At 32.2% G+C, this 67,086-nt stretch overlaps 3 protein-coding genes and 3 non-coding genes across 7 annotated transcripts; 4 read left to right on the forward strand and 2 right to left on the reverse strand.

Moving 5' to 3' along the window:
* The first annotated feature begins 360 nt into the window (after positions 1–360).
* Positions 361–442, forward strand: TRNAS-UGA (transfer RNA serine (anticodon UGA)). Its single transcript has one exon. It is a non-coding gene; the product is annotated as a tRNA-Ser (tRNA).
* Positions 443–3,331: 2,889 nt separating this feature from the next.
* On the forward strand, positions 3,332–3,413 carry TRNAS-UGA (transfer RNA serine (anticodon UGA)). The gene has a single exon. It is a non-coding gene; the product is annotated as a tRNA-Ser (tRNA).
* Positions 3,414–6,309: 2,896 nt separating this feature from the next.
* TRNAS-UGA (transfer RNA serine (anticodon UGA)) lies at positions 6,310–6,391 on the forward strand. Its single transcript has one exon. It is a non-coding gene; the product is annotated as a tRNA-Ser (tRNA).
* An 11,586-nt stretch (positions 6,392–17,977) lies between these two features.
* Positions 17,978–46,468, forward strand: LOC143222597 (uncharacterized). Of its 2 annotated transcripts, XM_076449293.1 has the most exons (10): positions 18,007–18,374; positions 18,989–19,134; positions 25,169–25,226; positions 27,419–27,551; positions 33,789–33,851; positions 34,660–34,771; positions 36,438–36,566; positions 38,501–38,548; positions 41,856–42,145; positions 44,627–46,468. In XM_076449293.1, exons 3-10 carry the CDS (start codon positions 25,174–25,176, stop codon positions 44,996–44,998), a joined length of 1,200 nt encoding a protein of 399 aa, XP_076305408.1. In that variant the 5' UTR covers positions 18,007–18,374; positions 18,989–19,134; positions 25,169–25,173; the 3' UTR covers positions 44,999–46,468. The 2 variants fall into 2 exon arrangements, with proteins under 2 accessions (XP_076305407.1, XP_076305408.1); XM_076449292.1 differs by lacking the exon at positions 18,989–19,134 and having other exon boundaries at positions 17,978–18,374.
* Positions 46,469–52,793: 6,325 nt separating this feature from the next.
* Positions 52,794–54,077, reverse strand: LOC143222596 (ribosome quality control complex subunit NEMF-like). Its single transcript, XM_076449290.1, has one exon. The coding sequence runs from the start codon at positions 54,075–54,077 to the stop codon at positions 52,857–52,859; it is 1,221 nt and encodes a 406-aa protein (XP_076305405.1). The 3' UTR covers positions 52,794–52,856.
* Positions 53,391–55,946, reverse strand: LOC143222595 (ribosome quality control complex subunit NEMF-like). The gene has a single exon (XM_076449289.1). The coding sequence runs from the start codon at positions 55,944–55,946 to the stop codon at positions 54,096–54,098; it is 1,851 nt and encodes a 616-aa protein (XP_076305404.1). The 3' UTR covers positions 53,391–54,095.
* Between the last annotated feature and the right edge of the window lie 11,140 nt (positions 55,947–67,086).

Raw genomic sequence — 67,086 nt, forward strand, 5'->3', positions numbered from 1 at the left:
TTGCGCTTGTCACATCCATTTGTCATGCCATTGTTTACTGTTCGGTTGTCGCGTAGAAATATCTAGCCTGAAGTGTAACTTGCATCACGTTCGCTTTCGCACCAACAGAATAATTAGTGAAAAAAGATAATTTTGTACAATTATATTTTGTTGTTCAGGGCTCCAGGTTTTCTCATCTGTAAATGTTCTGTAGTTATAGGAGGCACCGAAAGCACATTTTCTTCTGCTAATCTTTAAAGGCACCTGGCTCATAATTGATGGGATTACAAACGTCTCCAAGTATTCTACCTCATGTTTTGCGCGAATAGAAAATGTCCATTAGATTGGTGATGAGAAATCGAAGTGCACATATACGCTACAGCAGTTGTGGCCGAGTGGTTAAGGCGATGGACTTGAAATCCATTGGGTTATTCCCGCGTAGGTTCGAATCCTACCAACTGCGAGTGATATCATTTTTAATACCAACGGAGAAATCGAATCGTTCGGACGAAAGGTAACTTTGGAAACATCCGACTACTTTTGGGAAGTGAAATCCTTTTCGACTTATTTCGATCAATACTTCTGAAGGCATCCCTAAAGCACTGAAATATATTACGAGAGAGTGTACTTGGGACGTGTTATGGATAACTAGAAATATAAAATTTATATTAAAACTTTTAATTGTTGTTTCTTACGAACTAACTTTTAGAGAAAGGATCTCTGAGCATTCTCGTAATATAAATAATCCTGCTCTTTACAAAATATTCGGTTCATACGTGGGAATTTTTATAAGGTGTTAGATTTACGTCACTACTTATGTCTTTTTTTAATTCATGAGCTGCTCTACTTATGTGTTCAAAAGTTTTCATTATTTCTATTGGAAAGAAAACATACTCATAGAATATTGGCGAAATTATTCACAAAGTGACCCTTCAAATAATGGCAAGAAAACACCGGAATCTGTAGAATTCAAACCTACGCGGGAAAACCCAATGGATTTCTAGTCCATCGCCTTAACCACTCGGCCACGACCGCTCGTGTTTTTTCTACTTTAATGATTGTTAGTTTTCAAAGGAAAAATAATCAAAAAATGTATGCTTCTTGAAGATCTATAGTGTTTCCTTACATATTAATAGTAACGTGATGTAATTTATCGTTTAGCTCAGAACTGTGTCAAAACAATTCACGTTTTTTGAACTTTTCTCTCATTTTCTTCAGGAGCTGTCACACCATTAAAGTATTACGCTTTCTCATCGGCCACTAAACTAAAACTACAGAGTATAGTGAACGTGCATAACGAATGAGTAGCGTGTATAATTGGTAAACCGTGGTGTCTGTCTTGGTGTTCGCCCACTTCATCGGGATTCGATCTATGTTTTGGATTAGTGACTGTCAGGTTCAGCATTCGCCTTTTCTTCCCTCTCAAGAATTGTTAGTTTGTTTCTCCTGTTAAAATCCTCGACAGTGAGCATTGTTGAGTTACCTTTCCTTTCGCTTTGTCCATTGTTCGCAGTTATAATTAACATTCCACTTTCGTGCCTCGTCCAAATGGTGGGGCAGTATTAACTCGTATATTTTCACGAACTTCCTTAGTGCTAGATCTCACTATTTGTCCATGTTCTTCATGCAGTTTTATTTTAAAGGGCGGAGAAAGAAAATAAATTCACGGCCCTCATCCTGAAGAGATCAAATTGATCCACATCTGTTCTGTGAACCTCGTCACAGTTTGCGGTCTCGAATATAGCTTCTAATAAAAGTTCCATTTCCGAAGGAAATCGCGTTTCCTCCGATAGAAATCTCAGCAGTCCTTATTACAGAATGTTCATCCGCGAATATGCTCTACTTTTTCGTCATTAGATCCCACGTTATCATTTTACAAACGGCGTGATTTGGTCGCAAATATTTCGAAATGCCGCACGTCACGACTGAACCACATGGACGAACACGCTCGTCCTTTCATCTATCCAGGCATTACAATGTCACTTTTCCATTAATGGAGCCCAAGAGATTGCGATAGTGACCACGCGTCTTCACTCGTGTCTGGTATTTCAAAATAAGGGACGGCAGACTAAGATAGCCCTAGACTAGAGTAACACAGGAAAAACATTTCACACTCACAATTTGTAACAAATTTACCGGCTAAAATGGCCTCTGAAACAAATCTCGTTTTTTCACTGTGGATCTTCGCTTCATATTTACGTTATCGTAACATTAAAATCATTTCTAAATTCAAACCTTAATTTCCATGTCTCGTGTATTAAATTCATAATGAGTTTCAATTAATAATAATGATCAGTTTTGTTTGGTTTTATCTTCACAATTTAATATGTTTTGAATAAGCTTTTAGCTCACTCACTGTTCGAAACTTACTTGACTCTCTAAGAATTAGTATGGTCAAAGAATGATTATCATCAAAGTTATTATACTTCTGTATAATTCGTTGTGCCTCCGTACTGTCGAAAGGAAACATGATGTGTTCGTATTTGTTAAGGCTGTTCATAAAGTGTATTTGCTACGGGTGTTTTAAATTTTGTTATCATATCCTAACACATAGCCTGAAGAAGAATAAAAAAAATTTTCCTTCAATTAAAACAACCTAAAACTAAAGATAATAACTACGTTTTTCTTACCTTCTCACCAGTATCGACCACATGCCTTTTATCAGCATGATGAGCGTGTATAAACGGAAGGAATGCTTCCCACGTACATCTGAAGCAAACGGAGAAGAACCAAAATCCGAAAACGAGAAGTATTGCAGAGAATATAAAGGAGTCGTTCAACACAGGTAACGTACAAATATTGGAGCGCAACAAATAAATAAATCTTTATTCCATACTTTATTTAAACTTATGAAATCTTGATTATTAAATATTAAAAGTGAAGACGACAATGCAAATGTTTTTATCATTTTAAAATCTCATTTGCTTTATTTTAATCTTTTTTCTAATAATATATACTTTAGCGATTTTCTCAGCGCAGTGTGTAATTACTGTTGCGCTTGTCACATCCATTTGTCATGCCATTGTTTACTGTTCGGTTGTCGCGTAGAAATATCTAGCCTGAAGTGTAACTTGCATCACGTTCGCTTTCGCACCAACAGAATAATTAGTGAAAAAAGATAATTTTGTACAATTATATTTTGTTGTTCAGGGCTCCAGGTTTTCTCATCTGTAAATGTTCTGTAGTTATAGGAGGCACCGAAAGCACATTTTCTTCTGCTAATCTTTAAAGGCACCTGGCTCATAATTGATGGGATTACAAACGTCTCCAAGTATTCTACCTCATGTTTTGCGCGAATAGAAAATGTCCATTAGATTGGTGATGAGAAATCGAAGTGCACATATACGCTACAGCAGTTGTGGCCGAGTGGTTAAGGCGATGGACTTGAAATCCATTGGGTTATTCCCGCGTAGGTTCGAATCCTACCAACTGCGAGTGATATCATTTTTAATACCAACGGAGAAATCGAATCGTTCGGACGAAAGGTAACTTTGGAAACATCCGACTACTTTTGGGAAGTGAAATCCTTTTCGACTTATTTCGATCAATACTTCTGAAGGCATCCCTAAAGCACTGAAATATATTACGAGAGAGTGTACTTGGGACGTGTTATGGATAACTAGAAATATAAAATTTATATTAAAACTTTTAATTGTTGTTTCTTACGAACTAACTTTTAGAGAAAGGATCTCTGAGCATTCTCGTAATATAAATAATCCTGCTCTTTACAAAATATTCGGTTCATACGTGGGAATTTTTATAAGGTGTTAGATTTACGTCACTACTTATGTCTTTTTTAATTCATGAGCTGCTCTACTTATGTGTTCAAAAGTTTTCATTATTTCTATTGGAAAGAAAACATACTCATAGAATATTGGCGAAATTATTCACAAAGTGACCCTTCCAAATAATGGCAAGAAAACACCGGAATCTGTAGAATTCAAACCTACGCGGGAAAAACCCAATGGATTTCTAGTCCATCGCCTTAACCACTCGGCCACGACCGCTCGTGTTTTTTTCTACTTTAATGATTGTTAGTTTTCAAAGGAAAAATAATCAAAAAATGTATGCTTCTTGAAGATCTATAGTGTTTCCTTACATATTAATAGTAACGTGATGTAATTTATCGTTTAGCTCAGAACTGTGTCAAAACAATTCACGTTTTTTGAACTTTTCTCTCATTTTCTTCAGGAGCTGTCACACCATTAAAGTATTACGCTTTCTCATCGGCCACTAAACTAAAACTACAGAGTATAGTGAACGTGCATAACGAATGAGTAGCGTGTATAATTGGTAAACCGTGGTGTCTGTCTTGGTGTTCGCCCACTTCATCGGGATTCGATCTATGTTTTGGATTAGTGACTGTCAGGTTCAGCATTCGCCTTTTCTTCCCTCTCAAGAATTGTTAGTTTGTTTCCCCTGTTAAAATCCTCGACAGTGAGCATTGTTGAGTTACCTTTCCTTTCGCTTTGTCCATTGTTCGCAGTTATAATTAACATTCCACTTTCGTGCCTCGTCCAAATGGTGGGGCAGTATTAACTCGTATATTTTCACGAACTTCCTTAGTGCTAGATCTCACTATTTGTCCATGTTCTTCATGCAGTTTTATTTTAAAGGGCGGAGAAAGAAAATAAATTCACGGCCCTCATCCTGAAGAGATCAAATTGATCCACATCTGTTCTGTGAACCTCGTCACAGTTTGCGGTCTCGAATATAGCTTCTAATAAAAGTTCCATTTCCGAAGGAAATCGCGTTTCCTCCGATAGAAATCTCAGCAGTCCTTATTACAGAATGTTCATCCGCGAATATGCTCTACTTTTTCGTCATTAGATCCCACGTTATCATTTTTACAAACGGCGTGATTTGGTCGCAAATATTTCGAAATGCCGCACGTCACGACTGAACCACATGGACGAACACGCTCGTCCTTTCATCTATCCAGGCATTACAATGTCACTTTTCCATTAATGGAGCCCAAGAGATTGCGATAGTGACCACGCGTCTTCACTCGTGTCTGGTATTTCAAAATAAGGGACGGCAGACTAAGATAGCCCTAGACTAGAGTAACACAGGAAAAACATTTCACACTCACAATTTGTAACAAATTTACCGGCTAAAAATGGCCTCTGAAACAAATCTCGTTTTTTCACTGTGGATCTTCGCTTCATATTTACGTTATCGTAACATTAAAATCATTTCTAAATTCAAACCTTAATTTCCATGTCTCGTGTATTAAATTCATAATGAGTTTCAATTAATAATAATGATCAGTTTTGTTTGGTTTTATCTTCACAATTTAATATGTTTTGAATAAGCTTTTAGCTCACTCACTGTTCGAAACTTACTTGACTCTCTAAGAATTAGTATGGTCAAAGAATGATTATCATCAAAGTTATTATACTTCTGTATAATTCGTTGTGCCTCCGTACTGTCGAAAGGAAACATGATGTGTTCGTATTTGTTAAGGCTGTTCATAAAGTGTATTTGCTACGGGTGTTTTTAAATTTTTGTTATCATATCCTAACACATAGCCTGAAGAAGAATAAAAAAAATTTTCCTTCAATTAAAACAACCTAAAACTAAAGATAATAACTACGTTTTTCTTACCTTCTCACCAGTATCGACCACATGCCTTTTATCAGCATGATGAGCGTGTATAAACGGAAGGAATGCTTCCCACGTACATCTGAAGCAAACGGAGAAGAACCAAAATCCGAAAACGAGAAGTATTGCAGAGAATATAAAGGAGTCGTTCAACACAGGTAACGTACAAATATTGGAGCGCAACAAATAAATAAATCTTTATTCCATACTTTATTTAAACTTATGAAATCTTGATTATTAAATATTAAAAGTGAAGACGACAATGCAAATGTTTTTTATCATTTTAAAATCTCATTTGCTTTATTTTAATCTTTTTTCTAATAATATATACTTTAGCGATTTTCTCAGCGCAGTGTGTAATTACTGTTGCGCTTGTCACATCCATTTGTCATGCCATTGTTTACTGTTCGGTTGTCGCGTAGAAATATCTAGCCTGAAGTGTAACTTGCATCACGTTCGCTTTCGCACCAACAGAATAATTAGTGAAAAAAGATAATTTTGTACAATTATATTTTGTTGTTCAGGGCTCCAGGTTTTCTCATCTGTAAATGTTCTGTAGTTATAGGAGGCACCGAAAGCACATTTTCTTCTGCTAATCTTTAAAGGCACCTGGCTCATAATTGATGGGATTACAAACGTCTCCAAGTATTCTACCTCATGTTTTGCGCGAATAGAAAATGTCCATTAGATTGGTGATGAGAAATCGAAGTGCACATATACGCTACAGCAGTTGTGGCCGAGTGGTTAAGGCGATGGACTTGAAATCCATTGGGTTATTCCCGCGTAGGTTCGAATCCTACCAACTGCGAGTGATATCATTTTTAATACCAACGGAGAAATCGAATCGTTCGGACGAAAGGTAACTTTGGAAACATCCGACTACTTTTGGGAAGTGAAATCCTTTTCGACTTATTTCGATCAATACTTCTGAAGGCATCCCTAAAGCACTGAAATATATTACGAGAGAGTGTACTTGGGACGTGTTATGGATAACTAGAAATATAAAATTTATATTAAAACTTTTAATTGTTGTTTCTTACGAACTAACTTTTAGAGAAAGGATCTCTGAGCATTCTCGTAATATAAATAATCCTGCTCTTTACAAAATATTCGGTTCATACGTGGGAATTTTTTAAGGTGTTAGATTTACGTCACTACTTATGTCTTTTTTAATTCATGAGCTGCTCTACTTATGTGTTCAAAAGTTTTCATTATTTCTATTGGAAAGAAAACATACTCATAGAATATTGGCGAAATTATTCACAAAGTGACCCTTCCAAATAATGGCAAGAAAACACCGGAATCTGTAGAATTCAAACCTACGCGGGAAAAACCCAATGGATTTCTAGTCCATCGCCTTAACCACTCGGCCACGACCGCTCGTGTTTTTTTCTACTTTAATGATTGTTAGTTTTCAAAGGAAAAATAATCAAAAATGTATGCTTCTTGAAGATCTATAGTGTTTCCTTACATATTAATAGTAACGTGATGTAATTTATCGTTTAGCTCAGAACTGTGTCAAAACAATTCACGTTTTTGAACTTTTCTCTCATTTTCTTCAGGAGCTGTCACACCATTAAAGTATTACGCTTTCTCATCGGCCACTAAACTAAAACTACAGAGTATAGTGAACGTGCATAACGAATGAGTAGCGTGTATAATTGGTAAACCGTGGTGTCTGTCTTGGTGTTCGCCCACTTCATCGGGATTCGATCTATGTTTTGGATTAGTGACTGTCAGGTTCAGCATTCGCCTTTTCTTCCCTCTCAAGAATTGTTAGTTTGTTTCCCCTGTTAAAATCCTCGACAGTGAGCATTGTTGAGTTACCTTTCCTTTCGCTTTGTCCATTGTTCGCAGTTATAATTAACATTCCACTTTCGTGCCTCGTCCAAATGGTGGGGCAGTATTAACTCGTATATTTTCACGAACTTCCTTAGTGCTAGATCTCACTATTTGTCCATGTTCTTCATGCAGTTTTATTTTAAAGGGCGGAGAAAGAAAATAAATTCACGGCCCTCATCCTGAAGAGATCAAATTGATCCACATCTGTTCTGTGAACCTCGTCACAGTTTGCGGTCTCGAATATAGCTTCTAATAAAAGTTCCATTTCCGAAGGAAATCGCGTTTCCTCCGATAGAAATCTCAGCAGTCCTTATTACAGAATGTTCATCCGCGAATATGCTCTACTTTTTCGTCATTAGATCCCACGTTATCATTTTTTTACAAACGGCGTGATTTGGTCGCAAATATTTCGAAATGCCGCACGTCACGACTGAACCACATGGACGAACACGCTCGTCCTTTCATCTATCCAGGCATTACAATGTCACTTTTCCATTAATGGAGCCCAAGAGATTGCGATAGTGACCACGCGTCTTCACTCGTGTCTGGTATTTCAAAATAAGGGACGGCAGACTAAGATAGCCCTAGACTAGAGTAACACAGGAAAAACATTTCACACTCACAATTTGTAACAAATTTACCGGCTAAAAATGGCCTCTGAAACAAATCTCGTTTTTTTCACTGTGGATCTTCGCTTCATATTTACGTTATCGTAACATTAAAATCATTTCTAAATTCAAACCTTAATTTCCATGTCTCGTGTATTAAATTCATAATGAGTTTCAATTAATAATAATGATCAGTTTTGTTTGGTTTTATCTTCACAATTTAATATGTTTTGAATAAGCTTTTAGCTCACTCACTGTTCGAAACTTACTTGACTCTCTAAGAATTAGTATGGTCAAAGAATGATTATCATCAAAGTTATTATACTTCTGTATAATTCGTTGTGCCTCCGTACTGTCGAAAGGAAACATGATGTGTTCGTATTTGTTAAGGCTGTTCATAAAGTGTATTTGCTACGGGTGTTTTTAAATTTTTGTTATCATATCCTAACACATAGCCTGAAGAAGAATAAAAAAAAAATTTCCTTCAATTAAAAACAACCTAAAACTAAAGATAATAACTACGTTTTTCTTACCTTCTCACCAGTATCGACCACATGCCTTTTATCAGCATGATGAGCGTGTATAAACGGAAGGAATGCTTCCCACGTACATCTGAAGCAAACGGAGAAGAACCAAAATCCGAAAACGAGAAGTATTGCAGAGAATATAAAGGAGTCGTTCAACACAGGTAACGTACAAATATTGGAGCGCAACAAATAAATAAATCTTTATTCCATACTTTATTTAAACTTATGAAATCTTGATTATTAAATATTAAAAGTGAAGACGATAATGCAAATGTTTTTATCATTTTAAAATCTCATTTGCTTTATTTTAATCTTTTTTCTAATAATATATACTTTAGCGATTTTCTCAGCGTAGTGTCTAATTACTGTTGCGCTTGTCACATCTATTTGTCATACCATTGATTACTGTTCGGTTGTCGCGTAGAAATATCTAGCCTCAGGTGTGACGTTTGCTTTCGCATCAACAGAAGAATTAGTGAAAAAAGAAATTATTTAAAAGGTTTTAATTTCAAATAATGAGAAGAAAACAGTGGAATCTGTAGAATTCAAACCTACGCTGGAGAAACCCAATGGATTTCTAGTCCATCGTTTTATCCACTCGGCCACAACCTTTCGTATTTTTTCTCTTCAATGAATGTTAGTTTTCTAGGGAAAAATGATCAAAAAACGTATGCTTGTTGATGATCTTTTGTGTTTCCTTACATTCTGATAGAATCGTGATGTAACTTATCGTTTAGCTCACAACTGTGTGAGAATGTTTTCGTTGTGGGGGAATGCTGAGGTAAACTCTTGAGGGGCTTCCCAAAATGCCATCAATATGAAGTATAGATCGTAATTTATAAAAATGTAAATACCAATTTATATTTCAGAAATATTTTTGTGCTATTTTGAACTGCATTTTCAATGCAGTTGTCATTGGAAACTCATACTCTGATTAATAATTTATTGTTACAAATTAGAAATAATCTGTTTATGAAAATATGCGTACACGTAAAATAGGAAGCTCACCTAAATTCCACCCAAGGTAACACATAATAATAAAGAAAATGAAGATTAGCTGAGATTGAACATTTGATATAGCATTAAGAGTAAAGCTACAAATCAAAAGAAATATAACATAAAGACATAGTTTACATAGCAGAAACGAATTATCTCATGTGAGTTAATACACTCTGAGGAAAAGTAGGACCATTATCATGCTAACTATCGTTCATCATGTTGTGTTTATAGTCAATATTACTTCAAAACAATGCGCTTGTTCTTGTGATTGGCAGCAAATTTTGGATGGCTGATACACAATGCAAAATGATCTCACAGAGGACACATCACCGGCTAAATGCTTCATAGTTTTGACCTGTACACAATACACTTATACATGCATGCTATGTTTTACTTTTCAATAAAAATAATAAAATTAACGGGTAAATACCTGTGAAACTTTTGGTTTTTTAAGTAAAATCCCTGATAATCTGTTGTAACTTGAAATCAACGTGGTTGTCTAATATTCGTCAAAGCTCACGATAGAATGGCATTACACAGGGAGCTGCAATACAGCGCATGAGTTTCAGTGCATTCAGTACGTTGCTATGGGACGCATGACACATACTTCCGTCCTAATGAAGACTTTGAGTTCTACAGATATATGTCTCTTTGATGTTAATTGTTAAGAAACAATGATGATTGTGTTTTCCATATTTTATGAATATATGTGGGTAACAATATTGGGGGGCTGAGGGGGTGCTTGTCTCATATTTGGGGGCTGATGCCATCCCAAGCCCCCCTTTGCGCCGCCACTGCGATCAAATAGTCAACAGTAAATTAAATCGTCATAATCATATCAGTTGGCTGCTAGATAGTTTATTATCATTACAATATATTAAGTTACCTAACATATCTAGTTATCCCTTGCCTCTAAAAATTGAGAACTTAAAACCTGTGAGTAGAGATCGTTAAAACAAAAAGTAAGAAAACAAGGCTGAATATACTGTAGACGTTATTTATTCAAACTTTGACACCACTGAATGTAATTTTAGATAACAACATGGATCCAAAATAAAGTTTATAGTTTGAATGAATAATGTTTTCGCTATCTCCAGCCTTGTTTCTTTATAATTTTTCAGATCCTTATTTACAGCTTTTCACATTCCCACTTTTTTATTTTTGTAATACCTAATAACACTAAAACATATTAATTTGTAACATACACATCAATTCCATTCAATTAAAAAAAGCTATAAAAACTGTATGTGAATAAACGAAATCTTATTAAATATGAATTTTGTTTAAAGGTGAATTTTACAGAAAAAGAAAACTTTGCAGTCAAAAGAACTACTCATACCGATTAATTTTGCAGGTTCAAATTTTGTATAAAAATATGTGCTAATAAATGAAACATAGAACTTGGTGCAGAAAGAGCCCTTTTCTAGCAACAATCCGAACGTTTTAGTTTTTACGTTTGCCGCTAGGAAAAGAACTGTGACGTAATAGTTGCCAAACATACCGTCAGCGCCAGTGAGTTGAATGTAAATAAACATGGCCAGTGCATGTGGAGAAACAGAGGCGGAGTTTGTTTTGACTTTGTGTTCTGAACAGTGTCGAGTAGCGCCATATCAATTCGAACCTACTCTGAACGAACCTAGAACAGAGTAGCGGAACTGTGAGTGATACTAATAGCGCCCAAACCGGTTGCGAGTTGGTCATACCTCCAAGATAAGAATGATAAGCCAAAGTCATGACAACAAATATGGTCTGTATTATTTCACGTGCAACTTTAAGCATCTCGAAACCTGTGTGGTGTTTATAAATTATTGGTATCACAGACTGGGTTTTATTTGTTTATACTTTGCCGACTATGGTAACTAATACTCGGCCCTTCCAAAATCATTGTACCGGATATTTATGAGTCCTAACAAAATGAATTTCAATTATACGTCATAATTCTGTCTAGAAAATCAAACTATATGTAGTAGACTGAATAGTTAATTTAATATTTACCATAAATGTATAATTTATATGACATATTCCGTATGTTTTTGCAAGGTGTAGGTGTGGTTTATGCGAACAGATGCCAACCAGGAGAGAGTGCGTTTGTTGTTGCTCATACGACAAGGTGTCAAACCGATTAAAAGTATGTAATCCGAAAAAAGCACCGATAGATTTACATAAAACACCAGCACTGAAAGGAACAAATTGGTCGGCACGCAACGAATCTTGTTTGGCAACTATTACGTCATAATTGTAAAACATCACGGAAACAGCCAAACGACCGAGAGGAACTTGAGTTCGAGGACCCGCATATTTTGTTTCTTTTTTACTCAAAAACTAAAGTGTTTAACAATATGGCAACTCTACAGGAATTATACCTAACCAAAGTACACTTTCTAAGGCAATTATTAAATTTGTTGAAAATTCACCTTTAAGATTTCAGGGAAAAGAAGGTCTCAAAACGCTTTTGTTTTGACTACATTTATTTCTTTATATTTAATTGATTAGGGTTTAGTTTAATCCACTGAAAGTCGATTTTTTTACGAGAAAAATAGTAATGATGAAATGACTTCTTCTTATATTGCTGTGAATAAATACTTTATATCTTAATTTGGTGTTGCAAAGTCCTACCCATGAAGAACAGTTTCACGTGTATTCTTTACATACATTAATTTTTCTTTAATTGAGAGTATTTATATAAATACCCTTTCAATGCCATCGAAACAGCTTAAATCTGATATAGGTTTGTTAGTCTAATGTTAGGTAGTGTTCTTAAATGGTGAGAGGTACTTAGGGCTTTCCCCAGTATATGTGCAGCAACGATCTAATTCACAGGTTATTTTATGTTAACCTTTAAGCGAATTATGGAGGAATCTATTGGAAACAGTTTGTATATTTGTATATGGATAAATTTTGATGAAGTATACCTGGCTGCTTTGTACGTGATAGTGAGTCATGAATTTTATACTGTTTATAGTTTAGTTATGTGTTTTGGTACTGTGTTTATCCATGCTGGGCATGCATATTCAGTTACTGAGCGTATGCATGTTTTATACATTTTAATTAAGTTGTCAGTTGAAGTTTCATTATTTTTGCTCATTAAACCCTTGGCATAATTTATACATTGTCTAACTTCGATTAAAATATTATTTAGGTGTTTAACTCATGTTAATATAGAAGCGTAGGTTAATCCTATGAATTTGTTTGATACTGTAACCTTGAGAAGTTTTCCATATATTAAAGCAACTATGTATATATAGTTGCTTTAATTACTTGTTTGACTTTTATTTCCGTTATGTTTTTGTCATGTGACATGTTAGATGATTTTCGTTTGTGTTATCATTTGTTTTATCATCGTATATATTAGCAGAGAATCCTGAAGTGCAAAGATTTATGTACTTCTTCACTCTATTAAAGAAATATGTATTTGTGTTTCGTTGGTGGTATGTCTGAAACATGTGTTGAATATGTTCTTTAAATGTTTTAGCCTTTTCAAAATTTGTGTGCGAAAATGTTGTGTTTCTAGATATGAGTTATTTTGGTTTGTGTTTCCTGCACTTGTGAATCGTTTTAAGTGTGTCCAGAATTGTTTGGAATCAGTTGTTTCATTTAATTATGAGCAGAATTTATCCCAACTTCTTAGTTTTAGTTCTTGGACTTTGTTTTTGATTTTGTTTCTGAGTGTATTTATTTGTGTTTTAACTGTGGGTTCTCTATTTTGCATGTATTGTCCAATTAGCTTTGTCTTTCTTTTGTCGTTGTTATGTGTGTGGTTTCCATGTATATGTAACTTTTGTTTAGGTATGTTTGTATATTACCATGTTGGCTCGTTTATAAGGCGTTGTTTCAAATTAATAATTCGGCTGTTAACTTCAAAATCGCTTTATAAGACAATCACAAGCCCCTTCCCCCAACTCTAGCTTGTCGCATTTCTAGATGTACATATTAGATCAGTCTACACATGCGCACCAGTGTTCGCTTAAGGTCAGCGCTAATTCTTGCAAGTAATCCACCTGCAGACTGTTAAAATGTACTATTGATTTTTGCTGTCCTAAAAAGATGACGTTATAAAGCTGAATTTTATCAAGCTTAATTTGCATTCTTTTCAGTTTGATTTTCTGTAACTGAGTTATCGGTTGATACTGAGTTATTAATGTAGGAAGATGATAGGAAGTTGATCGCTATTAACATCTTATTATACTAAAAAAGCTAGTAAATTTGTGATTCATATTAAATGCGCACAAATAAAAATCCAGTATGTCACTGGTAGTGTATGAGTTTTGGTGTCATCGTTTACTGTCCCTTGCTGGGTCAACGGTAAGTCTTCGGATTTGCAACGCTAAAATCAGGGGTTCAATTCCCTTGATTTGACACAGCAGATGGCCCGATGTGGCTTTGCTATAAAACACGCACACAGGTCGTTTAATAGAACAATATTTGAATTATATATGAATTGTAATAATATTCTGCCATTTGTATTAGTTGTTCTACACCTAAATCACCGATGTCTAGGTTTCCTATGAAAATTGGGTGTATGAATGGATGTTGTTTCATAGGTTAACATCTGTATTTTTTGATGGTGTGCTGTAAATGCCTGTTACCGACATTATCAATATAATTATATATTCGTATGTAGTATTTATTAACACCTCCTTTACAGAGATCAGATTTATATAATAAATGTATACCTATGTTTTGGTCGTTTCTATTCATGTTTTTCTTATAACTGTATAATCGTACATTATAAATCTATTATTTGTATAGAAACATGTTTTGCTTATGACTAATTTATCGTGTTTCTTGGAAGTGAGTGCGCCATAGATGTTGATATGCAGGACGGTGAATTTATGAAAATAAGTGATGGATGTAATTATCTGAGGTAGATGTGGTGTGATGTTTTGTTGTGCATTTTTGTTCGTATCTGCTGTTGTTTTTGTATTGTATTTAAGATAATTTGTTTGGGAGTTTGTGATTACATTGTTACGTTAATATTTGTATTTTCTTCGAATGGTGTCTTAAGATGCTGTGACTTTGGTGGTAGTGGTGCCTTTGAGTGGTAGTGTTGGTATTTGTCCATTTACTTACTCCATGGTTGTTTTTTATCTTAAATGTGCGTTGTTTTTGTTTGTATTTCTCACAACCTCTGTAGCTTGTGTGATTTTCTCCACAGTTGCAGCAATTCGGATTTCATGTTGTTTTCAGCAATATGCGTAGTGATATCCGTTACATCCGACATGTCTTGGTATGAATTGACATGCTGCTGACAGTGGTACGTATTGTACTTATTCATGTTCGGCACCGAATTTTTAGGTTGGTGAGGACCTGGCAGAATCAGTTATATTTTGACTCCCTCCCCCCACTGTATTTTTTTAACACCTCTTTTTGTTTGGATTTGCCCGCTGCTACAAATAACAACATACATATCTGAACAGACATGTTTATGCTGACTTAGATCGATTTGCTACTATTTAATTAACATTGTATTGTTTAAAATGATATGGGTTACGGGTACGTAGTGCAAAACAGCCAGAAAATATAAACAAAAAGCTGCACAAGGAATATCAAAAACAAATGTTTCTGTTATTAAGGAAGTCGGTGCCGCTTGCTTCTCACTGAAATGCATCTGTTGCTATAGATATGTGCATGCTAAAAATGATTAAGTTCCACGATGCTCTGTAATTAAACAGCAAAGTGTGCTAACCGCCAGAGGACGGAAATGTGACTAATGTGTCTGCATTGAAAGAAATTTCCTCTGTTGCGACATTTCAGTCATGTGAAGTGAAGAGTTGAACATGTTTACAAAATGTAAAATATTAATAGTTGAATAAGTCCTTCATTAGTAAAGTAAATCGCTGTTCCCAAACATGCTTCACAATAGCTGGATGAAATCCACCAACAGATTTCGTGTACTTGACAATTGTTTTATTGAAATAGAACCTTTTGTTTCTAATGAGACGCCAATTTTATGAAACAAAATGCCGAATTTTTTTGCAACAATGTGTAATTTCTTATCTTAAAAAATACAACCTATAATTACGAAATTACCTACCTAATTACATTCTCACTTGGAAACAAACTTTCAAGATGTCTTTAAAAAGTAATAAAAAATAAAAATATAGACTATTAAAAAATATTTCGGCGAGACATTTTTCTGTATCCTTTAAAGAACATGCACCATTGATACAACTAACGTATACTTTTGAATTATTCAGCAGACAAGTTTTTTAAGGAACAAAAAATAAGTTTGAAGTTCAGTCTGTTGTTCAGTTCATCATTGCAACTATTACTTCAAAATTTGGGACAGCTAGCACAGATGACACTCGCAGTGGCCCGGCATAACCCGCTAGTTAAGGCACTCGATTCATAATTGGAGGGTCGAGAGTTCGAATCCTCGTCGCACCAAAGATGCTTTTTCATCTGTGAGGGCGTTATAATGGGACGATCAATCCCACTATTTGTTGGTGAAAGAGTAGCCCAAGAGTTGACGGTGAGCGGTGATGACTAGTTGCCTTCCCTCTAATCTTCACTACTAAATTATGGACGGCTAGCCAGACAGCCCTCGTGTAGCTTTACGCGAAATCCAAAACAAATGAACAAAACTACTGTATCATTAGAAAAAACCAAAAACCTTCAAGAAGTAAGTAAAGCATTAAAGTAATAAAACATTGCCCAAGATATTATGCATTTAAAATTATAACATCATGTTTGGCTATTTTTCAACACCGTGTTTAAATTTCTTTACCCATCAAAATACAGCTAAGATTCAAAACGGCAAGTTTTCGCAAATACCTTTTCGTTGTTCAAAGTTAGATATGAGTCACAGGGTGTATAAAGTTAAGATCTATTAAATCTGACTAATATCTAGGAAGTTGGTTTGTATGTAGTTATGCTAAAAGCTACTCGGTAGACTATCTGTGCTCTGTTCCACAAGTATCGAAACCCGGTTTAGCACAGACATACGGCCAAGCCAATGAGGTAGGAGGCTAATATTTAGGAAGTAAAATACATTGTAAGTACGAGAATTAGTGAAGCATTGAGTTTGTTAATAAGAAGTTATTCAGTATTTACTGATACATATCTGCACTGTTCTTTTATTAGGTCACTTGGCTATTTACTCATTTGTTTATCTTGCCTAACAAAGCTAGTTCCGTTAGGCATACGTATCGTGGAGTATATCGAAATGTATTTGAGGCGTGTTTGATTTTCTTGTAGCAAAGCGACATTGGGCTATCTGCTGAGTCCATCGAGGTGAATAGAGCCCCTGATTTTAACGTTGTAATTCCATAGACTTACTGCTGTACCCGCAAGGAGTTATTTGAGGCTGGGAATAAATTTAGTTATGGAATTATTGCAGAAATTAAACATTTTTTGTGCACTTAAGATTTAGAACAATGTACACGTGAAGGTAGCGTCGTGGTCTGAAGACGTGATACAAAAGAAATAAAACTAATGTTGTTGTTACATGGACTGAACTTCACATTATTTTCACTGAGCAATTCAAAGGAACTCGTCGAACACATTATAACAACTAGTATCAGTTAAAATTTTGTTTTTTTGTAATTAAGCACGGAGCTACGCAATGGGCTATCTGCGCTCTGCCCATCATTGGAATTGAAAACCGTTTCTAGCGTTGTAAGTCTGCAGATGTTCCACTGGGGACGTCAGTTATCAGATTATTTTGGTGAAAATAAAAAAATATCCTGACTCAATTTTTTTTTAACTTGACAATCCGATCCAGAGGATATATCGAAGTTTTTCTAGATATGATGAAAGAGTATGTTTTGAATTTCGCGCAAAGATACTCAAGGGGTATCTGCGCTAGCCGTCCCTAATTTAGCAGTGTAAGACTAGAGAGAAGGCAGCTAATCATCACCACCCACCGCCAACTCTTGGGCTACTCTTTTACCAACGAATAGTGAGGTTGACCGTCACATTATAACGCCCTCACAGCTGAAAGGGCGAGCATGTTTGGTATGAAGAGGACAAAAAAAGAAGTGATGAAAAACAGTATTCTCTAATTCAAACACCAACTATTCTTTCAGAACATTAAAACTGTCTTTGAAAATTACTCCTACCTTACCCACATTTACATTGTAGTCCCCCGCTGATACAGCGGTAAGTCTACGGATTTACAACACTAAAATCAAGTGTTCGATTCCCGTCGGTGGACTTACCAGATGGCCCGATGTGGTTTTGCTATAAGAAAAACACACACACATTTACATTGTATTCCCTACACGTCTTACTTTTTTCACCATAATTAAGTACGAAAAGTGATATTGCGTCAATACTATACATTATTTTAATAATTTTAAATACCTCAATAACATGAGCTCTGTTTTTCGAATAGAAAACATTTCCAAGAAGACAAAACTGTAGAAACGTTGTAAAACTAATATTATAGTTTATTATTCTTCGTTTTATTTTGCTTCCAGTGGTCCACTTGTGTTTGTGCGGACCTATATTGCTAGAAGCAGGGTTCCATACTTGAGGTTGGCAGAACACAAATATCCTATTGTGTAGACGTGTGCTTAATAATAACATATTATTTTAACCAAATAATTAAAAGGAACCTGACGACAACAATATACTTATTATGATTTTTAAGGCTGGATAAATATTGAGAAAAGACGCACCGTTTACGCAATTGCCCAGATGGTGTGCTTATGTTGTGGTTTCACGTTTTGTCTGTTCTGACGGTGGGAAATACCGTATGAGTAATGTTATTGAACATTTCCTTCGCTCTTGATTATTTAAAATCCTGGTGTGATGAACACTTTTATTTTTCAAAAGGAGAATAGATAGTACTGTTAATTTAGCCTAATTTCAGGTATGACTTTACTTACATTTTTCAGATTTTAAATTACATAGTTCCATTTGTACTACTAGTATAGAATCTACACACTATAATAGTTTTATTATGAGTAATTAGCATACTGAATAAGACTACAACAGAGTAAGACTAGTTACGTTTCCCAACTTCAAACTTAAGTAAAATTTGGCAGTTGCTCAGCAAAAGTTTTAATTTTAAAAAATTATTAATTGTATAGGTGAAAGGTGTTTCTCGTTAACTTTGGAGACTAAAGTGTTTGTGTAACTTTATCATTAGGCATTAGCCAATTAAGAGTTATTGCGGGATAAATTTGGGATTTAAAAAAATAATAGTAATTCCCTTTGTTTATGCAAGGGATGAAGTTAGAAACATTCCTAACCCATAACTACCTCTGCTAGTACTAGGACTGGTAAGGATATCAACAGCTCAATTATTAAAATAGAAGAGCTATGCCTGAGCTTTCGAAGTACTATAGGAAATAGTTGGAATGACGTGAATCATGTTGGTATTTGTTCGTTCATGACAGATAAAAAGATTAAGAGATTAAAAACGGGTAGAATCATGAGACAAGACACGTTCTCCCAGACTTTTAAAAGAAGTTAATCTTTCAGAGTTTCAATATACAACTTTACAAGCCTCTCAGTCTCACTACACAATAGAGTTCTGATGAGAAGAGATGTGGAAATTATACTGGGACAGTTGTCCCTACTTTTGGAGTAGACAACACTAAAATGATAATAGAAGTTTTACAAAATTGGTTAGTAAAATATGATATATAAAAAAGAGCTAACATAGATTCATTAAGATAAACCTTACCTTGCTAATTTGTTTCTTTTTCTTTCTTTTTTATAATCATGTTAGCTGTTATTTGGATGGCAAATGTATGTGTACTTAGGTTGTTAAAAGGCTTTTGAAAATATTCCACACAGAAGATTAGTTATGAAAATCACATTATTGGGTGTTGGGAAAAACAAGATATGGCATTAAGGTGGCTAGATGACAAACATATCATTGTTGTTGATTGAGTCTAGTCGGAGTAGACCTTCATTATTTGTGATTTATATCAAGGCCCTTACAATTTGTTAATCACATTTAATAGCATTGATAGAATCATGAAATTTGAGAAAGTTAGTAGGTCTATGAATTTTAATTGTGTGGTATTTTTACTTACCACAGTAAACCTGTATTTACCTAGGTTTTGAAGAATGGATCCAGGACAATACCTTGCTAGACAATGTCTCACTTCCATGATTACTGACTCTTGCTTTAAAACAAACTAACTTTTGACATTGCATTCCTATTCATAAATACAGATTTTTGGAAAAAGGTGGTGTCATTTTGATAAAGCATAAGAAGCATGCTTTGTGAAAAATTATAAAACTTGAATGCAGTAATCAAAGAAGTTGATTACCAGAATTTCTCTAATTTTTATAAATATTCAAAATGTTTTTTGAATGATGTTTCTATTGTGGGCAATTGCTGTAAGTTTTTCTTTACATGAATTGAATCATCATCATTTTTTTGTGTTCAGACAAAATCATTTTATTTGTATGTCTTTTTGTATTTTCAAATCATTTTTGAACATTTTAGTCTTTTGTATTTGACTGAAAAAGACGTTTGACAATTGGTTTATTGAAATAGAACCATTTTTTTTTTTAATGAGATGCCAGTTTTATGCAACAAAGTGGCAAATCTTTTGCAACAATGTGTAATTTCTCATAGTGAAAAAATACAAGTTATAATTACTAAATTACCTACCTAATTATATTTTTACTTTGAAATAAACAAAATTTCAAGATGTCTTCAACAAAAAGTAAACAAAGTAAAAAGTAGACTGTATAAAAACATATTTTGGTGAGACATTTTCTGTATCCTTTGTAACATGTAGCATTGATACAACTAACTTAAACACTTGTCCACTGAATAATTCAAAAGTATAAGGAACTAAAAATAAATTTGAAGCTCAGTTTGTTGTTCAGTTTACCACTTGTCAGTGAATTATACTAATTTTGGGAAATCCCACCCCTTATCATTACTCATGATGAGTTAATTTCCCAAAAACTTTACAACTGAATGGCATCTAGCAAGTTGAATCATAAATATGGTTTCGTATTTATTTTCAGCATCTTAGTACAAACAACCCTGCTGATAACATTTAATTTTGGGGGTATTTGTAGCTGTATTAAGGATATTGATGTCTTGCAAAATTACTTGAATTAATTGGTTAGTTGAACAAATACTTAGCAAGATAATAAACTTAGGAGGTTATCATAATATGGGTAGCATGTTTAGTATAGATAATAACCATTAAACAGTGCAAGTTGAGAAAAGAATCTTGTTGCAGCAATAATCAAAGGTGTAGTGCAGAATGTGTGGGCCCCCATGAAAATCTTCTCATCAGGCCCCCTTCATGTCTGATTTAATATAGCACTGTATCCTCCACTTCATACTGCAAGATCTGTAGGGATAGTTGCTACACCTCTGGTGATAGTAAGTTACTCAAGTCATCATGGTAATGCTCTTTGTTAGAAAAAAACAATAGAATGAAAGGCCAGTTAATCTTACTTCTGTAGCAGAAAAAATTCTAGATTCTGATTAAAAGAAACTTTACAAATCAAAAATCTTAAGTTATTAATCTTAATATGTTAGGTAAAGGTCATGAAAAAGGTAGCAGCAAAGAAAGACTGATGTGAGACCTGGAGGAAAGAGGTTGTTTGTCTGCTAAAGTGGAAGAGACAAAACTGAAAAATAACCTCAAATGTTGGATCAGTCATCACAGTACTGGCATTGTGCTGTTGGCTGTTTGACCTTGGAGATTTCTACAGTTGAGTGGCAGTGAAGCTTAAGGTTTTGAGAATCTTGAATATTTTCATTTGATGGATATTAACTATGCTGATATTAACAATCAGACACTGTCAGTTGAAATTTGGCAAGTGGAGGTAAGGAGTTGGCTTAAACTTGATGTGAGGATTGCCCACTGAGTCCTGTCATCTTCCTTATATACATATAATTATTGCAAGCATTTAATATGTGCCAATGGAATAGTGGAATAGAACCAGCTTTGTGGGTGAGAGGCTCTTTAGGGTTATCCAGTTTAGATCCTCTGTCTTCCATTTCTGTATTAAAAATTTATATACATAATAATAAGTAGCACTGACTTAAAGGTTTGTTATATGTTAGTAATAATACCAACAATTAAAAAAAAATTGGAAAACTATATTTGTGTGAATGATTACGTGATAGTACAATCACATTATATATTAAAGTACACTGATGTATAATAGTGAATATTAGTTAACTGATTCTAGTTACCTCCAGGTAATAAACACTGTATTGGAGGATCTGAAAGAAGATATAATAAAAAATATATATCTGCCAGTGGACTCTAAGTAATAAAATGTCAATGCAATCACTTAAAGATTGTTGGATGTTTACAACCAGACCTAAGCAGACATCTCTTTTCATGCTGGTATATGCAAACAGAAGAATTCCACATGATAACTCTGTAATTTTTCTATATGTTGTGATGAACCACACACAGTTACAATGTCTACACATAGTAATCATCTGCAAAAGAAAACAGTTAAGAGCCTTAACATTCTATGATAGGCCTAACATGGCCATGTGGTTAAGGTGCTCAACTCGTAATCAGAGGTATGCAGGCTCGAATCTCCATCACACAAAATATGCTCACCCTTTCAGCCATGTGGATGTTATAATATGATGGTCAATCCCATGTTTCATTGGTAAAAGAGTAGCCCAAGAATTGGTGGTACGTAGTGATACCTTTCCTCTAGTTTTACACTGATAAATTAGGGATGGCTAGTGCAGATAGTCCTTGTGTAGCTTTGAGTGAAATTCAAAACAAACATTCATTGATGTGCTTGAGTATTGAATACATCCTTGAAAATGTCAGAAATAACTGAGGTAGAAAGGGTATAGAATACAGCCATGAAACTAGCAACAGGAACAGCCAGACCAACATTGTACTATTTTGAATTGTTTTGAGTACCATTACCACAAAACGAGGAACTTGAACCAGGCAAACACTATTAAAAGCAGTCACAAACATATTTCAGCTGTTGTATTGGTAATTGATACAGAGAGTGAGAAAGAAGTGTGGGTAGATGAAGCAACAAAAGAGACCGTAACTGGTCAAATCATGGGCCCTTGAAGCCAGGAAAGTTGTATAAATGGTAAGTTTCAAACACTGGACAGCCCAGTTTTTTCAGAGCTGAATGTGAATGTTCCTGTCCAGTTGACCATTAACCTGTGAAAAACGTGATCATACTCTTATACTTGTTTTAGGACATTAATATTAGGCCTATTACATTTCTAAAATATTACATTCTTAATATAGGCCCTTAGGGATTTTCAAAAGTTAAGAGAGTGTATAATAACGGTAACCAAAGCACATTATATTTATCATATCTATTACTGATGATACATTTTGCTCAATCCAGAGCTCTTTAGGTAAACTGGGATACAACAAGCATAGAAATGTTTGAAACACTCAGTATTTAAATAAGCCATTTGATACAATAACAGTTGTTACTGTATGTACTCCTTTTACAGTAGAACAAAAATTATTACAATTATCTTTGTCATAGGACATTGGGCTTATTATATGTTTAAACACCTTTCTTAATCTAGTCCCTTAAGAATTTTCAAAAAGAAGACTGTATAATAATAGTATTCCAAGCACACTGCACTTTATGTTAAAACTTTAATAGGCCTACTACTAATGATAAATATAATCATTCTTTGCCAGCTTGGAAGAGGTATGCTCACCATAATGATCCTCCTCTTTACAGATTCCTTATACCTTATCACAAAACTGAAGACAGATTTTGTCCAAAAATCATGAGTAACATCTTTGTAAGACTTGAATGTTCCACTGATCATGATATTTGTATTCCTGTATTAACAACAGCTGGCATTTTATTAAAACTTTAATTAAAATAAAATACAGAATGACACTTTTACCTTCTTAGATCATATTCAGCTTAACAAAAAGTTTGCAATTGACCATTGCTGAGCACATCATAGAGACGAGAGTGTAAACAGGTATGAGACTGTAGATGGTTATGTTGTGCTTATCTGATTTACAGTATACATAAATGAGCAAAGATGTTTTCTTGTGTTCTTTGAATCTGGTTTCCATTTTTCTGTTTTTCTCTGATATAGAAGTCATGGCAGTTGTATTTTTTATAAATAATGTTGGTGTTATGATTGCCAGTGTAGTTTTTACACAGTATGGATTTTTAATTTTGTACCTGGTTTTTGAATAAACTTAGTATTAACTGGAATGTTATGTTTTATGTATTGTGATGTATATTCCATGATTCAGTGGCATATTTAATAAACAAATGGACCACTTTGTTTCTAAGGCTCAGTTCTTTTGTAACCAGGTAATATTTCTGAACAGTGTCATCACTGAAATAGTATGTAGACAAAGTGAACATGAAAATGTAAAACAAGAGTAACACTGATCAACTATTAGACTGGAGGAAAGATTACAAAAGTATGGAAGTGAACACTAAAGTATGCAAGAATGATAGTCTCTTAAAGTCAAATTAAATTGAAAAGAACCCAAAGGAGATAATTGGAGGAAGTAGATTTGGTCCCATCCACTAAAGCATATGAATGAGAAGAATATAAAAATAAGCTTCTAATTTATTTTTTTCTTCAGTTTGAACCTACCTGAAAATGTGTACTCCCACCAAATATTTATATCTTAACCTAAGTATGTTTACTTTAGGGATGAATCAAATACCTTTTCTTATAAAAACTGAAATTTGCTCAGCTAACAAAAGCATAGAATTCAAGAATAAAGAGGATATCCATATTTATACAGAAATAAAGAAAAGTGAAAAACCTAAAAATCTAGCTCAAGTTAATGTGAATTACAAGTTTTCTTGGCTCATAACATCAAATGTGATTGAAATGGTTTCATGTTTTCTGTGATTGCTAAAAAGGGAGAGAGCTGGTGAGATATTTAGATTTTAAGAGATTTTACTGGGAAACTTGTTATGGAAGATGAAACCATTGCTAGAAATTCTGATTTTGCTGTTGAATTTATCTGTTGAATATGATGATGAAGAGATTTCCAAGTTAATTTCTCTAAGAATAAGAATCAAGAATTATCATTAATGTATGTTGAATAGGTAAGACTTAAAATAATGAAGAAATTTAACAATAAGCTATTGAGCTGTTTCATTCTATTTTTCGGAAACCTCTTGATACCGAAGAAATGTTCACTGATTTATGTGTTACCACTGATTAATTTTTGAAAAAAAAATTGTAATATATTGTGAGAAGTAATTAAAAGAAGTGTTGGGAAAATAGCAATTTAATTAATGATTCTGCAGTGTATTTTTTCTATAAGTTTTTTCATTTTTTATGTTGGAATTTCTGTATGTTTTGAGAGCCTTTGATAAGGTGCCTCACTGTGTTGCTATAGCTTAATTATGTCAATAGGAGTAGGGGAAAAATTAAGAAATGAATAGGTATCACTAACTACTAACCACTAAATGGTGAGTGTTTATTGGTAGATACTCATAACAGGGACAATAAATACATATGCATACAGCAGCATCAGAGACTGTGAAACTTAAGTTAATAAATTAACATTGTGGAAACTGTGTTAATTATGTTGTGGGAAGGGGCAGTATTATCATCTAATTGTATTTGCAAGTTTCCACCACTTATTTACCAAGACTTCTAGAGTGAGTGATATCCTTAACTTTTTTTCTAAAGTTTGAATTTTTCTAAATACTTTTATTTTTCAGGTAAAATGGACTGTTTTACTTGGAATCAGAATATTAATTATGAAGTTGATGCATCTTTGTAAGTAAAGCCCTCACTTTAGTTTCATAATGTAAAATGAAATTCAGTTGGTTAAATAAAAAATTAAATTGGCTATCAGGTGAAAATAAAAATAATGAAAACTTTTTTTTTATCAGACTTAAGATCACACAGTAAACAGTGACCCTATACCCATAGGCCATAGGTAGACAAGAGACCCACACCCACCCTAAATGCTTTTCACCCAGTGGTTTAATTATCTCAAATCCATGTGTAAACATTTGAATGAAATATGTTCAAAATATCTGTCTGTATTAGAACTAATAGCTTAACCAAAACAACAGTTCGATGCCCTTATGTAAACTCAGCATATAACCCAATGTGGCTTTGCTATAAGAAAAACACCACACACACACCCTGCTAGTAAGGGCAAGTAGCAAGATCTGGACTCCTAATTGTGTGCACACACACACAAACACACCAGTTGATACTTATTCTAATTAACAATATTTCTGTCACTAACTAGGTGGATAAGGGAGAAAAAAAATAATTTATGTCATAGTCATTCACATGCACCTAAAAACCAAATAATGAACCTTACATAGAGTAACAAAATTATTCACATGTGCCTGAAAACTAAATAACAAACCTTACATAGTCTAACAAAATCATTCACATGTACCTGGCAACCACATAATGAACATTAAATAGTCTAACAATTTCACATGTGCCATAAAATCAAATAATGAATCTTATACATGGTTGAGCTTTCCATTTGTGAAATAATATCTTGTAATTTTTTTTATATTTGCAATAACTTACTCTCAGTAAGTTGTCAAGGGAGATTCTTAAATTTCATTGAAAATAGTGGATTTGTCTTGTATAAAGTTATTGTATTATTATGGTGTGAAATATTTAAGTTGCATAACCTAACCAGTCCTATACCATAAACAACTAAGAGCTCTTTTTCAGTCCATCTAGTCAATTGTAAGGAGTATCATAACACTGACGTTGATTAGATTTAGGTAAGAGTGTTTGTTAACTTTAATTTTGTTTTTATATCCACTATTATATTTTTTTTATTTTAATATTTTTTTGTGTTTGATGTAGCTGAGTTTATCAGAACTGACATACCTTGAAATGTGTTTTGCTTACCAGTATTTTCAAATTACTAACAAAGCTATAACTTATCATTCTGATGAATTAAACTAGAGAATGACATCATTTTACAGTTTTCCAACGTTCTTTTTCAAGTCAACATGTACAAAATCTAATATTATTATGTAAGTGGGATAATAATTTGATACGTGGTGAGTGCTGAATATCTAACCTATTTTGCCATATATTAATACCTATCTAACAGCTGAATTATTGAAATTTATATATCATTTACCTAGGAAAGTGTAACCTAAAATCTACTCTTACTATTAGATACTAGAAAGCACTAAATTATAAGTAATAAAATAATGCAGATATGGTTATTTAATTAATGTTATTAATGCAGAATAGTAGTAGTACTAATGAGTTTAATATTTGAGCAAAGATTACAAAAAGGTGTTAATCCCATTAAGGTACTTTGTGTTTGTGTACATATAACTGCTTAATTTTTATATTTTTTGTGTTTTCTTATAAATAAATAAAACTTGTTAAAGTGATGTAAACTAGTTTTATCTTTTTTAAGCAACCAACATAATCTTTCTTTCTCTTTTACTAAGTGTTAATCATCAGCACTCATGGTTTTGTATAGAAACCTGTATTAATTTTTAAGTTTTTTTTTAATATAAAGCATTGTTTTCTCATTTATATACATAATCAGTTGTCAGGAAAATTATACAGTAGTCCTAGATGTTTCTGCTTTAAATTCTTATAAAACTACATTTGTATCAGTATATCGTATTAAATCTGCTCCTTATGTATTTAATAATTATCAGTGCATATATGAAATAATTTTTCACATGTAATGATTTATACCAGTGGTTCTAAATGTGTAGCTTGTAGGTTTCCTTTGTGTTATTTGTGAAAAAGTTGTGTAATTACAAAAACCAGCAGTAGCTCAGTGTATAGGTTCCATTGTAGTTTTCCAAAATGAAAAAAATTAAAATTAAATGTATCCAAAAATTAAAAAGTATAAGAACCATTGACTTAAACCAAACTTCTTTTCTTAAACATATATTATATTTTGTGTAGTTTTTGAAAGAAACCAGTATGTTTTTTGTGTTTTTTGCTTTTTTCAGGAAGTCTGTGGATGTTGTTTTTGATGTAGATTTAAATTGTTTTAAGACCTATAAGGTCTTTGTTAGTGACAAAGAGATAAAGTGCGAGGATGACAATGTTTGGCAAGGATCATTTTGGAGAAACGTGGTTCCGGTAGGTTACAGTTCTGTGTTTGTGATAATTACAGTGGAGAAATTTGTCCTTAGTAGGTTTAAAGTCCATCTTAAAGCTTGATGGTATTTTAGTTTTTGTTTAATTTTCTACTTTTATCAACTGTGCATAAAAACCTCTTTGGTTTTTAGACCTGAATGAATTGTGTGGTTAATATCTGTCAAAAAGTGAAATAATAGAAAACATTATATCTGAAAGAGAACCACAGAAATCTCTTAATATGTTTGTGTTGTTAAGAACCTAGTTGTTATCTTAACTGGTAAAATGTTAATGGAGATATTTTACTGACATATAACTTAAAAATAGCTTATATACCTTATACAAAGTTGTAATCTGATTGTACATATCTTGTAAGGTTTAACACACACACTTTAAAAATATTTGGAGAGAAAGAACAGCAAACATTTGATTTATTTGGACCTCTCCATGATCTGCATCTACTTTAAAAATTGCATATGTTTTGTTTTGGGTAAACAGCAGACATAAATTAAAAATTGTTAAAGCTAATGGCTTGCTTGGTTACATGTGTATGAAATTAAGAAAATTCATAACAATTTAAGATAAAAAGAGAACAGATACACATCTTGCTATAAATTTATTATGTTGTCCTACAAACATATCTTGTATATATTACATTTTTTTATGTTCATGTGTGTGTGCATCTGATTCTAAGAATAAACTTTTCATCACGTACATAATTTTCAATAAATAAAATATATTTCTTTTAAATTTTCCCTCAAGGATTTATTTTATAAAGCAGAAAAAATAATCATATAGAAATGAATTTAGTAATATTTTATTTAGAAATAGATGTTTGTGCTGACATGGAGACGAGCAATACTTTTATGTGTGCAATACAATCTTGTGAGACAAGTTAATCATCATAATCTGACCAGATGTTTCATGAAAATATATTAAAAGAAATATATATTACAGTAGTATATAGATTGTTTAATAGAATATTGCAGTTCTATTTAAATAGTGTAATAGTTCTGCAATGAAATGCTGGTAGTGGATTGTACCTATTGTTGTTTTTTATAACTACTAATTATATTGAATCAGGATCTGAATGATGCCACTTTGGCATCATTGGGGGATTTGAAGTGTTCAAGATGGCTGTCATTATAATGAATGTCATATAAACAATGATACTTTCATTATTATGCCACTGAAAACTACATTTCTTGCATATAAATTTATATTTAAGTACCAGAAAATTATACAAAATTATACAAAATAATGAATGTCATATAAACAATGATACTTTCATTATTATGCCACTGAAAACTACATTTCTTGCATATAAATTTATATTTAAGTACCAGAAAATTATACAAAATTAATTTGAAAATATTCCACAATGGCTGCCAAGATGACAACTCTATTAATACAGAACTTTAAAAATTTCATTCATTTCACTACTGTTCTCTTTCAGTGTAAAACATATGACTTCATATGTTTTTGTATCCAGGTATTTTTCCAACAGTGAGGAACAATAACAGACAAATTAATATGGTCATAATCCACAATTGCAGATAGTATTTTAAACATTGATTAAAGTGTCCATTATCAAAAGCCAAGGCTTATCAATGTTCATTTCCAACACTGCAAATCAAATAAACACAACATAACCATAGAAAACACCCAAATACTAAATAGAGAAACAAACATAAACAAACAAAATTAAAGAAGCCTTACTTATACAACAATTCAAGCCCAAAGTAAACCAATACAAAGGAACACCTTTATACCTATATTAATAAATAAACATAATCAAACATCTAAGCATGCCTTCTATATTCCTACACTCAGTTACACAATTGCCTTCAAACATGTGGTGGTCAGCTATTGGTCAGTTACCTCTTTCTTTCTTTGTGAACCTGACAATGACTGGAGAAGGTTGAAACGTTGTTTGCTCCTCTACATAAAAAAATTTTCTCAACCCAAACCAGCCATTTTTACATGTATATTTTTCCAAACATATATCAGGAGATGTTGAAACAGGGACTTTCCACTGCATAACTATATCTGATTAATTTGAGTATATCTCAAGGAGCAAGGGTGATGCCCCTGGTACAATAATCAGTGAAAGAGGTTTTGATGTTTTATCTTTCAACCAGCCAAAATCTGTTGCATTGAGATCGGGGAGATTTTCCTTTAACACTGATTTCCGTATGCATACTTGGAGGTGTGCATGTTTGATATTCTCTTGAAGTGATTCAGTCATTGGTGCTAGTAACTTCAATGCTGGAGCTCCAGTTACTTTTATTTTATCAGTCCTTGATAGCCACAATTTATATTTAATGGTGGACAGGTTTCCATAATTCTTACAGCCATAACAGTTCAATAGAAATATGGTTACTTCCTCATACATTATATTTATTGAAGCTTCACAGTCTCCAAGTTGCTTAAGAGAACATCCAGCCAGAGGTACTTTGAGAACAGTGATCTTTTCAGTTTCCCACATTATCCACAATACAGCACAACCATGAAGTATGGTTGTCGCAGAGGTAGCAGTACCCTAGCTGATTGTTCCAATTGTAGTTTTGTTTTAAGTGCCGACTTTGATTTCATTATCCTCTTTTCACTGCAGCCATCAAACATCAAAGCATGCACATGCTCGTGGAAAAACATATCTTTGAAATTAAAGTTACAGGAACTTAAGTCCCATAACTCTTGAATAGATGAGATTAGTACCCATTAATCTGCAGTTCCAATCTTAATACATTTTTTGCTGATTAACATTATAATGACCTTGTTGGAAAGTGGTTCATTGAATTTTTGTGGCCAGCTTACTTTATCTCTAGAGTATTTCTTTCTTGCTAGTAGTGACTGAATCATCCACATTGACAGAGTGTGACGATATACTTCCAGAGACTAAGCTTACTATGATCTCAAGATGATCCTAACTAGCTATGAGATCAGTGCAGATTTCCAGTTTTTGTCTGTTATTCTCTCTGTCTTTTGCATCAAATGCATTGTGGCTTGGCATCTCTTTCTTGTGCATTATTGCTTGACTTGTTGAATGGGTATTCTTCATTTCTGCTACCTTTTATACAAGGTAGCTGGTGATATGGAGATGTAATGCTTACCTTGTCAACATTGTGACTTGAGAGTCATAGTAAGAATGCCTCCAGATCCTTGCCCACAGTATATAAAAGTTGTTTCAGTAAACAAACATATCAGACCAAATGTTACTCTATAGACCTGGAATGTGATGCATCACATGATGATCCTTTTTGAAAATGTCTCAAGAGACCCTCTGGAAGGATTTCCATTGATAAGAGATAATACTGAACATATCTTGCACAGCTCATATGTTCTGCTGCAAATAACTAAGGTAACATCTCCTTTACAACTCAAAGATGAAGTATTTGCAGTCTGGTTATTGAGAATCAACCTCCATGACACAGATTTCACCACAGAAGATTCATTGTTCTTTTAATCCAAATGAGGGTTACTCAGAACATTGTAGAATTTTTCTGGGTGTTTTTTCACTAACTGAGGTACTTAAACCTTTTCTTTAAGAGAACCACTTAGTATGCTCCTTGTACATGTATGTTGAAGCATAGTTTTAATGGCAGAATATGATCAAATTTCATCCAGAAGCCTTTGTAAATCAAAATGGATATCATTACTCCATTCTCTGCTGGACTGAATAATTTTCAAAATCCCATCCACTTTGGCTCACATCAGAGGGCCTGTACCCTAAGAAACTGTTATTGAGCATTGAGTTATTTAAGTTAACATTAATTACAACTAATTACATCTGTAGATAGTGCCACTTTCTTACACTAAACAAAAAACTTTATTAAATTTTTCCATCTCTTTATGGGATAGCTGTAAATCTTTCTATTTGCAATGCTGAAATCAGGTATTTGATTCTCTTAAGTAGAAACAGCAGATAGCCCAGTGTAGCTTTGCTTTAAGGAAATACATACATTAAATGTATAACACAACATACACACATGTGGGGAAGGGCAAACAAATATCTTGTTTATTACAGAAAGTGTGTTAACACTCTATGGAGAAATGCAGTGAAAACAAATGGCCATCACTATTGCAGTAATATATAAAACCAAATGACATTGATACTACAACAACCACCATAATGCTGATATGAAAAGCTATTTCTTGAGTTATACTCACTTTGTACTTTGACTTTGAAAGTACAAGTTCATCCTGTATGACACTTTATGTGGCCAATGACTGTCAATTAATTAATGATGCAAAACAGTGTGGAATGACATTAAAAAGTGGATGTTGAAAGTGGGTAGAATAAAGCACCCATACCTTCAAAGCTTTGACTGCCATTTTTTCATACAAAGTCACCCTGACTGTTGCACAGTATATACCATACTTTAGGTAGATAAATATTTACTCCTTTAAGCTTATACAAAACATTTGGTAAGGTGCTAATGAGTACTGTAATATTATGTTATGAATAAATTGTGTGAAATTAAAAAATTGTCCTTATTTACTACAGTATCTATTCCCACATTTTTTAAGTTCCTAATCTGGACAAAGGACAGGTACCTCACCTTGTTACTTTATAAAATAAAATTGACTAGAAAATTGAGCCAAAAAAATAAGCATGAAAATTCAGAGGAAAGACTGTATTCCTTACAACATTTTAGAATTAAATTACTATGTGAATCTATACTATTGAACTGTTCCATTAAGTGAGCTTTGATGTTTCTATGAACATCAGTTTTTGTCAAATTGCATGTATTCTTGAATACCTTTTGAAAAAAATTTTCTTTCCAACATCAAAAAACATAAGTTATCAGATTCCTCATGTAGGCCTAAGGCCTAAACTAATCATGTTTTCTTAAAGATTTACATGGCCTAGTAGTTAAAGCACTCAACTCATAATCTGTGGATTCAATTCCTCACTGGCAAACATGCTAACCCTTTTAGCTGTGGGGGACCTTATAATATGATAGTCAATCTCACTATTCATCTGTAAAAAAAAGTAGCCCAAGAGCTGGTGGTGAGAAATGTTGACTAACTGCCTTCCCTCTAGTCTGTCACTAGAGAATTTGGGAATAGATTAGTGCAGGTAGCCCTTGTGTAGCTTTGTATTTAAAAAAAAAAAAAATCAAACTAACATGGATCTTTTTACCTACTTCTCTAAACCTCTTAAACAGATTCAAATTCTTAATTTAAAAAAAACAAACTAAAAATTTGCAAAGAAATAACTATCAAATGATACAATATTTATATGGTTTAGTTTAAAAATTAATTAGTATTTCATGTCGTGTAAGTGAAGAGACAGTCACATTAAAATAGTGCTTATTCATAATGAAGATGGTTTTTATTGTATTAAATACATCAGTTTTTCTTTCTTAAACTATAGCAATTCAATTTATGTATTATCTTTACTATTAGAAACATTGCCCTATGGGTAGCTGTTTGTGATTTTTAATTACTAATCATAATATTAAAAATTTTCTTTAAAAAATATTTTTTTCTGGAAAGTGTTTCAAAATTAAAGTGTTCATATTGTTCTCTTTGGTCATTTACAACTCATTGCATCAAAGGGATTGAATGTACAGAGCTCAAAATTTTCATAAATTTTTCTTCTATAAACTGTATTGTGTTTATATAATAAAAGTACTACTATTTATTGACAAAATAAGTTTTGTTAATAACTCCAGTTTCTCAGTACTATATTCAAAAATACTTCAACAAAGATATAATTGAACATGAGAATGCACAGCTCTAGTGAAAGTTGTGTTCTCACTGTGAAGAAAGCACTTTTATTTAAAATTGTCTTTTATTATAAAGAAATGATTGTTGCAGATACCACAGTTTTTTCCTAATTCTCTGAATCTTGAATACCAAAAGTATGAAATTGTGTATTGATTTTTGTTGATGGTGCAATTCCATAGAGGGCACTACATTGTATTATTATGGTCACTTACATAGGTAGATACACATACACAATGCTATGTCCATTACATTAACATGTATAATTGAAGATAACCTACATTTCATTTAAAGGCATTTATATTGAAAAGAGCCTAAGTATTGCTATAACCAACCTTAACTATAACGAGTCAATATTAAGTTTTTTCAATATTTGTGAACTTTGAAAGTGATTATGAAATTCAAACAATTTATATAAATGTATGATTGTGTGAATGTATATTTTCATTTTTATAATCATTGTTTGCATTTTAATGTTTTGGTTGGTTGTTTTTTTCTGTTACATAGGCTAACACTGTTGTTAGGGAAACATTTTCAAATTTGACATCTGGAGTAGATTATCATTTTGCTGTGAGTATTTTATTTTGTTTCTTCCCAGTTTTCCAATTTATGCTCTTGTTCATATATTCCTAGTATGAAAACAAAGGTTTAAAAGGTAGCTTAATGTTGTACAATGAAAAGCAAAGGGTGGAGATAGTTTCTTACTAGAAACCTGTATTTATACAACCCGTGGAGAAAAATTTGTTAAAAAATAATTACCATGTTATTACAATCAATGTTATACATTGGCTTTAATGCCCACTTAAATACCTGTGTGAGATATATTTTAGCTCTTTGTTAATCTAATTTTTATATTTTTCTATGTTAATTGTTAAGTATCACATTTCTTGTTAGATTTTGGATTACATATACATATTCTTCTTGTTGGATGTCTACCATTTAGGGGGAATCCAGTCAGATTATTTAGATATTTGAATAGTTTTAACATTTTATATGTTAATGATTTTTGAGTTTTACCATCGCTTAATAAATTTAAAAAGTAATTTGCATAATAACAATTATCTTTAACTGAATATGCTAACTAATATAAAAAAAGAAATGAAATCTATAAACATAAGAATGTAGAATAATACTTTTCAATGAAAAAAATGTAGTAAAGAAAGTTAACACTTTTTACTGTTTCAAAAATAAGTAGGTGGAGTTTAGTGAAGTGTGACATCACTGAGGGAGGGGTTAGGACTCAAACACAGGAGAGAAAGGGAAGTGGTTAAAAATCTGTCAAAAATGCATCACTTTATAAGTGATAGAACCTTGAATAATAGGCTATAATTACATCTATATTTTAATAATAAAAATTTATTGCATTTGTTTTTTCTAGATCAGACCAGGTGATAAACGTTGTACAGACTGTTTGAAAGACCTTGGTAATCCACAATGTAAAGGATGTGTTTGTTTCATTAAAAAGTTTTCTATATCACCTGCTTTGGTTGGTAAGTTGTTCTGTTAAGTTAAATTTTTATAGTACTTTTAAACATTTGTTTAGGAATATTCCTTTATAAACATGTTATTATTTGGAAACATAACCAGTTCTGGTTAGTGCTAAAAATTTAGAACACTTATGTTTTGGATTGTAAAATATTATACTTCTTTTAAAACATACATCAAATTATTCTTATTCAAGTTTTTAGTTTAAACTGTATCTTGAAGCTTAAAATCTGAAATTCACTAAAATATTGATGTTGAAGTACTAAAAACAGTTGCAACATTTAAAATGGCCACACATCACTATATCAACACTACTACCACCTTTTAAATAAAAATACTGATATTTATTAAATCTCTGTGCTGTTATGTAATGTACACATTTTTTTCTTCATGAATATTGTAATGTTCCAAAAGATGTCATTCTCAGCCCCTCTGAGAAATCAGAGTCCATCTAAACTGAAGGGTCAATCTAGTAATTATCAACCCACAAATACATCTTTCTTTAATGAAATATTTAGTTCAGTAATTAAGCATAATTGATCTTTAATTTGTTAGAACAAAACCTTAGAGTAGCAAATGTTTTCTTATTCATACTCTTGAATCCTACACCAAAGTGTTTATTTTAACGTGAAAAATAAGTTAACATTTTAAGGAACAGAGGATTACAAATAAAACTGCACTGCAAAATATTTTGTAACACGTCATCTTTGACGCTGTAACTTTAAATAATTGAAACTGCATACTATTGCAACTTTCAAAGAGATTAGATAATCATTAAACAAAAAGAAATTGATAAAAAGTAAATGATACATACACCTTGCAGGCTGTATCTATTTTTCTTATTTAACTATCTATGTTATACATTCCTCTACTGGCCAGATCCTCATAAATAATTCTTTTTTTATATTAAAATAACTAAAAAATGGAGATATACATTTATATCACACAGTAAAATATATTTATAGCCTAATATAGGTGAAAAAATCCAAATAATAAAGCCTACTTGAAAGTATTCTATAAAGTACAATGGAAAGCCTTTTTCTTGAAAGTTCATTTGAAATTTCCTTGCAATTATAATTCATATAAATTTATTTTTCTTTGTTATTGCTTTTTTTTTAACAATTCTCTTCTAATAAAATAAATTTCAGAATATTTTGTGAATGTATTTTTGGCTTTTGTGCCATTATGAACATAGAACTTTCACTCTAAGAAGATAACTCATGAAGTAGCCAATCAGCTTCTCACCTTATGAATCAATGTGATGATACAATTAAGTTGTTCTTAGTTTAATTTCAAGTCAACCTGTACGATATATTAATGAAACTAGCAAATGTATAAACCAAAGTAATTGAGATTACTGACAACTAATTATACATAACCAAAAGGTGTTATTGATAATGTAATTATGTTCTCAGTGCATTTTTTATATTATTCTACTAGACAAAAGCAGCTAAAGTCCATAAGTGACTATCTGACATAAATCTAACACTGTTGTCAAAACTTTGCAGTTAAGGTTTTCACAGTTATTATTGTATAATGTTTCAGGAAATAGCAGCATAATAAGTTCATGGGAAACCAACAGTTACTTAATCATTTTACTAAGTGTGCCCTCAGAATTGTTTTTTCTATGGTTTTGTAGATGATGTTTACATATACTTTTTTTTTTTCCAGAGAGCAGTGTCTTTAAAAAAACAGATATGACTGACGTATTGCTTGGTGTTACATTGAGTATTGCTGCTGTTCTTCTGCTGTTATTAGTAATAGTTGAATTTCGAAGAAGACACAACTTAAGAAATCAAGGTGAGTTATTGAATCTTCTTTATTATTAATATAAAAACCTTCAGGATTCAAATAACTGAATTTTTAAAGAGAAAAATAAAATGTTTTAAAGACTTGAGGTGTAAAGTTATCAAGTGGAACCCAGTTTCATAGCCAGTATGATTTGAGCATCTCGGGGCTGCCAGATATTTTTATTTTTATTATTTGATGACATCACATTGTATGTTGACACATAAGAGTAACTCAAATATAGAAGAATGGTGTGTTGCAAAATAGGCATACAATGAAATAGGCCTGCATAAACAATATGAATTAGTAAGATTGTGATAACATATTTTTAAATTTATTTATATCTTTTGACATTCTACAACAGGAACAGTTTCATATAAATTTCTAACAACAACAAAACCATTTTCACAACAGGAACAGTGCTCTGGTTCGCTCCCCCTTCAAGCCTAGGTTGTTTTAGAATCTTATATCTTGGTCTACATTAATGGTGAATGCTTTAAAATGTGTAAAATGTAACAGTTAAATTTGCAGTATTCTGTGTGATACAGGTTTATCATTATATTTGCACACTTAGGCCTAAACTGGAGTTTACAAAGAATAATATTAGCAAGGAAATAACATCAAGTTTGTTGTTGTTATTTCCCACCAGAATGAAATTGTAAAACAATTTTTCTAGTAATTAGTAGTTTTTGTAAGGAGCTAAAATGTGAAATCCTGCATAAAGCAAACAACAAACATACATGAAACTAATTTAAAACAGTTGTGTAAAATAAATACTACAGTGAACTTAGTAAAAGGGGAAAAGAGCCTTATTTTCAAATATTATCAACATTCTTCAGGGACAGTTCCAACAACAATAGTAATAATGAATATTGTCACTCTGTGGTTATGATTTCTTCCCAAAATATGTTCCTGTTATAAAAGCATGGCTGGGTTGACCTTACACAATAATTGAGAGATGTAGCTAAGTTTTAACAGTTTTTGTTGTATATATAAAATAAATATGTTAATGTACATTCTAAATTTACCAGTAAGTAATGGTGACCATATATATGCAAAAACGGCTCGTTTGGGTTGAGAAAATATTTTTTACATAGAAGAGCAAATATTTGTATTTAAATATTACTTGTTATGGCTTTTATACTAGTAAACAAATGACCTTCATTAACAAGTTGCAAAAACAATATTTAAAGATAGTGTATTTTTTTTTTAAATCTTAAATTGTGATAAAAAAAGTATCATATATTTAACATACTATGAAACCTGTTAGGAACTGAGATTGTAGTTAATTTCCACAAAACTGCTAATTATACATAACTAAAAGGTATTCTTGATTATGTTGTTCTATCTGCTATAAATCTAACACTGTTGTCAAAACTTTGATGCAGTTAAGTTTTTCACAATTATTATTTTATAATGTTTCAGGAAGTAGCACTGAGGGCTGCCAGATTTTTTATTATTATTATCTGATGACATCACATTGTATGTTAACACATAAGAGTAACTCAAATGTAGAAGACTGTATAGTCTCATGTATACAGTATGCAGTTTTGATGATGAAAATAAACATGAAAGTTTCAAACTACTTTATATATAAGGTCAATAAGCTTTGTCCTGGAAACATTTCACCAATGAAAGGTTTTAAAAAAGCATGAATAGTTTTGGCCATAGATCTACATCATGTTTCAGTTAACTGAATACTTCTTTCATTGTTTGAAAGAAAATTACTAAATTAATTTCCAAACATGTTTAAAAATGCAAAAGGTTTGATCAATAAAATTGACATTCATAAGAAATAAATAACTATTTCAATAACTGAGTTCACTAGATGTGGTATTTTAAAACAATTTCAAAAGTATTAAGAAATTATTCATCACCATAAAGGTTTGTATCTTGTTTCGATGTAGTATAAGCAAAACACTAACATTTTATTATATAATTCCTAGGTTCTAATATGCAGAGTTTTGTTCTTGAGTCCAGCACCTCATCATCAGGTAGGTAATGTGTTTTGTGGAACACTGTTGGCTGATCGTTAATTTAATTATGCCAGTTGGCAAGCTAATCTGTGAGCAATACTAGATAACTAGGCATATTGTACAAATTTTGCAGACTTGTAAATGTACTTGGTTGGGACTGTTGTAAGTCTACAGACATAGCACTAAAATCTGTGGTTTGATTCTATAAAATGGACACAGCAGATAGCCCAAGGTTGCTTTGCTTTAAAATAAATAGACATGTAAGCCTGTAAAATTTGTTATAAAATTCATCTGCAAAACAGCTGTATATTTTACCGTAACAGTCCGTATAAGTCTTCACTAAGTCAGCAAAATATCTATTTCATGATACAAATGCTTTTCCTGAGGATTATTTTTAATAAGTATTTGTATAACTTATCTGTAGTAGTCCTATAAAATCAGTTTTTTATTGCATTACTTTTTACCATGAGTGAAATCATTCCTGAAATACAGTATTATAGTATTTAAAAAATATATCTATGCAGAAATGTTATTACTCAGAAAAACATTTAAGTTGCTTTTTTGTTATGGTTATGTTAGAAACTTGATGTTTTATCTGTTTTTTGCCATGCATTGCTTTTCAAAATTATTGTATTTTTACAGAATGTTTGTGTTTTGAATTTAATGTATTCAGAGTTTTAGTGCAAGAAAATAAAAGTTTAATTTTTAAGCTATTTTTGCATTATCTAAGAGAATAAAAATGTGTGTTTAGTCTCATGTATACAGTTGTTTCAGTAAAAATAATTATATTGATAAAAATATATTGTGACATACATGTTTTTAAGGATTTTAAAACTTGGCTACTATCAATTTATTATAGCTGTGTTTATTTATGTAAAGACAACATTGAAATAGAGAATACTTAAGCATTTTGAAGCATCTACACTATTATGAATATATTTTCAGATAATTATGCATTTGTAATACACAATTTTTAGAACACAGTGTGACTCTTGAACATTTTGAAATTTTGCCAAATAAATGTAAAACTTTTTTTAAAAAACACATTGTACATTAACTGGTAAACAAGAGCTTTTAAAGTTCAGCTGGTACCAGCAGAATGAAAGGTATCAGAGTAGTTGTACACCAGGTAGAGCATTATTATGTATAAATGCATTTAGATTATTCTGGTTTTGTTTCTTTATCTTTGGAATCATTATGATTAGTTTGAGTGAGAGTTGGATGTTTAAACAAGCTTTAATTTTATGAAATAATTGTTAATATATATATGTGTATTTCATGACTTCTAAATATGATCCAGTTTATGTTCATAATATTGAAAAAAACATTTCTACTTACATATTTCCTTTTTAACATTTAGTGCTGAAAAGTTGTCTGTGGTTCAAGAAAATATACAAATAGAATAACATGAAGTAGCTAAACAACCTGATTATCTTTTCTGCTAAGGATTAAGCAGTTTCTATCCAAAGCTAAATCCTTATCCAAGTGGATACAAATTACTTGAAAGGCATTGTTAATGGACTACATGTCTAGGAACTTCTGAGTGACACTTTGAGCTGCTAGAGTAGACCTTTATTAGGTCTACACTAACAGTTTAGTGTCATTCATAACTTTGCACACACATGCAGTATGTCAACAATACCTTTTAAGATGTTCTCTCATTTGTCTAAATATTCTATCAAACAAAAACATAGATTATCATATAGACACAAAATTGCTCAAAGACCTGATATATTAGGGACAAGGGTAAATGTTGCAAAATTAACAGTTTCTATATATATAACATCATACAATGTTACATAGTTTTCTATGAAAGCCTGGAACCAGAATCTACTTAATAATCATTTAATTTGTTAGAAGCTGTAAACTCAATCGTAAAAGTTTCTGTTATGTATTAAGCTTATTAGAATTGAGGCCTGTGCTTTAACAACATTGAACTTCAGGTAATCTTTCTTCTTTGTCAAATGTATCCAGACGTGACAAAGAACTCCACCATGTTTTGAGAAACTTAAATTAGGAATCCAGTTTTCTCAGCCATTCCAAAACCTGTAACAGCAGTTAAAGCTATAAAAGTTATAACTAAATCACAGAGGTTCTTGTGATTATATCTCTTTGCTGGTTTTTAATGTTTTCTTTCAATTATTATCATAAATCTTGGTTTTTCAATAATTATTGTTTACCATATTGGTAACATTGGTTCAGATTCATGTGCCCTCACAAATCCTAAATTCTTAATGATGAGAAACCCACTTAAAAATGTATCTCAAAACTGCTTGTATAAGTATTAACACTTTTATTGATAAGCAGAGAACAACATTTCGACCTTTCGTTCTCTGCTTATTAATACAAGTGTTAATATCCATACCAGCCATTCTGAAATACAAAATCCTGAATTCACATCATACCACAGATTTATTCTAGCTTCACTGCTACTTCTTAAGTTCTAATTATTAGTTCCATAAATGCAAGTGTATAAACCATAAATGAGGTTGAATAAATAAACTACCAAACAACTAATATCAGAGAATTATAATGATAAATTCAGGGGTTCAAATCCTCATGGTGAACACAGCAGATAGCTTAGTGTGGCTTTCCTCTATAAAGCATATATGAGATAACAATTTGACCTTTGACATTTCAAGTATCCAAAACCAAACTTGTTCTCAGTTTGTGGATTGTTGTAAGAAAAAAAAAAGAGAGAGAGGGAAAAAAAAGGTTTTTGACCCAGCTAGGTCATGCAAAGGCAAATAAAAGTACTTTATGGCCTATTCAGTTTTTATCAGTATGGTAGGCAATAATCTTTCAAAATTGTAACCATATAGCGTTTAATAGACTTTTCACCTTTCTAAATTTCTAACCATGTGGTAATAATTCATCTGAACTAGTCAGCTATATCAGTATATTTAAGTAGTAAACTTTTAAACTGTAACCATATAATAATTACCTTTATCGGTAACAAAACAATTAACTGTTTTGAAGTATAACATATTGTAATTAGTTGCCCATGTAAGGTTTCTTATTCTTAACTACTTAAAAATTATTAGACCTAAGTTGGTGTTATATAGCCTGTGTCAGTTAAGTACAATTCTTATAAATACTTTAGGAGTTGTAAACACACTTGTCCATTAAAAAATGAATGGGAATAAAGTTCACTTGTTTTATTATTTTGTATAACTCTTAAAGTTCCTCATTCTATGTTTAAGGCTAACATTTTGAAGATATAGGTTACGGTTTTCTTGTAACTGGCATTTGATTGTAATTATATTGAGTTTTTGTCTTACAGTGCTTTCACTTCTTTGTTTTGTACTGTTTTTCTATACATTAGTTCACCTCATAGAAAACCTGCATAACCAAAACAGCCCTCTTCAGCTGTCATTTCTCTATTCTCGTGACTGTTTAGAGCATATTCAAGTGATTGAAGCACTGGCTCAGTTCCTGAGGATAAATTTTGAAGTTGATGTTCTTCTAGATGTAGAACAGGAACATGAAATTATCATCAACCCAGAAGGTTGGGTTCAGTCACTTGTTGACTGTTCCAATAGAAGTAACAAAAAGATTATTATTATAGAATCTGAAGGAGCTGTTAAACGACAGTGGGCTCGACAGCGAGGAGAGGTTTGAAATTTTTACTTGGTGTTATTAAAAGTCACTGTAAAGTTGAGATGTTGATATAATACACATGCACCAGAATTATTATTTTCATTCATTAATACTTCAAACAAATTGTATATAACCCAATCCAGTTTTTAATAGTTTTTAGTACTTTGAAAAAAAAGTTGGACCTTTTTTATTATTCAAGTTTTTGCAATTCTATACATATCGTCTTCATAATGTTTCTCTCTGTGTAACATGCTTAGAATTTACAGTCAGAAAAACAGTTGTTAACAATGTCTTTTAGGTTATTTGTATAAACTTACTAAGACTATATAAAACAGCATATAACATGTGTTAGGACCACACTCTTTTCCAAAGTATACTAGGAGCAAGTGACTAATGATCTGTTCTAACAAGTCCTCATTGTATAGCTATGTTACAAAGTTAGATAGTATGCTATAGTTGATAACTGTTTATCAAAATGTGCACATACCATACTCAAAAATATGCATGCATACTAAACAAAATACAGTTGTGCACAATGCATATACATATCAGAAAGAATAAAAGTGTGGTGATAATTATATAAAAAAACAAAAGGGTTACTGACCCAGCTCTTCCAGATGAGGTCATGGGAAGGCAAATAAATATACTTTATGGTCTATTCAGCTTTATCAGTATGGTAAGCAATAATCTTTCCATATTGTAACCATGTGGTAATTATGTATTAGAACTAGTCAGCTATGTTAGTATATTTAAAAAGCAATATTTTTACTTGTAATCATATGTTAATTACTGGACCTCATTTATCAGCAATAAAACAACTGTTTTTAAATATAACCCTATAATAATTATTTGACATGTAAGCTTTGTGATTCATAACTACTTGATATTTGTTAAACGTGGTTGGCTTTATTGGTATGATAAAGAGTATCTGTACATAATCAACTGATAATTATTAGACCTGAGGATCTGAATTATTATGGTAGTTCTTCTGATCTGATCAGTACTGAGTTAAATATTAAAACTTTAGAAACGTTGGCCTCACCTTTGTTCATTTATTCTTCACTCACCCATACCCAATGGATCCAGTAAGTTAGAAGTCTTCCAAATGAATGTATTGTTCTGTATTGAGTAAGAGTACCATCATGTATTTTTATGGTCTGTTCTCTTTTATAGTTGGGGATTTTTCTCTGGTGAAGAAAACATAACTTGACAATATAACACAAAATTCTTTATTCCTTTTTGACCAATTTTCTGTGTAATATGACAAGACCAAATACAACATGGTAAGGGAGTGGGATCTTTGAGGGATGATAATGGAAAGTCTTATGTCTGATCATTGTGAGATGGCTGAGGCACTTCAGAACCTAGTGTCAGGACCTTTGCACTTTTTGATTTACAACAGTAACATAGATAAGGAATGGTCAACAAATTATTTTAAATTTTCTGATGGTATTAAAATTTTTGTTGTTGCTGGTTGTGACAAAGATGCTGCAGCTACAAAGGGATTTGGAGTACTTAGTAAATTGTTCAAAAATTAAGCAGATGAATTTTAATTGTAATAAATTCAAGTGATATATGTGGAACATTACAGTTTCAATTATAAATATAATCTAGATGAGAGTAACCTTAACCTGGAAGAAAAGGATATTGATGTTTGTTCTAATTTATCATTCTTTTAAACCATCTAAGTAGTGTACTGTTGCTAGTTGCAAAATATAAATGGGATATTATGTTGTAGCTACAGAAATGTTGCATTCACGTCCAGAGGTTATAATATCTTTACATAGGTTAGACTACGTTTAAAGTAATGTGTTGTCTTGGGTTCCTTACCTTAAGAATGACATTCAATTGCTGGAAAGGATTCAGAGGAGAGTTACTAAGATGATACCTTGGATTGAAAAGTTATCATACAAAGACAAGTTAAAATCTATGAAATTATTTTCTGTATTAAAAAAAACAAAATCTAGATTGAATCTGAGTGAGGCCTAAGATTGTTAAAAGAATTGATAGTGTTGACAGCTTGATGTATCATCCCTATTCATACTTCACGTTGAGAAGGGTAGGATTATGGAACATATTGGCGGGGTAGGAATAATTTTTAACTAAGATAACTATTTTTCTAAAATGATGGTTAGTCTTTTGAATGAGTTGCCATAAGATGTGATGGATACAGTAAAAGGAATTTGAGGGATGGACGGTTTGATAAATATTTGATAGGAGCTGGGTTTCAATGTTTTATTTTTGTTTTAAAGTTTAGTTCAGTGGAGTGTGATAGCCTAGATGGACCACTTGGTCCCTTATTGACCTTAAATTACATATACTTGTACATATCCCACCATGTTAAAATCTTTTCACATAAATTTGTGGTATGCTTCCTTAAAAATATTGAGATAACTGTATAAAATTTCAGGTGAAATTTATTTTATTTTGATTTGGAAAATAATAATAATTACCTTTTGCATAAGAGTTATTAATACTTAATTGGTTTATTTTCAGAGCTTAAAATCAACCTCTGATCATTTGGACAGTTTATTTATGTATGGGCTGTCAACCATAACAAGTGATCTAACAAGAGCCTCCTCTGACTATGATCATCTATTGGTTCTTCGGTTCCCATATACTTCCACAGCCTACGTTCTAGACCACATAGTACCAAATCGTCGATATCTGATACCAGATCACCTTTCAGATCTGTACCTCTCTTTGTTTCAGAATGCTGAACTCAGTATCTCCAGTTCTCAAGATCGTGTAGAACAATGGCAGCAATCTCCATCTTACATAGATTTAATTCATGCTTTGAATGCAATGGAAAAGATCATTACTGACAACCCAAACTACTTGGATGAGTATCTGTTTAAAGAATACTGATACATCTTCTTTAACATTAATTTGTATTAGCTGATTTGCTGTAAGGATTTTTTTCTTCTAATTGAAGAAACACTTACTACTGGAATTCAAATAAGTAAAAGTTTTTATATTAATTATTACTTTAATGGACAATAATTATATCTGAAGTTATTTAGTAGGTACAGAATTCCATACAGTGGTCTGTACTTTAGTAGTAATTGTGTAAGTGTTAAATGGTCAAAGCCATTATCTGTTTGTAGAACGCATTGTAACCAAAACCTTGAAACTAACCTCTGATGTTTTACGTACCTATCAGTTATTGATCTGTTTTTGCAACACAAAAAAAAAAAGACCTTGATTTTCTCTCTTAATATTGCATGTTACCTCAAGATGAAATATTCTAATTGTAGCTACATTAGAAAACAAATGTTAGAATATTTGTAACTTTCATGTCTAACATGTAAGCATCTTAAAACTTCATCATGCTTCTCTTGTCTTTTTCTTAAGTTTAAAACATTGGATTTTACAATCAACTTAAAATTAATGAGCTAGCTGTTTGAAAAAATGGAAATCTCAAACCTGGTTTTTGGTCAACTTCTGTTTTTAATTTTGTGATGTCAGCAAAGTGTAATTTGGTGTAAACTGGTTTTGTTTTGTTTTTGTGTGTTTTATAATCTTAGTAACTTAAATTAAGTTTACTTTGCAAATTATGTTGAGAAAGCTTAAAGTAACAAAATTTTAAAAATTATTACTATTGATGTTTCAAATCTTTGTGATACAACTTGTTACATACATTACACTCTGCCATAAACTCTGGTTTACAGTTTTTATGAAATTTCAGTACTTATTGCAGACTTGTATTATATTATATTGTATTGTACTAGGAAAGAAACTGCAAAATAATATATACATTTGATTTCTGAATCAATAACAGCATCTAGCTTTCATGTTTTTACTAATGGCACTAACTTTTATTTAAATTATAACTGAAAAATCATCAAAAATGACACTAAAATAAGGCAAATTTCACTAATAAAAATAATTCTATATAAAAAAAAATATAATAATGTAACCTAAATGTTAAAACTTTTATAGTTTATAATGGTGTCATTAAGAATGTAGTGTTAGAAAATGTAATAGCATAATGTTTGACAAGTATAACTGATTTTATAGTTTACTTCTAAGCAAGCTTTTATAAACCATTACTCTTTAAACAAATTGTACAATACTTTTAAATTGAAATTGTCTTTGAAAATTAATATATTAACAATATCAATTTTTCCGTACTATGCTATGCGACTTAGTTGATTGAACATATTGTATATAATTTAATATACATATGTTTGAAAACAGCATTGCATTTGTGATATTATGGTGCTTGTATATTTTGTAAAACTGTTTGCATACTTAATATGTATTCTTGTTTATCAAACGAAATGTAAGCAAAGTTTTTATTTGGATCAAGAATACAATTATATTGATCAAGCTAAAGTCACTGTATAATTTTGTTCAAATTGTTTCTTATTGTTTTCTTCTTTTCACAAGCCCAAAATATTTTATATTTGGAAACTAGTTGGGTACAGCTAAACAACAATATATAGGCTTAGGCAAAAAAACATTTTAAATTATCCAAACACAGGTTTGACCTCAAAGTACAATATGACAGGATTAAATAAACAATGATCTGTAGAGGAATAAAGTAAGAACAGACTAGTATGAACCTACCTGAATCAGGGCTTGTAGATAGAAGACACTGAGAAATTAAGTTATCTGAAAAGATCCCAAGTAAACCAAATAAGAATAATAAAAGAACAGCTGAAAACTTCCCAGAATGGATTTGATTGGAAACTTAATCCACACTTAGGTCCAAAGAAAGAAACTTGTGTTATATAATAGTTGCATAACATAGTGCACTAGATAAATAAAATTGATAGAAACAAAATGTATGTAAGACAATAGACATATCTGGGCCAAACAGTATCCATATTTTAATATGTAACCTATATATGGAAGTGGACAAATCTGGTATAATAACCACCTACTTTTCTGAGCAAAACATACTGATGAATAAAGACAGATGCTGCAACTCAGAGAAGTGTTGTACTGTTCATTCACATAAAGAATGAACACAAATCTCTAAGAGCAATAGATTAGAGAAGTCTAAGATTATATTTCTGTATAACACCACTAACATGAAAGTGTCCACTGTTATCCATATTACCAAGTAAAACAATTATATAAGCACTACATAAAGCACATGAAAGAAATCAATCTCTGTAAATGAAAGCTATATACTGGTCAAATAAGAGAAAATCATTTACTTGTAATTTTGAAATTACCTGGAGTACAAAGATGGTTTTACTGTATTAAGTTATAAATGTTAATACTGTAATTTCTAAAATGGTTAGGTGGTACGAGTTTATACAGCAGGTAAAGAAAATTATTGCAAAAAGTTTGACAATTTCTCATGATTAAATTATTGCATTGCGTATATTTCTAACTCACACTAAGCTTATCTCTATTTAAAAATGCACAACATTTTCAAATTGCATATGTACAGGATTGAGAAGTTAGTTCTTCACAAAAATCAAATCCAGGAAAATGAACTGCTTTTAACAATTATGAAAACAACAATAGAGCAAAGTGAAAAAAGGAGGACCATACAAAAGTAACTTTAACAAAGCAGTCTGTTTAACAAACAGAAGGCTCAATTAATGGGTATCCTAAAAGGTTACATAGGAAATAATAAACTGGATACAAAGAAATGATCTGTTTATTCAACTTCCTAGTATCAAAAATAGACAAATAAATATTGATCTTAATAAAGTGTTGGGTATCAGTTTTTGAAAATTGTTTATTAAATGCTGGGAGAAAAAAGAAAAATTTTTCAGTTTCTTTTAGTTATATTTGAAAGACTACAAATATTAAAATATATATACATTTTATTTTTAATAATTAAATACTACACCACATGATCAACTGCTAAATGGACAAAAGTTGGTACCAGATATTAACATATGATGTACCTATTTATGGTCCTTACACACCTATATTTAAATATAAACAGGAATATGACCCAAGCATTTAATGCTTGTATATCCACATCAATATTAAAGGTAATACAAATCTCATATTTTCCTGTACTAATTCTCTCCTATTCAATCTAAAACATATACATTACAGAGAAATGTTGACTCTCAAGGAATTTCCACAAGTCTTCAAGAAATTATGATAATCTCAGTGTTAAATATGCTAAACTTGTAGAAGTTTCTATTTCTGGGTCAGACAAACTTTTCACGATTAATTTTTCAGCTCCTGGCTTTGGTAGTTTTTTTTTCCAAGGAAGATGGTGATGGGTACAGGAGGCCTCTAGAAAATGGATGAGACCCTAGAATAGCATAACATTTCCTGACACAACCATGTGCCAGCTATAAACCTGGGAAAGAGAAACTCTGAAGAACCCAACTGTTTTCTTCAATGGCTGTCCTTGTTATATTGTGCATAACACTGCTTGCAAAGTTGGGAATACATAGACTAAAACAACAGGCTTTGACATTGAAGATTTTTCTGTACTGGTTTGATGAATAAACAAAGAGGAATTAAAAGAATTTTGTACATCCTGTGGTACAACACACGCAAGCATGATCAAACATGTATGTACCCACTAGCCAAGTCTCAAAAATGCCATTTACAAAGAAATACAAAAAACTGTTAGCATCAAAAGCTAGTTCCTGAGCAGTGATGACAACCAATCAAGATTCAGACAACTGCAGCAATGGTCTAGGATCCCTTGGCTGAAGTGCATCACTTTTCCTGTCAGTCTGTACTAGCTACAGCAGTTCATCTGTGTGAACACATTTATGCATTTGAAGAACCTACTGATCTTAGTTTTGCATAATGTATTGCATGACTTTCTAAGAAAACTTGCCTGCCAGTTTCTAGATGTCAGGATGGTGAAAGAAGTAGGAGTAGAGTTGATGTACCTTAACGACAGGGCCAAATACACAAAAAAATACATCTCATAAATTAATCAGTGATGGATAGGACACAAACAGGATCAAGCAGTTCCACCATGGTGTCAGATCTTTCTATGTAAAAATGCTTAGTAATGTAAGAAACCACCTGCTACCGGATAACCCTGTGCTAAAGAATGCCAGGTTTCTCAACTCAACTGTCTCAACTTGAATACTTTTATTAACAGGTTTTAGCAATGATTTGGCAAAAATGTAATTACCAAAAGATGAATTAATTCTATATCAATTACTAGAGAAAAATGATGTACCAGAAGATGTGTGGGAAAAGGCTATAATATATCAATATACACTGAGGACTCTAAAGATCAAGTAAACCTAGCCTGTACTCTGGTAGTTGTTTGGGAACACATTTCCACAAGAAGCAATGCAGGTGACAACCCTCTATTCTCAGTCAGGTGGCACAGCTGATTCTTACAATGCTGCTTAAAGGAATGTTTCCAACTGTAAGCAAAAACAAAACACCTTTTAGACAATCTAGATCCAGAAGAAACTCTGGAAGCATTGTGACCATTAAGATGGCTCTTCCAAAAAACACCACCAGTTTACAAATTTGATCCTCCTGTGGTGTGAATATTACTGCATTTTGTGTTCAATGTCTTCTGCATTGCTTGTGCAATTAGTTATAGAGATTTTATCCATGGATATTTATAATGTAAGTACATAGTGTTCTGATTTCAACATGAGTGATGTATTTTGTGCCTTTTATTAACCTTCAAAGTACCTACCATACTTTACATTGCCACTGGAGTCTTTAGATGTCACAAAATACAATAGGTTATGATTTCAGGCACAATATTCTGTTTTATAACTAAAGAACTTCAAAAAAGTTATTTCACTCTCAGGAATGCAGGAAAATGGCTTTTAGGGCATCAAATCCAAAACACAATCTGAGATAACTCCAAGCATACTTCAGATTCCCCTTAGTGGTATATATTTACACTGAGCAGGAAAGAGTTACAATTCTTAGAAATCTCATACACTGCCATACATAGAAGTTGATGTCTTTGCCTACAACCCTTTCAAATAAGCATATGTTTCAATGGTAATATACTGCCAACAGTATGTTTCTCAGCATTATAGGTGCATATAAAAGAATCTATTGTGATAATAATTTGAAGGGTAATACAATCATTTCTAAAAACGTTTATATTTTTCATAGCAAAGATGATGAGACTAGAGCTGAACAAGTAGTCGAATTTACTAATCAATTATTCTCATCAGATGGCTAAAGTATAATTATCTCACACAAGTTCATAAAAAATTTATAACTGTATTTAATTTTCATATCCATTTTAGACAGAGCACAAATAACATATTGTAAAACTTTGTGCTTAACAAAAAGCACTGTAACAATAACATTAAAGGGCAACAAGAAACCTTTTGGTCTATCTAGGCCATCCTATCCACTAAAAATCTCAAGCCAACTTTTACCCTTCAAGTATTTATTAAGCTTTATCTTAAATTAACTGCATCCACCAGATCCAAAGGAATTAAAGCTGTCTTTCATGAAGATGGTAAAAATTTATACTTGTGTCCACTGCTCTTACCATTCTCACCATTAAACATAAAAAACGTCCCAACACTATCAATTCCCTTAACAATTTTAAACAGTCAAATCCTCTCTCTTTCTTTTTCTCAAAAGAAACTAATTCAAAGATCTTGACCTATACTGATAAGACAACCTTTCCATCCAATGTATCGTCATAGTAGCCCTTCTCTGACCCATTTCCAACATTTCAATGTACTTTATAATGTAAGGTGCCTAAGACCGAACACGGTTCTCTATAATTATAACCTACACAGTCCTGTATTGACTATTTGGAAAAATACAACCTAAAATCCTATTTGTCCTGTCAACAGCAACAGTTCTTTCACCTACATAAATAAAAAAGAGCAAGGACCCTAACAATGAGCCATGAGGTATTATACTTGTATCATTACTCCAGCTTGACTGAATTCTATTTATAAAAACCACATGCTGTCTTAGGTTCAGCCAGTTATCTAATGAGCTAACCTAACCAGCAATAATCTTTTTAACAAACTTTTCATTTGAAAATTTTGCAAATGCCCATACCAGCCATTTTTAAATATACAAAATAGGAGTCGCAATAGCCTTTGACACCAAATTCAAGTAAGAATTTTAAACCTTATAATATTTTGATCCCAAACAAACCACAACTGAATAAGGGGGTGACAGTACTTCCAAATTAATATAATGACATCAACTAAAATAACTTCTGCCCAATTGAAAACATATAATACATAGAATACTGCATGCCCCTTGTTAAGCCTTGACCAAATATTATATTATAAAGATTAAGAAAAGACACTGATTACATGAAGCACTAAATTAACGTATCATGCATTTTTTGTTTGAATTTTATTATTAAAATATATGATGTAAGCTCTATTGTAAACAAGCATTCACCTTTAAAATACATACTAAAGTAAAATTTGTTTTAATATATAGTTATTTTTTAATTATTCATTGCACAGAATACAACTTAATTTTTCCTATTTTTAAATTCTCCTAAGCAACTAGTTTAAAACTCAGTAATTTATTCATAAAGGCTAAAAAGTGTAATAAGCCATCACAATAGTGTGGCAAATAAATTTCCATAGCTAACTTTATCATTACTCAAAACACTGCAATGAAGACTTAACTTTAATAACCAAATCAATCATATGACCTTTGAGAAATAAATTATTTTGTGTTAATTACCTGTAAAAATTGTACTTCAACAGTTGGTTTTTACAACTTTTCAGTATGTCAAACATTAAATACATTACTGTTAACACATTTAAAAAAATGTTACACAACTATATTACTTGTAAAATTGTATCATAAACCATTGGAAGATATTTATAGGAATTATTTCAAAAAGGATACTGTCACATACAAATTATTACAGACTCAGGTTACAATAGCTAGAATCATTTTATTAATCACTTTAAGTAAAATAACTGCAGTCAGTAATTTTTTCATCTAGTAATGTTATTATGTTAAACACAAAATTCAACTAATATTCATATATTTAAATTCACTATTAATTTACTTTTAATTATTTTTAAGAAATAAGAAAATACATATTTATTTTAAATAGTGAAAAGTTATTTCATCAGGAATGTTTGGTACTATCTCCATAAAACTCTTTGAGATCTTGTTTTGCATGAAGGTCCTCCTTACCATTGGACTTGACAAATACAACTTCATTTGTTCAAGCATTTATGATAACTTTAGAAGAAAAAAAAATTAATCATATGTGTCAAAGTACAATTACTTTATGGATAAAAAATAACTATTGTATTAAATTATGACTGTAAATTATTATATTAATAACTGATAATAAATATTTTATAATGTGATTGTTTTAATAGATTTAAAAGTAACACACAATTTTGTACTAATATAATTGTTGGGTGATGACAGCCTATTCTATTTTCCCATTAGCAGCCTACAATACGCTCAACTATTCATACATTTTTCTTACGGTAATTATACTTTAAGATTATCTGTAGCATGGCAGAAATAATTCATTACAAAATATACAGTACTCCAGCCACTGTATTGTATGCTATGCAGCGTAAAATTGTGGATGTAATTTTTGCTGATAAATTAAGTTCACAATGAAAGCATACACAAGTCATTGTCGTGATCAGTAATGTTTCACACTCCAAGCATATATATATTGTACATGTAATGGATGAGCAAAAATAATTTAATTTTGTACACCAGATTTTATAGAGCTTTCAATTATAAGAATATAATTGTTTCTTTAATGTTCCAGTTACCGTACCTTTATTTAAAACATTTTACATAAAGTAATACTTTTCTACAATTTATTCTACTTGGATTTTGCAGAACTTGCAGCTATCAGTTTCACCTTTCCAGGCAAATTTCTAGAAATGTCTTGGTCTTTCACACTTTTAAGCAAATCTCTTTCTCGAGCTGTAATCTTATCTTGAAGGAAACTGTGCAGAGCAGTCTTTGCTGCTTTACCTCTCTTACCCGTTCCTGGCAAGACCTTAACTTTAAACTTGTAGTTCTGCATGGCTGTATATGGAGCACACACTGGAAGAGCAAATAACAAGGTATCATCAGGAACAGGAATACCAGTCAACAAATTAATAAGCTGTGTAATTTCATTGTTTTCAGCTGTTTCTTCAGCACCATCTTCAACCTCCCCATCAACTTTGTGCTCATTGTCAGTAATTTGTTGTTTCGAAAGTTCATTTTTTACACAACTTAGTGTATCCTCAACACCTTCGTTGGGCTGATGAAAATGAACAGATCCTTTTCCTTGTTTTTTCTGATTCTGAAGTACTTTTTTTTCTTGTTTGTGTTTTTTATCTTTTAAACTTTTTCCCTTTTTCTTACCTTTTTCTTCTTTTCCACCAGCAGAAGCTAGAATTTCCATTCTTAATTGTCTCTCCTCTTCATCTTGGTCTTTGTACTTGTTTTTGATTCTCTTCATCTTGGCTTTCTGCCCTCTCTTGGGCTGCAAGGATGCTTTTGTCTCATCTTTGACATCCTTGTGTGAGGTATCTTCTTTGACTGGAAGTTTTTGCCCTGCCTTTGTTAGGGCAGTGTTTTCTGTTTTTGAAGATTTAATTACAACTGGTTGATCATCTCCCAAAAATACAACCTTATCCTCTTCTGGAGTCTCAACATTACCATCTTCACTTTTACAACTGCCCAATTTAACTTGAGTGTCAGGAAACATTAGTGTTTCATCATCATCTGAAATATTTTCATCATATTCTGAAGTATTTTCATCATCCATTTCATTTTTCTTTACATCATCATTTCTATCAAAATTTTGTTCACATCCTGAACTGACTGTAACACTTTTAATATTTTCACTTATATCTCCTTCACAGTTTTCATTCTGATCTTCTTCAAGATAGTCTTCTTTAAGAAGCAGTTCTCTGTCTTCTTCAACATCCAGACTGTAAATTAGATCTTTGCCAGTAGAATCATGTCCATCATCGAGCTTTACCTTTTGCTCCTCTTTATGGTTTTCTATGCTATCTTCATCTAACTTGAACAAAAAACCAAACCCCATGATTAAGTGAGATGGGGGTTAAAAGTTCTTTTTACCACGAATCATGAATGCCCCAGGAGTCAAATATTCCCCTGCAGGGGCTGTCTTCGACACTTGATGATGATAAACCCACCAAGCACTTGTCACAATTTTTGCTTCCCAAGCAACACTGTAACAAACCGCCATAGTTCCTGCTTCATTGAGAGTTTTTGGTGGAACGTCACCACCAGTGGGGTTCTTGATCACAATGCTACTTGCCCCGTGAAGGTCAGCATGAACATAGATGTCTCCTTGTTTAAGATACCTCTTCACAATTAGTTCATTTTGCTGAGTATCTCTTCCTCCTATAACCAAATAATTCTCTGAACTTATAAACCACAAAAATTTTTCAAACCAAAAAGTTTTTCTGGCTTTTGTTATTGTTGTCATAACTGCTACTTCTTTCAAAAGTTGTTTGGTTGTTTTCTCTGCCGATTTTAATGCCTTTTCAGATGACTCAAGGGTTTTTTGAGCCTTCTTTGCTGCACTTTTTTTTTTATCATAGTATTTCCTTGCATTTGAATATGCTGATAAATCAATATTAATATCTACCAATACAGAATTTATGTTCCCAGTCTTATTTTCATTACCATCATTCTTCAGTGTGTTACCACTTTGGACATTGAGTAGCATAGTAAAGTGGTTTACTTCTAACTTCAAGGACTTAATTGCTTTAGCTACTGGATCCCCTTGTTCTGAAGCTTCCTGAATGATGTTCCAAATTTCAGTCCAATTTATTTGGTTAGCAATTGCACTACGCACAATTAAAAGGGCTTTATCAACAAGGCTAAGATTTATTTCAATTGCCTGTGCTTTAATAATGTCTTCTTCTTGTACCTTTTGTAAAGAACTCACTCTCTGTTCATGGTCTTTTTTAATATTCTGCAATTTTTTTAGAGCTTCTTTTTCTCGTTGATTAGCTTTTAAGTCAATTTTTTGACCTTCTAAACTAGAAAAAAAATGATCAACAGCTCTGTCAAATGAGCAAGTTTCAACATAAGGGTTTTGTTGATGTTGCTGAAACAAGAAAGGATGAAACTCTACATTTGTAGTAAATTCTTGTTCATCATGTTCAATATTGCTTTTCCTTTCATTCTTTTGTATAATAAATCCTTTACATGGATTTTTACCTGCCTCGTTCAAAATTTCCTGAGCTTCCTGTAAAGCTTCTTCAAGTCTAGATACATCGTTTAATGTATCAAATTCTTTACCTATTTTTGTATTTTGCTGAAAACCATGGCTAAGCAACACATGCTCTAAAACAGCTGGTCCATAAGGCACATGAGGCATAAGAACTTTTTTAAGATTTTCTCCAACTCTAGCAGTACTGATAATTTCTGTTAGCTTTCCAGTATCCAGTACAGGTTCAGGCTGCCGAGCCAAATCTACTGGATATTTTTCTCGCACAACAAACTTCACATCCTCACTTCCTTTAGCTCTTGGTCTTAATATATTAAGGATGATATATTCAAAATCTGTAAGTACTATATTTCCTCTGTCATACAACTCTAATATTACATGGTATGCTGCATCATTAATCCCAAACTGAATATCAACAATTCTATCAATTCCAAGTTGTCTAATAATTTCTAACCGTCTGTTTTTTAAGTGTTTCCTTAGTTTCATAGAAAATCCAGATGGTGCAGGATTTTTGGGCCATTCAAAATCTGTCGTGTGCAATCTAATACCCGATTCCAACAGCAACACAGACTTTTTCTCTTCCTTACTTAGTTTTATAAGATAAGTTTTATTATCTATATCGTACACTTGGACAACTCGCATGCCTAAAAGATTTTGTTTTAACTCGGTTATAATTGCTGTTAAGTCTACAGTATTAAATCTCCTCTTCATGGTCTTGGGTTCTCTAACGTTCAGTACTTAAAATCTTAAATAAGTTAATAACACGTGTATCAAAACAAAATAACAATGTAAAGATACAAATAAATCAAAATCTCATCCTCAAACCTATTTCACTGTGTAATGAGCCTTATCTGGAGAAAGCGTAGCCCTAGTGTGAACTTTATGATATTATTTAAAAAAACAACAACAAATTACCAAATTGAAGTAACCACGATAATCGTACTACATTTCAGACTTGATGCATGTTATTTATATCACAGCTACATTGAAGCAAAAGAGACACTTTCAAAAATGTAGAACTGTTATTATGTAATAAATTTTAAAATCTCAATAACATAAAAACATCTTTAAGTTCGGAATTGCTTCAGATTTCATCATTAGCTTTAAAATAAAATAAAAATATTTCACAGTAATTCAAGTAAAATATAAAATTAGCTAGTAATTAAGATATTTTTTGTAATCAAAAGTTAAAAATAACAGATTTAACGGTAAGAGGAAATGTACGATAAAACATTCGGCATACATAATATAGTATATTAAAATATTGATTTATATACGAGAGCATTACAAAGTTACAAACTATACTGATTCTTCTATCTGATCTAGAATTGAATATTTTATCAGCGATCCAGGTACACGATGAGCAAACTATTTCTGAGTTGATACTGTTATATCTCGCTTAAGCAAACTAGCTGTCTATTCTTGACTGGCCTCACGCCGCTCATAAACTGACTTATTAACAACGAGGATATTTAATGACCATGTAGACATACTGACGTCCGATGTTAATTCACTGAAGTTTAATAGTTTGTAATGTTCCAAATCTATAAACTTTCCTGGTTAAATGCTGTAGTTTTCCGATTAATAAGCGTTTATCATACTTATAGCTTATGAGGTTTATCGTGTACTGACTGTAGCGACAGAACAATGTTCTATTAGTGTCTCGGTGTCTTCCGATAGCTAGTTTTTATATACTTATTCGGCGAGATTCTCGAAAATTCAACACATTCGAACATACGCTAGTGTTTTTGTAAGATATATATATTGTTGATACTTACTCTAGAAGATTGACAAACTTAGAGAACAGTCGGGACTTACGCAATACGCATCTTACAATATATCAAATGTATCAAACTGAAACGAAAGTAGAAATTAAAATAAATGCATAACAGTAAATCCGTTACACTACTAAGTTCATTCAAGTTAATTATGATAAACTAAAAGTAAATAGAGAGTTAAATCTCTGTATATGTTTAAGTAGTACCACTTACAGAATTTAAATAGTTATTGCCGACCACAGTTATGACATGGGCACTCATAGAAGGAGAAATTCAGTCAGTTTCATCCATCCAAGCAGTGAACAATCATTCGTGCGAAAGTTATCCAATGCTAATCCCAGAAACAGTGGAGTGCATGGGGAAAGAAAGTTACAGAACCCATTTATACACAAAACAACGATCTTTATTAACGATTTTTCTGATTATGTGTATTTTTATAATTGAAAAGATTAGATTTTTATCCTAAATAGGTATGTTTCTGTACTTTCATTTTTTATTTGTTTTTCTTCCTTTCTATACTTCATTTTATCAGTTGGTATTGTAATGTTCATCTTTTTTCTAGTATGTAGATGCATAGCAATGATTTATATAAAGTTATGTATAAATGTGCAATATATATGTACACTATATAAATATAGTAGTACTGCCTGTTGTATGTCCATAGAATTATTTCACATTGTTTGGATGGCTCTTTCCCAAAACTGAAATGAAAGCTCATTAGGTTTGGTTTGAATTTCGCTCAAAACTACACGGGTTATATGCGCTATCCGTTCCTAATTTAGTAGTGTAAGACTAGAGGGAAGGCAGCTTGTCATCACCACCCACCGCCAACTCTTGAGCTACTGCTTTACCAACGAATAGTGGGATTGACTGTTACCTTATAACATACCCGCGGCTGAAAGGGCGAGCATGTTTGGTGTGAAGGGGATTCGAATCCGAGACCCTCGTAATACGGGTTGAATGCCTTAACCACCTGGCCATGCCGGGCCTACGTTCATTAGATCCATACAAATTTTCAGTTTTATATATTTTTGTGGTTTGTATGGGTGTTTTTGCGTTTTACACCACTACCTCATCTCCTATGGATGAATCTTTACCAAGTTTGGCATGAAAGTTTGTTGGGTCGATGAAAAGATACGTGCAAATTTTTCGTTTCTCATTTTGTGTTTTGTAATTTTTATGGGGTTTTTGCGTCGACATTTACTTCATCATCTACACAGTCAGTGATGACGAGAAATCCCACTTGTAGAGAAATATATATATAAAAACGGCTGGTTTGGGTTGAGAAAATTTTTATGTAGAAGAGTAAACAACGTTTCGACCTTCGGTCGAAGAACCTGACGATGACCGAAGAAGGTCGAAACTAGGTTCGCTTCTCTACATAAAATTTTTCTCAACCCAAACCAAGCGTTTTTACATATATATCATTCGCACATTAATTTACCTGCTCGTGTGTGTAACAAAATACGAACCTACGTGCGCATGTCCCAATATTTACACTTGCGGGCACATATACCAAAATACGCACGTGTGTACATATGTACTAAAATACGAATCTACTCTCACATGTACCAAAATATTAACCTGTGTGCGCGAGTACTGAAATACGACTCTGCATATAATATTGGTACATGCATGCACAGATTGGTACTTCGGTACATGCGTGCGCATCGTCCAAAATACCAACCATCGCATGCATGTACTGAAATACGAACCTCTCTGTGCGCGTACAAATATTTGCATCTGCGCACGCATGTACCGAAATATGTACTAGCGAACACATGTATCGAAATACTAGCCTGCATGCTCATATATGCGCGCGCATATACCAATATACACTTCAATCTTATATTAATAGGTTACGGGTAAAGGGCCATGTTATGGAGTTTATTGACTTGCATTCAAAATTTATGGTAATTTTTTAGATTATAATTCAATTTTTAGTATTATATATTAGTTAATTTCTTATTTTGATAGTCAGTGTTTAAAGAACACATAGAAATATCGATATTTTATGTTTGACATAGTATGTTGAATGCAGCATTGGTTCAAGTTAGATGTTTGTGATGTCAAAATAGTTGATATCAAGATATTGAGAAGTTACAAGACAAAATAACATATATTTTATACTTGTTGAGATATTGCTTATGTACTGAATAAAACACAGTGGTTCATTATATGCCCCTTTACTTCAACATATGATATATTGAAAACTAATTGAAAGTTCTCTAGGTGTTTTGTCTACCTGGCCAGGCATGACCAGGTGGTTAAGGCACTCAACTCGTAAACTGAGGGTCGCGGGTTCGAATCCCCGTCACACCAAACATGCTCGCCCTTTCAGCCGTGAGAGTGTCATAATGTTACGATCATTCCCAAGTTTCGTTGGTAAAAGAGTAGTCCAAGAGTTGGCGGTGGGTGGTGATGACTAGCTGCCTTCCTTCTAGTCTTACACTGTTAAATTAAGGGCGGCTAGCACAGATAGCCCTCGAGTGGCTTTGTGCGAAATTCAAGAACAAAGAAGCTTTGTCTACCATTTTAAAGTATTTGAAATCGATCACGTTTTTTCGACCCAAGATTTCGAGCAGGTATGTCATACTAAAAAAGCTTTTTTGATTTTGTTTAAAATATTACAATCAAAGCAAATTATCATGCTTATGTTATAATAAGGAATATTTCCATGTGTTTTCAACTAATATTTTTTTAAACTGATATATGTATTGATATGTGGGTTTCTGTTTTAACTGGGTACGTTTTCGTATTACTTACGACGCTTTAAGCTACAACAATTTGTTATTATTAAATTTTATTTTATTTTATTTTATTTACTTCTCGGTAATTGGTTTTAGCGGACTATTATATTTAGTAAAGGATATTCTCTTAATGTGAATTTTGAGATGTATCCATATTGAGGTTTCTTTTTACTATGTAGTGACTACTTTTCTTAAAGGATATTATTGTATAAAATTGGTTAATTTTATGAGGTAACCTCATTTAATGTTTTATTTATTAACATGTAACAAGTGTCTATGTTATAACAAAATTCTCCATTTATAGCAATTCATTGTTAATGGGTGTTCCAAGGTAACTGACAAAATTATTTGTTAAAGAGTTTTGTTGTCTGTGTTATATTTAATTGATCTTGTTTTTTACAGGACAGGAACAAAGGAAAACTTTAGTACTTTTGAATTTGCCTTTAATTTGTTAAACAATTTTAGCACTGTCTCCAATTTCTGTAAGGTTAGGAATTTTTATATTTAGTTTAAGTAAGTAGATCTAATTTTACACTAAAGCCTGAAGATAAACTTAAAACTTGCCCATGAGTGGAAGAACTTGTAATTAATGTTAAATAACCACTACCTCTTAATTGTTATTGCTTTGTAATCAAATTAATATACATTTTGTTTAGGGTATGCAATAGATAATGTAATTAACTTTTGACACTAAATAATCTTTGTATCACAGAACTATATTCTACAGGGTGTTCGGAAAGTCACTGTGCAGTTTTGTAATCATATTTTATTTAGTCTATTTCAAGCTAGCAACTAATAGCGGTGTTTAGAAACAAAATAAGAAGGAACCAGGCCTGTATTGATGCCAACGGGGGTCACTTTCAACATTGTTTATAATTGTCATTCATATTTACCTCCTGTATTCTATATTGAAACATGTCTGTTAATAAATATATAAGTGCACAGTGAGTTTCCAAATACCCTGTATAACAAGTAAAATGACTGATTGGAAGTTGCTCTCCTTTCATGTAATTTCAACATGTTATTTTGTATTCCTATAAATATTGCAGATAATTGCAACATAACATATGTTCTGCTTGGTCCTTCAGTATCATCTGGTATGATGCGTCTAACAGTATATGGTTGGAATCCTAACTTGTCTTGACCTAGTGAATGGGTATGGTATTCAGAGTTATTTTAATATTGGACCTCTTGACCTTGAGCGGTAGTCATACTCTTCAGTATATGCTGTTATTTTAGTATAATTTTCACTAGCATCTTTTTATATGAATGGATATTTCATGTCTTCTGTACTTGGTTCAATAGTTGTGTATTGTGTGATGCCTGCATTAGAGCCTGTACTCAATTCATTAGTTTGGCTTACATTTGCTGTTATGATCTAAAGGTCAATAACTATGTCCTTGTATTTATGTGAGATATCCACAGTTTTATCCCTCTGGGTTCAATGTATTTCTCTTATAACTTGATTTCATTGTTCTTGTTAAGTATCTTATCTGTCATTCTTCCTTGAGGGTTTGTTTGTTTAGCTGGACCTGCCTTTTCAAATAACTTTTTGTAATCATAGGTTTTAGTACCTTTAGCTTCTTACCATATATTTCTTTTATCATAAAACTCACATGACTTTGGTCGACCTAAAGGGACATTTTTATTTTTAATTTTGGATAGATTCTTAGTGTTTTCTTTTTAAAAATTGGGAGTATATGACAATAATTGTCTCCTTGCTTGATTTCACTATTTTTATCTTTTTATCTACATTTACTGTTTTAAATGCTGTCTTTATTCTTTGTGACACTTCTACTTTATAATTTTCATCTATTACTTTATTAATTTATATTTAACTGATATCTCCTCTATTAATACCTTTATGTTTTTCCATGTCATAAGAGGAAAGAGATATTTTAAGTGGATGCAACTGTTGTGCTTTTACAGGCAGACAATAATAAGGGAACCTGCTCATCTCGTGTTTTATGACCTTAATTACAATACTGTGACAAAGTGTATAATGAAGTTCTGTTGAATCTTTCTAATAATGCATTAGCAGCTGTATAATATACAACTGCCAGTATTTTCTTTACTTCTGGTAAATTTACATTTTTCTTTATTAGCTTTAAAATAAATTTGTACCTCTATCTGTCATTAAATACTGTAGTATTTTCTGCAGAGCTACAAGTTTATGTTCAAATGCCTTTGCTGTGGTTCTTGCTTACTGATTTGGCAAACATATTGCTTTTAGAAGTTTGATTAAATAATGTGAAACAACTAATATGATTTATTTCCTACATATGATGTTGACAAGGGTTCAGGTTATCACCTGAAATTGCATAACTAACTTTTACATTCTCTCTAAAGAGGTAATCTTTACATGTCGACTATTATTATATTTTTTACTCTCCATACATGATTTGCAACAGTTATTAATATCACTTTTCATATTTTCACAAAGAAATTCCTTATTAATTCTATTATATGTCTTTGCAACTTTTAAATGTGCAAAGAATAGAATGACATGTACTCATTACTTTATTTATCAAAATTTGTGGTTCTACTATTTGTAGAATATTCATTATATTTTCTCTACTTTCTGTACAACACATCTGAATATAACATTTAAGCTGTTCTTCTGAATGTAATATACTTTCTTTTAACGAATTTACTACTACATCTATCATTTGTTCATTGATTACATGATCTAAATTCAATACTATTTTATGATTGTCTTTATTATTTTTATTTAACTTCTTTCAGTTTTTAGTGAATTGTTTTGTATTATCAGTTGTTTCTACTACCCTAAACCTGTGTAATGTATCTACATTAAAAACCTTTTGTTTATTTATTGCTTCAGAGTCATTTTTAGTACCAACAATTTCCTCTCCAACCTATAAGATGGATCTTTAAGTATCATCAGGAACTGTTATTGTGCATCATCTGTAATTATAGTGAATTTTCTACCAGACAAATAATAATGGAAAGTTTTACTAGTGTTAAATGAACCTTTTCTGTTACTGAGTGATTTATCTCAGCTTTTCCTCACTTTACTTTGGTAAGGTATGGGGTGTTTTCTAATTGTGATAACTCTTCTTCTGTGATATAAAAGTTAAACCTTTTGTGCTTGAGTTGAATTAATTAATAAAGGCTGGGTTACTCCAAATTAGTGCTCTTAATTTCTTCAATGTTTTTTGTCTCATATCTGCCCGCTAGAAACCTATGTCCTTCTTTGTTAACTCTACCAAAGGTCATGCAAGTATTGAAAAATGTGGAACAAACCTCCTTTGAAACTGTGCACATTGTAAAAATACATGATACTTTTTATGTCTTTCACACTGTGTTTTCACGGCATCTGTGGTTTCTACATGACCTAAATGAGCTACTATTTTCCTTAATAATTGACACTTAGATGGTGTTCATTTTAAGTTTGAAGTCTATCAAATGTGTATGTCAATCCTTTAGACTCGTACTTTTTCAGTCATATCACGCTCAAAATTATCATAAGATAACTCAGACTCAGAGTCCAAATCATTGTCCACTTGCATAAATTCAATTGTCTCTTTAAGCGTTAAAACACTGGAGCGATTGATTGGTTGTTTGTCGTTTTATGGCGCAAAGCGACTAGGCTATCTGCGCCCAACGAAGCGGTTTGATTCCATTTTGGATCAATTTTGTCATACAAATTAAACAATGTTTCAACTGTAAATATTGCCACCAATGTTTCGAATAATAAAATATGTCATGTTGATGATGAAGAACCCACTTAAAAAAGTTTGTAAGTGGTTTAAATTGGTAGCAAAATAAATTTTTATTACAAATGTACAATGTTTTCACAATATTAAAATTATTTTTTCTGAGTGTTGTACACAAATCACTACAAATATCAAAAATACTAGGAGTACTGTAATCCTGGCAATGATACATCCATCAGTCTCAGGATTGCTGAAATGACACTACAGAAACCAAATTTCACCAGTGGCATACCGTTGTGTTTGCGGACTTACAATACTAGAAACCGGGTTTCGATACCTGTGGTAGGCAGAGCACAGATGGCTTATAATGTAGCTTTGTGCTTAATTTCATACAAGCAAACATAGACCAAATGGCATATTATTAAACTAATATTTTCCTAATGGTACTATAAATGTATTTTTGTCTTTATCCCTTTCACCAGTCTCTATTTGCCAATAGAATCCAAATCCATGTGCGGAAAATATTTACTTTAAAGTTTCTTGCATGTTTGGTATCACAAGTTTGTCCTTGACAGTGATAAGGTTTAAAGCCTTAAAATCATTGCAGAACTTTAACTTACCCTCTCTCTTAGAAAATAAAACGACTGGAGATGTAAGAAGCCAATTTTGGATTTAACTCCAGATAAGGATTGTGATATGCATACTTTTATCTACCCATATCCGGAAAATTCATCTAATCAGTATGTAAAGTACGGTAGTTTCTTAAAAGTGTTCATTGGTACATGCTCACGCAGGTACGTAGATTGGTACATGTGCGCACAGATGCGTGTTTCGATATACAGGTGCAAGTTCGTATATAGCCAAATACGAACCTGCGCCCGTATGTTTCAATGTAAACATTTAAAGAGAAAGATTTTATTTTAAAAAATGATAGCTTGATAATTTTAGTTTATATTTAAATTATAATTTCTTTAATAAAAATTCTGTTATTTTGAGCTATCAGATCTGGGGCATGTGTAAGCTTTCTACAAAACACCACAGAGTATAATTGTTCCTAGAAAAAACTACCCATACGACAGAACCCGTAAACATCCAGCGCCACCACTTCCATCCCGACCATCAATACTTAAATACAATTAAAACCATTCCCATTCTTATAGTATTTTTACGCCCAGCAGCTCAGCACAGTCAAACATCATGCCCCGTGATAATCAACCCGTGACTTCTGATAGCGAAGACAAAAATCCTCTTCGACGCACCACTTATCCCATAGTCAGCCTCAAGAACTTGTATACCGTCAAATGTTTTGAAAAGTAAGTTTGATGTGTAAGCCTTTCCTTCCTCTTTACGTCGAGCAACAAAGGCACTACTTGGCATTATTGGCACCAGCTAGTGAAAGAGGGTTTTCTCGGGGTCCTCCCGTTTTGTCCACATCAACATTTTACCATAGGATCTACACATCCTCCGCTGCCCTGAAGGACCCTAAGTCCCATATCAGTCGTTGATCTATGTAATGCTCACTGGTCGGTTCTTCCGCCGCTGCCTGCAAATTTAATTCAACTGAACAAAGTATCGAGAATGTCATACGTAGTTATGTTCTCTTTTTTAATCAAGATTTTAGCTTTTCCCATCTCACGGGCTCTAAATACACAGGTTGCCCCAATCACCACCACGAGCGGGTCGAAGAGAAACAAAATTTCTGAGTGTCCCCGGTTATATCTGATCCTGAGCTTCGACTTTAGGTTAGATAATTTTAAACCGAAACTTCTACCACTTTCTCCTGCTCTCTCTCTTTCTCTGTTCCTAGAGAACAAAGTAACCCTTATTGAACAGTCTAAATACATTCCAAAACTAATAATCAAGGTATGTTTTAAATGCGAAAATAACTAAGAGCCTTATAATTAGTATAGTTGAATAGGCGCTTGAAAACTTATAAAAAAAAAGGATAATCTTATATCATTACAAATAGAGAAGACTAGACAATCATTAACATTTAAGTACTTAAATGGCAGTTAAATATTTTCATAAATTAATACTTCATTATGGTAGAAACTCCTTTTAAAACGGAAATCCCAAAATTAATTTAATGTTGGGTCCAGAAACTGTTCAGTTCAGAGAGGTTCCACTACATATCTCCAAATTTAGCAGTCCAATCTATTTTTTTTGTCCACTCTTATTTAAACTTCGTTTATATTCCTGCATAGCAACTATTTTCTCAATGCTTCTAAATACGTACCACTGTGTGCCTCGTTAATAATAGTTTGTTCTGGTTTACGTTTAACTTCTACAATAATATATGAAACTGATTTGCCTTTTTCTATTGGTTCAATGAATGTATTTCCACTACACTGAAAGTCTTCTACTTTATATTCAATAACAACGTGACTTCTCTAAGTATTGTAATTCTAATAAATCTGAAGTACAATTCCACATTAAAGAAATGTAAAGCCATTATTTTTGTGCTACTTTCGTCATATTTTCCTACGAGGTTAATTTGTTTGAATTAAAAGTTAATTATATAGCAAACCAATAACAATAAAAATAAATACTATTAACGAAAGTAAAAGAAGGACTAGAGTAAACTGCACCTACATAACAAATAGTGGTAACAAAAAACAGTCAGCCACTGTATCCCTGGGGTATACGGGAAACCAAAGGATACTGGTAAACATTTAAAGTAGAATACTGAAGTTGATCACTTGAAAAAATACTCATAAACAACATAAAATTAGGAAATAGGAAAGCCAAAACACGATATCTTGTATATTAATTACCATTTTATGTATGAAAGACAGTGCTTATCTCTACGTAGAATGCAATTTGTTAATTTTGAAAACTGTAAAATATCTGTGACATCATTAACAAATTACACCTGTAAGTGGTTATTAACATCAAGTAATAGAATACTGTTAAAACATTACCCTTACATCATGAAATTCGCTTCTTATTTTATCTATTTCCACAATGTTTAATAAATATTTATTAACTTCAAACACATGGTCAGTGCATATATAATATCATTATACAGTGTAATGTCCTGTGTCAAAGAGTTTGATTAACTAAACATGATGAAACATTTACAGCTAGTGTTAAGGTTTGTTTTTTTTTAATTTCGGCAAAGCTACATGAAGGCTATCTATTCTAGCCGTCCCTAACTTAGCAGTGTAAGACTAGAGGGAAGGCAGCTAGTCATGACCACCCACCACTAACTCTTGGGCTACTCTTTTACCAGTGAGTAGTGGGACTGACCGTAACATTAGAACGCCCCCACGACTGAAAGGGCGGGCACGTTTGGTGTGACTAGGATTTGAAACCCATGACTCTCGGACTACGAGTCGAGTGCCTTAACCACCTGTCCGTGCCGGGCCTAGTGATAGGGTGAACTCAGTGAAATATGGTAAAATTAATATTTAGGTATTAATAAATATGTGAATAAATACGCTGAACACATTTTTGTTAGTTTATACATGGCTACAACCAGGTCTTTTTTCTGTTGTTAACGTTTCTTCCAAAGTCCACTGAACCTATAATAAGGAGGAAATATTAAATTGTGTGTAATAATATTAATGAATTCATAATAGCTCCTCTTAACATGAAGCAATCACCAAAGAATAAATTCCATGTAATTAAAGAAAATTTAATGTAC

This window comes from Tachypleus tridentatus, chromosome 8 (assembly GCF_004210375.1).
Source record: "Tachypleus tridentatus isolate NWPU-2018 chromosome 8, ASM421037v1, whole genome shotgun sequence".
Lineage (NCBI taxonomy): Eukaryota > Metazoa > Arthropoda > Merostomata > Xiphosura > Limulidae > Tachypleus > Tachypleus tridentatus.

Bases quoted from the DNA above. Each gene is read 5' to 3' on its own strand.
- LOC143222597 (XM_076449292.1), top strand. From the start codon at position 25,174: ATGGACTGTTTTACTTGGAATCAGAATATTAATTATGAAGTTGATGCA. The intron at 34,772-36,437 runs GTAAGTTGTTCT...TTTTTTTTCCAG, and splicing joins TATATCACCTGCTTTGGTTG to AGAGCAGTGTCTTTAAAAAA. The intron at 36,567-38,500 runs GTGAGTTATTGA...TATAATTCCTAG, and splicing joins ACACAACTTAAGAAATCAAG to GTTCTAATATGCAGAGTTTT.
- LOC143222596 (XM_076449290.1), bottom strand. From the start codon at position 54,077: ATGGGGTTTGGTTTTTTGTTCAAGTTAGATGAAGATAGCATAGAAAAC.
- LOC143222595 (XM_076449289.1), bottom strand. From the start codon at position 55,946: ATGAAGAGGAGATTTAATACTGTAGACTTAACAGCAATTATAACCGAG.